The 71,186-nt window shown below is 51.0% G+C and overlaps 2 protein-coding genes across 3 annotated transcripts in view; both read right to left on the reverse strand.

Moving 5' to 3' along the window:
* Positions 1–1,280: 1,280 nt before the first annotated feature.
* Positions 1,281–21,126, reverse strand: DPYSL3 (dihydropyrimidinase like 3; the record flags this gene model as incomplete). Its single annotated transcript, XM_084268397.1, has 14 exons — positions 1,281–1,841; positions 2,274–2,436; positions 2,723–2,902; positions 3,439–3,609; positions 3,929–4,070; positions 6,153–6,309; positions 6,523–6,643; positions 9,110–9,178; positions 10,354–10,434; positions 10,699–10,760; positions 10,977–11,141; positions 12,175–12,359; positions 14,665–14,753; positions 21,088–21,126. 14 exons carry the CDS (start codon positions 21,124–21,126, stop codon positions 1,753–1,755), a joined length of 1,713 nt encoding a protein of 570 aa, XP_084124523.1. The 3' UTR covers positions 1,281–1,752.
* Positions 21,127–56,769: 35,643 nt separating this feature from the next.
* Positions 56,770–71,186, reverse strand: part of JAKMIP2 (janus kinase and microtubule interacting protein 2) — a gene marked incomplete at both ends in the record, with an annotated part of 25,086 nt that continues 10,669 nt past the window's right edge. The window contains 13 exons of one of the 2 annotated variants that reach the window (XM_084268542.1): positions 56,770–56,820; positions 58,307–58,372; positions 60,410–60,613; positions 61,448–61,525; positions 62,529–62,597; positions 63,448–63,513; positions 64,349–64,402; positions 64,729–64,827; positions 65,948–66,046; positions 67,613–67,675; positions 68,022–68,105; positions 69,088–69,216; positions 69,658–69,777. In XM_084268542.1, the coding sequence (XP_084124668.1) occupies positions 56,770–56,820; positions 58,307–58,372; positions 60,410–60,613; positions 61,448–61,525; positions 62,529–62,597; positions 63,448–63,513; positions 64,349–64,402; positions 64,729–64,827; positions 65,948–66,046; positions 67,613–67,675; positions 68,022–68,105; positions 69,088–69,216; positions 69,658–69,777 (1,182 nt within the window). The remainder of the gene's footprint in view (positions 56,821–58,306; positions 58,373–60,409; positions 60,614–61,447; positions 61,526–62,528; positions 62,598–63,447; positions 63,514–64,348; positions 64,403–64,728; positions 64,828–65,947; positions 66,047–67,612; positions 67,676–68,021; positions 68,106–69,087; positions 69,217–69,657; positions 69,778–71,186) is intronic. The other variant, XM_084268543.1, reaches the window with a different exon arrangement.

Raw genomic sequence — 71,186 nt, forward strand, 5'->3', positions numbered from 1 at the left:
CATCCTGCCCAGTCACAGCACACCCAATTAGTATTGCTGCATCCTTGCTCTCCCTTTGTACAGCCATTCCTGCTTTCTGGCTGTAGGATGCTGAGGTGGGTGGGGGGTCTCCACATCCTGCCATCAGACTCATCATTCCCAGCCAAGTCCTACTCTGGGTCTGGGGGCTCCAGCCCAGCTGGGGTCTAGAGGGACTGTGCCAGCAGTGCTACCTGTTCCCCATCCAGCACACAGCTACACTTGCCTCACTGTGCTGTGGGTAGTGGAGAGATTCATACACCATAAATGTGTTTATCTGAAGTCCCAGACAAGGAATCAGCCCTGCTCCTCACTGGGAAGAAATCTGCTGCTGCATAAATGCCATTCCCCTGGCTGGCCAAGAGAAAAAAAACCTCAAGAACGTTAATGGTAAGAACGTTGCATCTTTACAAACTCCCCAAAGACTGCTAAAACCATCGCTCCTTTCCCTTCTTCCTCTGTACACAGAGGCAGTCTCAGCTTAATTACTACCTGGCAACAGGGAAAAAAAAAATCTTTAATTACTTAATTACTTCACAAAACTTCTAAGTATGAACAGCTTTCCCCACCCCCGGCACAACTATTCTGGCACGGCCCCTTAAGGGCTGCTTGTCCTGTCTGAGCTGCAGGCATGTAAAAATAAATATTCCAAGGTCAAATACTTCAGGGAAAAAAGAAGAAAAGTGTATTTATTTAGCACAGCCTAAACTGACACTTAATTTTTGTAATACTTCAAAATAATCAAGGCTACTCTGCCTGTTTTACAAGCTTTAGAGGACTGTGTCCCTGGGGTTGAGAAACACCACCTGGCAGAAGGGAGCATTTAACCCACAGAAGCTGCCTCTGCTGTCACCAGGCCGATGGCAGGTACACCTCCCGGCGGGTGTTACCAGCCCCATGGCCAGGTCAGGCTGCAGAGGGACCAGGCAGACAAACCCAACAGGCTTTGCAAGCACTTGCAACCTTTTCTTCTTCCCCAAGAAGCTACACCAGCACCCTAACACCACAGCAGCCAGCAGCACACAGTTCATGGGCCACCAGTCCTTGCAGCCCGGCTCCGGCTCAAACCCTGCCCCAAGCCCCTCCTGGCGCCCAGCTTCACACCCGGGGAGGAACAAAGCCAGCCAGCAACACCAGCCCTTGGAAGGAACAACTGTTTTTTTAATAAAGTGTACAAAGTAGTAAAAGTCCTTACACAAGGCGCTGCGACAGCGGGGACAGAGATGGATCGGGCTCCCCGTGGGCCTCGTGGGGAAATGCCAACAAGCGCTGGGTGGAGATGAAGGACATGAACACAACACAGACCCACCTGCCCCCACCAGCTCCCACCAACCTGCCCTCCCTGCCCCACACCGTGTCCCCAGCTGGCCCCACTATCCTGCCCGGCTGGGTCACCCACGCCAGGTCATCCCACACGCGGCATCTCGCAGCGTTCAACACCAACACCACACTGAACTGAGTGACCTGTCTGAGCAGCATGCATACAGAAAGGAAGAGGAAAAACACAACCCGACCAAACCCACCACCACAACAACAACAGAATTTTAAGGCTATGCATAAATCAAAATGAAGCAGTATTTTTAAAGCTAGGTAGCAAGTAGCATCTGTGAAACATAAGGCTTGAGGCTTATTAATTCTTCAGAACAGGTTTATTTGCTTTTCCTTCTTAAACACCAATGTACCACGTTTCTTCCTTCGCTTGAACTGGGATTGTTTCCTTCTCAGCAGGGACATTTAACTCAGAGAGGTTATGTTGGAGCGGCCTCCCGGGGGTGCGACAATGCGCTTGCTCGCTGAGCGAACACCCTCATCGATCTGGGTACCTGGGAGAGGACAAGGAAGCACAAAGGGAAGGGGAAAGCCAAGTTAAGAACACGTTCTTCACAGGACTGAGCAGTCAGGCAGCCTAGGGCCCTGCTGAAGGGCTGCCTGAGGCTGTTTGCAGCAACCTGCTCCCTCTCCAACTCCAGTAACAACCCCAGAGCAGCAGTGGCTTGAACATCACCGCAGATGCTCCTCCATGCAGCAAGAGCAGGGTCTGATGCTGCTCTGGCACCTGCGTGACCGCAGTCCTCCTTGCCTCTACTGCAAGGTGCAGTGGGGTGCAGAGCCAGCTCTGGCCACGTCCTGCAAGGGACACAGCAGGACTCGCCCTGCCACACACCCCTCTGGTGCCCAGCTGGCCCCAGGCCATCTCACAGCTGCCCCCTGCCCCAGACCAAGGGACTCTGTGCTCTCCCAGCCCAGCCATTCACCTGACAGGCTAAATCCAGACTGATGGAGGTTCCTCACAGGGGGTGTCTGCCGTGTGGGGGACCCCCTGGTTGACCCCGCAGGGGTGCCCCCCTTGGGGGTGGTGGTCAGGTCAAACACGGGTCCGTCATACATGCCCCGAGGCACAGCATGCATCTCTGCCATCTGTCACCAGAGAGAAGAGGACAGTGACACTTTGCCCCAGGGAGCATCCAGCCATGGCAGTGTCACACTTCCAGCTCCCCAGTCCCACTGCAGAGGCAATTCACGCTGCCAGCCTCGTGCCCCTCTGTCCTGCATGCCCATGACCTCCCAACTGCAGGCTCAAAATACACCAGTCTGCAGCATGGCTTCCACGGTCCAGTGAGAACAGAAGTGGAAACACAATCAGTTATTAGCGAAAATGAGGGCAATTTGACCTAACAGTGTCCTGGCATCCCTGTCTCCTCACCTTCCTCCTGGCTTTGATGCGCTTGTAGACATAGTCAGGGAACGGGCTGCTGGGCAGGAAGCGCCCGGTGCCCTGGGTCACATGCAGGTTGCCATCCTCCAGCACGATCTTCCCCTGGCATATGACAACCAGTGGGGCCCCACGGAGCTCCATCCCTTCAAAGATGTTGTATTCAGCTGCCTGCAGCAACCAGGGGGTGACAGTCAGGGGTGTGTGAGCACTGCCTGCCCACTCACACTGTTCAGCTCCCACACCTCCCTGCTGGTCTCCAGGCAGAGGACACCAGTAACAGCCTCGCCTGTCCCAGAGGCCTTCTTTAGTCCACCACACTGAGAACCCACCAGAGCTCCCAGCACGACCTGCTGTCAGCAAGGACTCCAACAACAGAGGAGGGCAGGACCCGGGCTTGCAGTAAGGCACGAACAAAGCACGCTGGCAAAGCCAGGGAAAATTTGTATATGGGAGAAGAACCCAGATAAGGAGACATGCACGTCCTCACCCCTGTGTGGGTCAGGCTCAGAAGAGCAACACGGTAGGGTGAGGAAAGCCCTGTGTGCAGAACCCAGGGCTCAGCCATTCTACCCACACTCACCGCTGGCATTGCCTGGACTCAGTCCCTCCCCCTCTGAGCCAGCATGGCAGGGCAGCACCAAGCTCCCAGCAGCCAGGCAGCCTTACCACAGCACCCACCCCTCCAGCGCTCCCCCAGGGCTTACAGACTGATGGGTTTTTGCTGTGACGATCTTCACTGCGTCAGGGTCCCATATCACGAGGTCGCTGTCAGAGCCCACGGCTATTCGCCCTTTCCGTGGGTATAGGTTGAAGATCTTTGCAGCATTGGTGCTCGTCACCGCCACAAACTGGTTTTCATCCATCTTCCCTGTGGCCTGACCAGACATGAAGAGAACTAAGTGCTCTTTTGGGGAAAAGGAGAGTGAGTGCCCTGAAAAGCACTGGGCTCACTCCCACACCCCACTGGCTGTCTAGGCCCAGACGGCTGCAGCTGATGTTACTACTGGGGCCAGACAGAGCAAAAACTGGGGAACAGTCAGGGCTCCTGGCTGTTCCCCCTGAACCCAGGATTGCTTCCCCCCTGCCCTGGCACGCCGTGACTCCCAGGGTAGCTGGGTGCCCAGCTCTGCAGGGTGAGAAGCGCTCAAGGAGCCCATCAACCCTGACCGCTCTGCCCCCTTCCCCAACTCCTACCACTGCCTTGTCCCAGATGACAGACATCCGTTCCTCGATGCCGTTGGTCCCTTCTGGGATGGCCGTGAAGTTGTCTTTTCCGATGGCTTTCTGTGCGGTGCTGAAGGTACAGTGGGCACTTCCCGAAACCTGCAGGTCACCACTGAGGGGTGGGGGTAACAAAAGGCATTTTGGGGTCGGACAATGGCAAGGACATGATGGATGTCCTTTGGGCACAGGCAGCCCACAGCCCAGCTCTGCAGCCGGTTCTACAACCCCTCAGCCTGAAAGCTTCCACCCAACCTGGCTCCTGCTGCAGCCGCATCCCCAGGAACATGGGGGCTGGAGAGCTCTGCCATGGCACTGCCTGCCTGGGGCACGGGCAGCCTCCCATGCACCAGCGTCAACAGCTCAGCTCCCGGGGAGATCCCCTGGGGAATAGGGTGCCCCTGTGCTGGGCAGAAGCTGTCCTTCCACACGAGACTCCAATGTTTGTACTAACAGTGAGGGACAGGGCATCGTGGGTGCCGTGGGCAGAGCTGCCTTTCTGCTACACAGGGAGACAATGGCCCAGGCTACAGCACCGCTGCACCAGCACTGCAGACTCTGCACCACGGACACCTGTGAATCTGACAGTGGGATGAAGAGAGCAGGACTCCCCAGAAGCAGCTATCTCCAGGAGACCCGGAGAAGCTTCCCTGCAGCGCAGGGCGAGGAGCTGGCCATGGCCCGGAGCTGCCCTGGCTCCCTGGAAGTCACCCTGCTGCTGGGTCCTCGGGGCAGTGGGAGGTCTGGGCTGAGGGGCAGAAAGAAACAGAGCAGCACAGACCAGCTCCAGTGCTGTTTGAGGCCAGGGGGCCCCAGCACCCGGCTTCCGGGCCGGCGCAGACACAGCAGCTCTGCTGGGCTGCGAATCAGCCCTAATCCACCCGTAATCTCCATCTCCCTCTGGTAATTTCTGCCATATGTCTGACTGACGGCACAGCCAGGCTGACGACACAACACGCCTCCTAATCTCCACCAGATTTGTCCGGGTGGAAAACAAGCCACCCAGCCCAGCTGCAGTCCCACAGCCTCTCTCGCTGAAACCTCATGGAAAATGGTGTGGGGAAGGTGTCAGGACAGACACCTGTGAGCTGCAGGGACTCAGAAGTGCTTCTGTCCCTTCCTTGAGACTAGGGTAAATCTGAAGTGGAAGGGAAGGATTAGAAAGCCAGTTCAGGACCTGGGTTCACTTTTCTTTGCCAGTCCCCAAGACTGAGCAGAGGCACTTCCTGCTCATCAACCACAGCAAAATCCAGGGTGAGCTGCGTGTTCTGACCCCAGACACACCAGCACCTCTCTGAGGCCAGCCGTGACACCTCCACGCTGACACAGCCCGGTCCATCCTAGCAGGCCCCTCTGCCGAGACTCCTCACTGACCAGTCCCCCTCTGCTTGTGTCGCCAGAGATGCTTCCAGCATTACCTCAAAGGTCATTTCCATTTCCAGCCCCTCAGTCTCAGCTGTTCCTAGCACAGCTCAGCGTGCACACAGGGGTGTGAGGGGTGTGCGACGCACACGTGGGGCAGGGCCAGGGCCAGCAACAAGCTCTGTGTCCCTGGCTGCTGCGCCTGCCTTGCCACTGACAGCATGGAGGGAAAGGCCAGGGCACATTGCTGAAGTGCTTCTATTGTTTGCTCTCTATTGTCAACAAATCCCTTCCCCACCCCTTTGCTTTCGGGGTGAAAGAACAACCTCCTGTGGCTGTCAGAAGAGCTGCCCTTCATGGCCTTGTGCACTCTGCGAGCTGTACTACCACTCACCTGTACAGACCAGAGAGACCACCTGCTTTGCATTTGGCCAGTGGGCTCCACAGCTTATGACACTTGTAACCCCTCCACCTTCTCCCGCACCATCTCAACGGGCAGCCGCTTCCCACCCTGCGTGTGCAGAGGGGCTTCCCCAGCCTGGGGAATGCTTTCTCTGGCAGGGCTGTGTTAGCCCGTCCTCATTCCTCTGCCTGCTTCAGAGCAGTTAAAACGGGCCATGACTACTTGCTCTGGTATTTTTCTCAGTACTGATGTTAAGTTTACAGTGCCTCCCCTGACCTCCCTTCACTCTCAGGGATGAGCCACTGCAGCTCTGAGTCACAGCCATTCCATCAGTCAGCTCAGGGTTGGACCCATGTCTGTGCTACCCAGGTATCTCCTTAACCCCTCCTCTTCCCCTCCGAGGCAAGTCCGCACAGCGGAGCTGCCACTCACCTGGCCAGGAGAGAGTTAATGTAGTCAGGGGTTGTTGGGTCTGGGCTCAGAGGTGGAGAGACCACGAATGCAGCAGCCTTGGCCCAGTTCTTGCTCCAGTAGTGTGTCCCATCAGTCCCCAGGCTGGCTGTGATGGGCTCACCAAACACCACATTGCCTAGAAAGGAGGACAGAGAGGACACGGTTTTGGTGGAGCCTGGAGGTACTCTGTGTTCCACAGCACCACCAACAGCCTGCCTGCCCAGAAGACACACAGACCCATGTCAGGTTGGCGAAACAACCGTGAAGACACAGCGACCACTCGCTCCAGCTGTCCAGGGTCCCAGACGCAGCAGCAAGGCTGTGTGCAGCAGCAGCAGCCGCCACTCACCTTTTTTTCTGGCTTGTGAGATGAGGTCAGCAGCACTTTTGCTCATCACTTTAGTCACGTAGAGAGGACAGTTGGTTTGGCTGGCGATAGTGATGGCCCGGAAGACAGCTTCTGCTTCCAGCTGGAAGAAAGAGGGGCACATGGCTGCGGAGGAGCCCTGGGCAGGCAGGGAAGAGCCCCAGCTCCTCTTAGCACAGCACACTGCTGCTGACACCCTGTGCCCTCACCCTTACCCTGGACTCCCTGTAATCAGGGTGACTGGAGATGGAGGGCTCAGTCTCCCTGGGGCCTGGCCCAACCCGCAGGATACAGCCACACGATGCTCAGCTGGACTGTGCGCAGGGGCCAGCGCAGAGCTGCCTCTGCTGTTGTCTCCATTGCCTGGTTCCAACTCTCCCAGAGAGAGCCCAGGCACTACTGCCTGGCAGCAGAGCTCACAGGCCAATGCCAGACAGCCAAAGGTCTGCTCCAGGCTTTCCAATGGCTGCATTTGGTTTAACCAAGCGTCCCCCTGCCCATGGCCGGGCTGCACTGAGCTGTGCGCTGGCAAGCTGCTGGGACCAGGATCTGTCTGTCCTGCCTGCAGCTGCTGCTGGTCCCAGCCTGCTGACACCCACCCCATGTTTCACTGTCCTGTTTTAGTTGGGGTGGATTTCCATCACAAAGGATATCTTTGGACTATTACATCAGCCCGAGCTCAGCCTGAGCTCAACCCCGGAGTTTCTCCAAGTGTTCACTCTGCAGTTGGGCTTCAAGCTTTGGCATGAGAAAGTTCAAAACAGAAGCCTTAAAAAGACAAGGTACCAACCGTCTCGCTCCCAGGGGAGGCCAGGACTGCCAGCTGCAGGGACACAGACTGCTGCGGGCCAGGCAGCTGGCCGTGCACGCTTAACTCTCCCAGCAGACCACTGCACCCACACACGCACCCGTATGCCCCTCGACTTCTGCAGACCTGTTTGCTGCACAGTGAAAAGAGGCTTCTTCCTCTGGCTTAAAGACTCTTTAAACAGAAATTCAACCAAAAAATGTTTTTATCAGCACACTTATGGACACTTCAATAGCTGTCAGGATGTGACATGTGGACAGGAGTGAGCAGGGTCATCACTGAATACCCCCGCAGCAGGTTACAATCCGGAGCAGCACCATCCTGCCCTACCACACCACCTTCATCACCTGGTAGAAGAGCACATCTTTAACCCCCACTGAGGTCCCTCTGAGACAGATCAGACTCACAAAGCTACAGACCACCTTCCCAGTGCTTTGCCATCAGCCTGCAGGCTTAATGGGGGGAGGGTTACCAGGGTTATTTCTGCTCTACCTAATGTTTTCCCAAGTAGAGGATGTTTATCTTCAACAGCAATGAGATTTGGATTTGGCTGAACAAACGGTATCTAGCATCTTCTTGCACCATTCTCAGTTGCCTTATGCTTAATGGCATTTCAAGATAAAACACTCAATGTTTTACCAGCTTTGGATCAGAAGAATTGAAGTACTGTCTTATAATAAGACCACTCTCAAAGCCTGGTACAACCACAGCATCCCATAATTGCAGGTTAGCTTCCCAGGTAATGGCAATGGGTCTAGAGCCATAAAAATAAGCAGCAGTTTACACACAGAGGGGCTCTGATCTACTGTATTTGACATGGAATCTCTTCCCTGTAGAGGAAGATGCTTTACAGTCTCATACTTCAAAGAGTACAAGCACCGTTACACCAGGCTGTGTGTGCCGTTACCAGCCATGGACCAGCCAACTTCTCACACACCTTCAGCCAACCCCTTTCCCTTCCAGCCACCCCTGAAGCACAGGCACGTCCCTGTGCTCCCCTGTTCAGCTTGGCTATTGTACCCAATTCTTATTGTTTTCTTCCTTCCTGTGCTGTGGAAAGTTAAAAGCAGCTCTCAGCAGGGAGCTATCTCAAGAAAACATCTCTAAAATTAGACTCAACTCAGATTAATGGACCAAACAGAAAAACACCCTGTGAGCTAAAATTAGAAGTAATCTAATTAGTGTCTTGACAATGACTTGCAACTAGGACATTCCCCCTCTCCTTCTCTCCCACTCCTTCCACCAATGGCTTTGTCTGTCTGATTCTGAAACGCACTTTAGACCCTAAGCAGAGATTAAGCAGGAAGAGGCTGGTATCTGTCTGCACTCAGACAGACATGAACAGTGAATTTTCAGAGGAACTGAAACCTGCCATTTGATTCTCCTCAGGCCTCTTGACACCCATGGAGTCACCTGTACAACACAAATGCTCCCAAACCAGCCCTGAACGTTGCTACAGCCATACAGATCTTTCTGCTGATTGATTAATCTCTGGGACACTCAGGGCCCCTTGTCTTTGCTAGGAGATTTGAGCAACACTGAAAATATTTGTCACAGTGCACACCTCACTCTTTCCTGAGCTGATGATCAGCAAGGCAGTATTGCCTGTATAAACAGACACCCACAGAGGCACGCACACACACACACACACACACACACACACGATGCTTTCTTGACCCCACTATCTACACCAAGCCCTCCTGTGACTTCTGGGGAAAGTTCTGCAGTGCAGCAAGGCTGGTACCACCCTTCACATCTTACCTCCTCAGGTCTGCTCAGCACGTGGCCCTCGGGGCCAGTTATTCCCATCTCCAGCATCCTGGTTTGTTCCTAGAAAGGACAGAGGCACACTCAGCAACAGCCCTTCAACGCTCTCCCACCACTTGAAAATACTCTTCCAGTGCTCTCCCAGGACCCACTGCATGTCAGAGTCCGAAGTCTGGAGCTGTGCTCACACCCTGTTCCTGTTTGGGCTGTGCCTCACACCTCTTCCCTTGCCACCTCCTCTCCTATGCTGACTGAACTCCAGAGACACACAGTCACCAGGACCACTGAAACGGGGAATGGAGAGAGCAAATCCTCTGTCTACTGCTTGGGAACAACCACCAGCAGCTGACCACAAGCATCACATCTCTGTGCAAACAACATGCTGACCCCATACCAGTCTGTGACGTTCAAGCTGTCCTGACAGGAGGAAGCAATTCCCAGGGCTATGAAGTGCCACCAACTAATAATTTGGGGGTGTTTTGTGGTTAGCCTGGTGCTGAAGTAGACATAAACTCTAGCTAAGACATTTCCTCTAATGACTCTCTGTTTTCATGTGAAAGAGCCATCCAACTGAGTGCTGTAGCTCTAAAAAGCCCAAAGAAAAGTTGGTTCTTGTAGCCTGAGATGATGTTTGAAGAATGACCTCTTAGGTCACACTCCTTCAACTCCCCAGAATAAGACAGACAGGAAAAACCCAATTAGTTCCAGTGTGTAACTGAGCAATGTCTTCTCTGTCTTAATGAAAATCAAACATTTGGACTTTCATCCAGCACCAATTACAACACAGCAGGCCAATACAGCCTACCCACTTAACACCAAACCACTTCCCTCATAACATTTCCCCTGCAAATCCAGCTCTATTAGTCAGCTGCTGGCTTACAGCAGGGAGAAAATTCCTCTCTTGCTGCAGCACTTTCCAATACACTTTAACTCTCTTAGCTGGTTATGTGCAAGGTAAAGGTCTCTGCCTCTCCACACTGGAAGAAAGAGCTGCAGTTGGAGCGAACACACTGTACTTGATGGCCCACGTGCTTCCATTTAGATAGTCACTAATTCACTATTTCGGATCAGTTTTGCACTGTATATTTGCAGCAGAAAATCCTGACAAATTTGCTAATGCTGCTGAGCAGCAGAGAGGTCACTGTCCAGGCAGCTTGAGAGTCCTTCTCTAACGCCTCACACCGAACCTGCCCGCGATGGGTTTTCAGCCCCCACATACCAGCAGAGTCGTTAGTTACCTGTGCAATTATATCCCCATTTTCGGCATGGACTTGAGCTATGGCACCCAGCTCTGCCAAGCAGCTGAATATCTCATACAGCTAAAATGGAGACAAGAAATACCAATTACTGAGCAGCCAGACTGCCCCGGCCTGTGCACGGTGCTGCAGCCAAAAGCCCTGGCAGCAGCAGGGCTTGGCATGGACTGGCTGTGCCTTGGCAGATGCAGAGGGCTGGCCCACACAGAGGAGAAGAGCCACAAGGCCTGTCTGAGGGCAGCAGGGGCACGGCAGCTGTGCTGGGCACGGTGAGACAGGGGCCCCTCGCATCAACAGACACAACCAAGGCAGCAAAGGGGTTCTCACCTCGGTGTTGGACATCTGGTACAAATCCTTGTAGGCCATGTACACCATGAAGGAGTTAACTCCTAAGGGCAGAACCGAGAGGAGAGGCGGTGAGTTGGGGGCTCTCCTCACCGAGGGTCCCAGTCAGGCTGTCTGCCTCCGGGCTGCCTTCCCCTCCAGCTCATCCGCACGGCACCCAGCAGCGAGGAGGCAGATGACCACGGTCACCGTCACCACCCACAGTCACCAGGAGCTCCCTGCCAAGGGGCCGCGGCTCGCAGAGGCGGTGGGCAGCAAACCTTTCTCTTGGACCATGGTGTGCAGCTCCTGGCGGGCGCGGTCGCTCCAGCGAGGGATGTCCACGTGCAGCGCGTAGTCACAGCAGGCCTTCCCGTCAGCCCACTCCCGCCACCGCTCCAGCGTCTCTGCCAGGCTGGACTCCGGCTCCGGTGCCACGTGGTCCACTGCAGAGGCACAGTGAGGAACAGGGGTGGGCGAGGGTCTCCCTAACCATGGCCCTGCACTGTGCTGGGTATCTCCATGATGGCAGGCTTGACTCAGCAGCCTCAGGGCAGCCCTGCAGAGGTGCCCATCACCTCCACAGCGTGCCTGGGCTCCTCCGAGTGCCCTCATCAGCAGGGAACCACACAGAGCCTTTGCTTCACAGCCCTTGGCACAGGACCAGGGGCTTTTACAGGCTGCTGCTGAGAAACCAGCTGAAAGCTGAAGGGCCTTGGCCTTCCTCATCCCCCTTCTACCTCATTAACACACAGCTTCCTCCCATGCTGCAATACTAATGCACCTTTTATTGCCCACCATGCAATCCCCATGCACTCCATTTCACATAACTTATGATTTTTGGCCCATGAGGCACGGAGAACTGGTGGGGGAAGGGCAAGAAACCCAGTCCTTTACTGGAAGGATCAACAGTTGCTCCTGCATCCCAAGAGACACTGCCGTGCACACAGCTGTGACCATGGCACAGCTGTAAAACCCGACTTCAAAGCAGTGCACAGCCATGGCCTTCTCCAGGGAAGGACCTCAGAGCTCCCTCTCCTTTTCTGTTAGCACTGTTTATTTCCAAGCAGCCTGGGATGCCAGGACATGGCTCTGTTTCTCTGCTCAGATTCATCTGAGCGTCATGCTGCCCTATTTTTATTTAGCAGGGATAAAAAAGTGATGCCATTGTTCTTTTCTGAGGGTCCCAGCGGCACCAGTGCCCGCAGACAATGAAGCGCTGTGGAACATAGGCTCTGCGGGGGTGGGGTCCTATGCAAACCTCCTGTCCCACCACTTCACTACTACCAAGGATCCCAAAGATTCATCCCAATCCTCACACTTCAGGCTGTATTAACAGCGATCAGAGAAGAGAGGAGCACACTGTCACAGACCTTTAAACAAAGGCAACTGAGAAAAGCAAAGAGAAAGAGAAATAACTAGGCAGTGTTCCAAGAGTGCTGGTTGCTGCCACGTACAGGACCTGCCCACTGCACTCACTGATCATGGTGGTACCACCAGCCAAGGCGGCTTTCGTTCCTTGGAAGAAGTCATCCACAGCTGTCATTCCCTTGTACGGCATCTGCAGGCGAGTGTGGACGTCGATTCCTCCAGGGATCACCATCTTCCCATTGGCCTCTATGGTTTTGACCCCTCCAGGGACAATCAGGTTGTCTCCAATCTGCCTGATGAGATCAAACCACGATGGTGAGCTACACACAAAGGAAAACCAGCCACAACACCATCAGCTTGGCTAGGGAGCAGCCAGGGCCACTCAGCCGCCGGCAGCAAAGCCCCGCTCCTCCTCGCTGCCAGGCCTGGGCTTGCCGGAGCCAGCGAGTGAATCCTCCTCACCCTGCAGCAGCACACAGGAGTGTCTGGATCCCTTCACCCTACGACTCTCCAGCCCAGGGTGGCTGCCATCCATCCGGCTGCTCTAGTGGCGCCCGTGATGGCATCCGCTGCCTGGGGCAGGCGCTGGGCGGCTGGGGCAGGGTCTGGTGGGCATGCAGATCTCCGCAGCGCACGCCAAGAAGCTGCCAGAAAACTTTGCCCACACTCAGGAGACAGGCTGCCAGCCTGCCAGCCCTACCTGCTCGCCCTGGGGTGCGCTCACAGAACTCACCCCAGCCCTGCTGCCAGTAAGCTGCACCCCTAATCTCTCCTCTGCCCCGTCCTTCTGCCCACCTTAAGTAAGGCTCAAGTCTGAGGCCTACTTACAGAGAAAGATGATTTCCCAGCGTAATGCTGCAGCTGACAGGCTGGCTCAGGGCTTGTCAGGGACTTGCAGGCTGCTCACAGCACAAAGGCCCAGTGTGCAGAGAAGGCTGGGGCTGAGGAGCTGGCGAGGAGCCCCCAAGCACACAGCGAGCTGGCTGCAGCCCGGCTGGGATCGTGGCACAGCTTGGGGCACTGACTCTCTCCCTTCCCCAGGAGCGCAGGCAGTCCTGTCCTCCCTTCCCCAGGACCTCCCATCTCACGCTGTCTCCTTCATGCTCCTGAAGGACATCTTTGCTATCAGCAGGGTCACACTGCAGTGAAGGCAGATAAAGTCCCAAGAACCTAAAAATATCTTTAGAAAACAGGAAACCTACAAAGCTCCAGTATACATGTACTCAGGACCTAAAGTACCGCTGCAGTCATCCGGAGTTCGGGCTGTCCCAACACAGACCATTCTCCTCCCGAGCCATACCCAGCCCTCCTGCAGGCCAGCTCCCCCAAACCTGAGGACTCGCTTCACTCAGCCTCCCACCCCCTCAATCCCTTTATCTGTCCATATGTAGCACCCAGCCTTCAAATCTCCTCTTTCAGAAATCCTATTTTCATCAAGCCCTCCTCAGGCTTCCCTGATGCATCAAGATAAAAGACAAGTCGGTTTTAGTGGGAAATTCTGCATTCCCTGGTGCACCAGGGAGGTAAAAGCAGAGCAAATTCTGGGTTTGCACCTCATTCAACCTTAGTGACTCTGCAGGAATCTTCCTCAGAGTAACAAGAGTTCTGTGGACAGGACTGCTCACTCCAGTATCCTTATGGCAATAAACCAGCAGCTCCTTCCACCACTTTAACTGAGATGAATCCATCACCAAAGGAATTAAACTGCTCGCTGTATTCTTCCCAGAGATCGCTTGCAAGAGCATTTAACTTCCAAGGAAATGAGATTCTGCGACCCCCAGTCTGCAGACAAGGCTGAGTGACTGGCCCAAGGATACCCAGAAGGTCTGTGCCATAGCAAGACCTGAAGCTGGCTCTGATCCCTGCCTGGGTACATGTACCAGTTGATCATGGATGCTTTTGTCCATGAGCTAAAAACAGCCTCATAAAAACACAGTCCCACTTCTTCAAGTATTTCCCTGCTGCTGGATTTTTAAAATGTACCATCCTGGGAAAGCTGGATACTCTCTCTCCTCTTACCATAGAGCAAGCAATGTCTTTTCAAGTCCTCTGCTATCACAGCCCTTTCAATTCACCCAGCATGGAGGTGGTCCCAGTGCCAAACATTTGCCACGTCTGAACTGCAGCCTTTAAAGAATGGAGTTCTTACAGCACCTCTGAGACACATGTGAAAAAGCTGGGGGGACACAGAGGTTTGTCTGCAGTTCCTGAAAACCCCAAGGATGCTGATGACCTGCAGCACAGCACTGTCCTTGCTGCTGCTAACAAATGGCATCTTGTGTAGGGTCCTTCATACTCACACTGCTAACACGGGGCAGAACAGGAGCCAAAGACAAATCCTGCTCCTGGCACAATGAGATACAGCTTTGCCTACAATGGGCACTGTGTCACGAAGCCACCTGCCCAACTGCAACTTGGTCACTGGAGTCACTGTGCAAACATGTCAGGCAATCACACACACTGCAGAGCTGAGCCTCCAGCTTTATACCAGCTGGCAAGTTGGGAACAGGCTGCATCCACAGAAAGCCAGTAACTACCCAACCTGGAGCTGATGTAAGGGGAGATGGAGGTAATGTGCTACAGAAGTCACATACTTACTTTATGAGGCCATCCTCCATGTAAATGTCAGCGTAGAAGGACTGGTCATCGTTGACTATTCTCCCTCCTTTAATAAGGAGACGATCACTCTGTGAAGGGAAGAAGATGGCAGTTGTCAGCAGCAGGAAACACACCGCTTCTCAGCTGGGTGCTCTGCCTCTGCCCCAGCCCAGCAGCCCACACTGTGGGGAGCTCATGTCCCTACTGACACTGGCAACAGCAGGGTGAGAGCAAGGGCAGAAAAACCTCATACTCGTGGGGTGTACCACTTCTGAATGGAAGGGGTGCTGCCAAAACCACCGCTCAGGCAGAACCGTGGGCACAGCAAATACACAGACAGAAAAGGCTTCCTACACTGGGTCTCTGCACACACAGACCTGTGGGCAGCACAGCCCACACGTCAGGGTGCACAGCAAGTTTGGTACTAAGGGCACATCCTTCAATCTTGCCTAAATACCAAGTGAGTTGCATCAGAGAACACAGTTTACATCTCTCACATCTGTTACCATCTTGCAAGGACCACCAACAGGACAGGCGGCCCTGAAGATGAGGCATCTGCCATTGGAATCTATCTCTCCCCTGCGATGCTCAGGGTAGTCCTAAGGTACTTTACAACATCACAGGTCCGCACAGGACACCCCGGAGGCGTTAAACTACATTCCCATCTCATCACTGCCCACCTCCCTTGCTCTCCTTCACTGACAAGAGTGGCCAGCAGCCCTCCCCAAAGGGACACAGACTGACAGCTCAGGACCACCTGGGCCAGCACTGCCCCTGTGCTCTTCCTGTATTCACGATGATGGACCTGGGCAGCCCAGCACACGCTGATGGGGGAGAATGTGTGGGGACAGACCCTGTCTGGAGGAATGGGGACGGCTGAGGTCCCCCTCTTCTATCTCCACTGGCATAAGCTGTTTCAGAGAAGCGTCAGCCTTCCTGACCATTTAAAATGCCTCCAACAACCCTCCATCTCTCCAGCTCCCCTCACCTTCTTCTCTGCTCCCTAGCCAGTGTCCACAGCCCAGGTTTTGGCATGTGACTACACCCTCCACAGTCCAATCCTGGACCGCGGCTGACAGAGCATTCAGCAGGGCTCACATGCCAGGCTCACCCTCTCCAGCTCCTGCACAATTTATTCCTCTACAGGGATCTGGGTTTGTTCACCCTGTGCTGCCCCCGGGGCGATTTCTGGAAGCATCACCACAGTGGTGGTAGTTTGCAGCTTCCTCCTGGCAACAGAAGGATGCAGGAGAATCCCCCGTGTCCCTGCAGCCTGCGCCCAGCCTGCGCTGTACAGCAATCCCACCCGCACGCAGCGAGACAAAGGAACTGGGTGGGGAAAGGATCCGAACGCGCAGCGTGCTCAGCTCTGCTGCAGCTCAGCGCTGGCGCAGGGGAAGAGCCGCGCTCTCGCCTCGCCAGTGCTGCCCACGTCCCAGCACCAGGGATTTACCTTCCCTGCTCAGTAGGGCTAATGCCCAGCATGGGCCTCGCCTCCCACCAGGAAAAGTGCTCGGCTGAGATGTTCCCCGGTTCCTGTTCCACTCACTGTCCTCCCTGACAAGCAGAGCTGAGTCTGCTTCCCTTCTCCCCTGACCCCAGCTAAGCCATCGGCACAGGGATCCAGCACAACTCTGCTGTCTGAGGGGATGTGGAAGCAAGGGCGTGTGGCTGGTCACAGACCTCCCCACACAGCTCCTTCAAACAGCGTGCTGCAACAGACCACAACCAGCACAGGAAGGTACCAGCCCTGGCCATGGCCTGGGGGCCATTACCACCTCTCACCTGCAGCCCTTTCCCTCAGCTACAGTTGAGGCAGGGGCACAGACAGGTGTGCATTGGCCCGGGAGTCCCTGGTCCTTGAGTCAGCTCTCAGCTCATGCTGCATCTCTGCCCACAGGCACACACCAGGCGATGCTCAGCTTTGCAACTGAGGATCCAGAGCACAAACAGAAGCTGTTGATGAGCCACTGATTCTCCTCCTCCCCCTGTACAGGGCGCCTGTCCACCCTTTTGTGTCTATCACACTGTTGTCTCACTAACAATGCTGTTATTTCAAATTCAGAAAGCCCTCAAAGAGCAAAGCGTGACCACAGCCAGTGTCTGTAGCCTGCCAGTCACAGGGGTCAGGCAGCTGAGCTGTGGCTCCCATGGACGCACATGATGAGTATTTAAGTAACACTATGAGAAATGTAGATAGACACGACCAAGTAATAGTATCAGGGATAATCAGGGCCGTGGTTAGAGGTACAGTGAAGAAGATGTTTTCCTCACATCACCAGTCCCCTGTGTCCTGGCTGATCCTCCTTGGCGTCACCGAGCCTGCGGGATGAGGGGAAAAAGGCAACTACCTGCCGAGACCCAGTAACACAACTGACCCTCCGGGTTTGTTTCGTCCTGCCCATTCCCTTTAAACCTCCCCTACTTGCCCTCCCAAAGGCTCAGCACGGCGCAGGGGAGCTGCAGCGCTCGACAGGCACTGAATATACTGACACGTGCCTGCCCACCACACAAATGGGCACTCTGCAGCAGATGTGAGGGGCTGCTCAGTGCGAACGCTCTGAGTACACAAATGAAGTCGTGAGGTCCATAATGGCTGGAGCAGGAACAAGGGGTTCATTCAGGCAGTGCCCGCCCCAGCCCGGCTGCCAGACACCCCCTGCACCCGCCGAGGAGAGGGGCTGCGCCGGCCCCTACCCGCCGACAACGAGGGAGCACGGGACAGGGTATGGAGTGAAATCCAAATAATGCACCACACCGACAGGCTCTGGCATCGTTCAGGAGTGCACCCAGATGTTAAGAAGCAGGGGAAGAAGAAAGGAAGAGAATTCAGCAGTTGCAAGGGCACAAGTCTGGCTTCATAGACAGACTCCTGCAGCACACGCTGCCAGAGCAGCCTCAGATTACAATAAATGCACTGTTTCCCCTGCCAGAGCTCATTTGTGCATTTCCACACCCACCACGTCTCCCCGCAGCCAGTGTCGGGCTGTGTCATCAGCCATTGTCAGGAGATGGAAAAACCCTCCCTCACCAGGACCATCAAGCCTCCCCACAGCCAGTGACAACCCACTTGTCACCGGTGTGGTGCCTTTGCTGAGCTCCATCCCTGCAGGTACAGGTGCTGTCCCACAGGAGCAAGCCTGGAAGCATCCTCCCAGCACCGCCCTGCTGAAACCCAGCAGCCCACCACCAGCCCTCACAGCCCTGCCTGCTGGGAAGCCTTCTTGCTGAACATTCCCTGTCTCTCTGCTGCTGGCACCTCGGATCAAGCTTCCAAACCCACTACCCATTCCCTCATGCGCACACTCTGCTCCTGATGCTCTTGTGCAGCACCTGTTCATTTGAGATCCCACAATATCAGGGTCTCTTAACATTTCCCTGCAGAAGGGAGGCAGCAGTTTCCAGAAGGCTGCTGAATCCACCCAAGAATAGTGCTCACCTTGTTACAGAGCACAGGGCATAATTAGGGTAGTGAGGAAGCAGGTGCATGGCTTTACTCTCTTTCCCTTGTAAAAGAAGAGACACTAATTGCAGCAGTGTTTCATCAGTAGCTGGATGGCTCCTCCTTACCAACATACCAGACAAGTGCATGGAAAAACCCCTGGCTGGTCTCACAGGGACAGACAGACAGACAGACAGCCACCAGCCACACTCGGTGATTCCCCACAGTCTGTGGGCACAGTAAGAAATGTTGTACTGAGAGCTGCTGGTTTACCAAAATGTGTCTGGAATTGAGGCTTTTCTCCCCACTCACACCTGACAGAACACACTGGCCATCCCCACACAGACCTCACGGTTTTGAGAGGTGCCAGGGACATCTCTGAGATGGTGCTCATGGGCTGTGACAGGGTGACAGAACAGGGATGGCTCAGAAGACCACAAAAACAGATGGGAACTCCAGTCTGCCTGGGGTAGGAAGGTTTTGTGACCAAAGCACAAAGACTGGGGGATTTTGAGTCAACCAACAGCTCTGTCAGCAGTGATTTTGTGAAACCTGGGCAAGGCATTCCACCACTTCAGCCTTCCACCTCCCTTTCTGCAGGGATAGGAAAACACTGTGTACAGCAGGAGGGGAAATGTTTTGATTATACCTCCAAACAACCAAAGAGAAGGAACTAATAAAAAGTGCCCCAGTAAACACACGGGGTTTGAAATTGCTGCTGTCCTGAGGCGGGCACCCCAGCATCAGCACACACCCAGAACGTCAGGCTACACTTACTGGTGCCTGATGCACTGCAGGCAGCCTGAGGGACCATGAAGAGTGACACTGCCACGTCGAGCTGATGGAGCAATCGCCAGGAAAGCACCCTGTGCTCGTGCTCCCGGCTCCTCCACTGCAACAGCTGCAAACAGGATACAGCAGGCAAACCGTAGGGTTTCAGGTGTTATTGTCAGGCACTAACCACAAATTCTGACTGCAGTGGTTGTGTTACAATAGGAGCCAGGAGGGAGTGTGCTTGTGCATCTCCAGAACCACACTAGATGGTTCAAACAACAGCTGTCAGGAAGTAAAAATTCTCCTGTTTCCAATACACCCTTGACAGAAGCCAAAGCTGCCTCCTGCATGGGTGACAGGAGTGAGGACATCACTGCTCCCTTCATCTGCAGGCTCAGCCATTCCTTCAGTGCTTTGAGATCCACAGCACAGGGTGGGTCCTGCAATTCTTTGTGTACTCTTACACTCCCGATCTCCCCCTGCTGCGATGCTCTAGATGCTCTAAAGGTCTCAGAGATATCTCACAACCTGATGGCATGACACAGTCCCAAAAAACTCTAACAACAAGCACAGCTTAGCTGACAATCCACCATCCCCAGAACCTGCTACGTGTCCTGACAGGCAAGAACAGGCTCTGGAGCAGAAATCTGGGAAGGAGGAATAAACAATAAAAGCAATGCCTGAGGGGACACACAATCAGCAGAGAGGGACAGAAGAGGCTTTGTTCCAGGGAGACATGGTAGTCGAGATCTTTTCTCCACCATTCCACTGAAACAGAGAAGCCCACCCAACACCTGACTGCACTTCGCTTCCCTCAGAGCACAGGTTCAGGACACACAGGTCATTTGACCAGCATCCCAGAGCCACCTCCTCTACCCCAACCAAGACACAATAACTATGCAGACCAGGGCAACTGAGTCCCAGAGCCTCCTCACCGAGCTGTGGAAGTCAGAGGAGAGAGCGACCTGTAACGTCAGCTACAGAGACACCGCTCAGCCCCAGCACTGTCACCTTCAGCCGGCACAGGAAGGGCTTTGATACAGACAAATAAAGTCCTTTGTGAGGTTACCACTGAGGTGAGAATGTTCCTGCTGGATCTCCAAGGAGCAGGAACAAGCCCTGTGCATCAGTGAGGAATATCAGGAAGGTTCTCGTAGAAAAAGCCCCAGAGAATGGGAGAAATCCCACTTGAAGCAGTAATGTCGTCACTATGATGGTCTAAGGATACAGGGAAGGCGAGATGTGTGAAGCAGAACCACTGCTTATTAGAGCAGCTGAGCCTGGGTTGACAAAGGGATTTCTCTATAGGCGGTTAATGATCTCTGTGCTGCTTGGGAGCGTTTTGTTCACATCCCTACATCAAAAATAATAACAAATCTCGAGTGTTCTGATTTTCCTCCTTCACGGGGCCAGAGCTGCCCTCGGGAGCAGAAACCAGAGCTGTGTGAAGCCAGCAGAACGCCAGCAGCGAGATGAAAGACCCCCGCGCCTTCCAAGAAGAAAGCCCCGCGCATCCCGCGCCCCCCCGCCCCGGGGGTGCCCGGGGACAGCAGCTGCGCCCGGCACAGCCCGCACAGGGCGTGGAAGCCCGAGTGGGAGCGCGGGGAGCTCCGGCGGGACCCGGCGTGCGGGGCTCTCCGAGCAGCTAGGATGCCGGCGTAGGTGTGGTCCGGTCCCTGCACTACCGCGCCGGCCGCACCCGGTGCGGGAAGGCAGGAGCGCGGCTCGGGGTGCGGCACCGCGAACGCCGCGTGGGGAGGGTCCGCGCCCCGGCACAGCGGGCACCCCGCGCTGGAGCCGCTCTCCTGGCCCCGCCGCGCCCGGGAACGGCAGCGGGAGCCCGGCACCCCCGGCCTCGCGCGGAGGGAAGCCCCACCCGCGCCGCGGGCATGTCGGGCCGGCCCGCGGCCGCCCGGCTGGGCTGCTCCAGGCGGGGCCCCGGGCGATGCCCCGGGAGCGGGCGCTGCCGGGCACCGGCCGCCGCAGAGGCTCCGCCCGGGGCTGCGCTCGCCGGGGCGCGGCTCTGCCCAGCCCAGGTTCAGCCCGCGGGGCCGGGACACCTGTGCGGGCGGCGGGTCTATTGTCTGCGCGCCGTCGCCGCCCCGGTCCGGTCCGCAGCGCCGGGAACCGGCACCGCGCTCCCCGCCCGCCCCGCAGGGCGCCCGGCACCGGTGGCACCCCCGAGCAGCCCCGCCCGCGGCACCCACCGTGATGCGCGGGATGTTCTTCTTGCCCTGGTACGACATGACGCCGCTCGCCCGGCCCGACCCGCCGCCGCCTGCGCTGCCCTCCGCGCCGGCTCCGCACAAAGGCGAGCCCGAGCCCGCGCCCGCCGTGCCAGCCGCCACCGGGGACGGCCGCGCGCCCCGCCCACAGCGCCGCCCGCGACCGCCAGGGGGCGCCCCGCCACCGGGCTCGGTGCCGCTCCCGTGTACCGGCTGCCGCTCCCACCGCGCCGGGTACCGGGCCCGGGTACCGCTCTCTGCTCACCGGGTACCGCGCCCGGGTACCGCTCTCTGCTCACCGGGTACCGCGCCCGGGTACCGCTCTCTGCTCACCGGGTACCGGGTCGGGTACCGCTCTCTGCTCACCGGGTACCGGGCCCGGGTACCGCTCTCTGCTCACCGGGTACCGGGCCCGGCTGCCACTCCCACCGCGCCGGGTACCGGGCCCGGCTGCCACTCTCTGCTCACCGGGTACCGGGCTCGGATGCCGCTCCCACCGCGCCGGGCACCGCACACCCAGCATCACCCACCACGCAGACGGCCCGGTCAGGGCCCAGGTCCCTGCCCCTCCGCCGGGGTCCCTGGGCTCAGGGCAGTTGTGTCGGGCCCGGTCCGCCCGCGGGTCCGGCCCGCGGATCGGGCAACGGCGGGAGCGGGATGCAAACAGGGCTGGTCACAAGGTGGAACTCTCCCGTGAGGTAACGGTGAGTAAAATCAAGAGCTTTCTAATGGAACGGGTTGTCCAGTGCTGCTGCCGTGCACTTTGACAGCTTAAACTGCCCTGCACAAGAGCTGGAAACCCTTAAACACCAGTACAAGGCACTGCTCCTCCGGCTCAGGGGCTCCTGCACCCTCTGTAATCATCGCGGGTCTCGGCAGCAGTCAGAGCTGCTCTGTTTCCCCAGCTGGGATCCCAGCAGGAAGCTCTAAGGGTGGAACGGCTACAGGCATTCAGGGGGTGCTGAGACAGCCGGTGCCCCAGGGCTGGGCCAGCCGAGCCGTGTGACGGTGGGAAGAGCCTGTCTGCCCTCCCCCGTCTGACACACCCGGGCCGCTGCCCTGCCAGCCGCGGCCCAGCGTGGGCTCCGTTCCCCTCCCTGTCCAGAGCTCCGAAGGCTGTGGGGAGATCTCCCTCCCGACGCTGCCACCCGACCCTCCCTTCTCCGCACGGGATCTAGAGCCCGACTGCGATTTGCAATGGCTGCGAGGGCCCCAGAGTGCTCTGCTCACCAGTGAGGCACGAGCAAACCCACTGTAGCACAACCCCGGCGCTGCAGCCAAGGCTGTGACTGCTACCAAGCTCCGGAGGAGCGGGCAATCACGGCACGGTCTGTCTGGAGCGGCATTCTGCTGCCAGGGTTCAGCCGAGGGTCACGCAGTACTGTTAACTGCACGTTCTCCTTGCCGGAGGGGTTAGGTACACGGATTGGCATGGCAGCCCTCCCTCACCACTGGCTTTGATGTCTCCATTGGTTCAGCAACCCAGCCCAACGCTTTCATTACTGAGCTTGTTATTCTGCGTGCACTTCCACTGAAGCTCCTAGAAAGTTTTACTGGATACATATTCATTCCAAACCCAAAAGAGCTTTCACCAGACTAAAGTGAAAGTCAGCAGCTTCTCAACAACCTACTTATTACTGCCAGAACGACGAGGATACCTGCAGAACTGCACGGGCTGCTTGGCCCAGCCAGACTACGGCCTCCTGCCCCTGTCCCGCAGCTCCTGTGCTGCAGCCCGCGAGCTGGCGCTGCCCAGCAGTCAGCAGGAGATGGCTGAAAGCCTCCCATGGTGGGTCCAAGGTCTGAGAGGTGTCTGCATGTGCCAAGAAGGGAACGGGGGAGCAGGCCTGCACTGGAGCATCTGCGGCTGAGGAGGATGTGGGCAGGAGGTAAGGTTCCAGACCGTACTGTGCTTGCCACAATGCTGCAATGCTTCAAGAACGGGTCCTGGTCTCAACTGAAATTAGACTGGCAGGGGCTGGGACACAAGACAGACCCTCAACTCCTACCAACAAAGCTCCTGAAACTTCCCTCACTCATTTTCCAGAAGATTGATGAGTATCCCTGTGTTGGGTGGTACCATAGATTTGGTCAGCAGTAGCAGTTAATTAATTAATAACAGATAGATGGCTATGCAGAGAGATGCTGACTTGAGCACTTGGACAGTTTCAAGAGCTGAGCTTGCATCAGCCCCTGGATGCTGGCCAACCACGGTGACTTCAGACCCTTCTTCTGATGTGCTTCCCTCCTGGTTGCTATGTGACACTGGCACAATACACAGGAAAACATGCTGCCCTGGGCCCAAAACATTCCAAATGGGAAAGATACTTTTTCCACAGGACCAGGTCAGTCAGAGAGGTGTTACTCAGAGGCTTCAAAACATCTCCCACAAGAACCACGGGCAGTTTGAAAGCTGTTTTAAAATGTCAATACTCTTGCAGCCCATGGTCCCCGCAGGAACATCCACGGGGACAACACGTTTCTGGACAGCCACGGCGGGTGACAGTGACATGGTGAGGAACAGCAGCGGTGCCACAAGGGAGTAGAAGGCAGGACCTGTTGTAAGGAGCTCAGCACCAAGGCAAACCCTGCTCCGACCATGGCGTGCCAAGGCCCAGCTGGGCTCGGCACCCGTCCCTAACAGCTGGGACGCTGCTGGCCCAGCTCTGGTGCCAAGGATGAAACCAGATCACACCAACCCCACACACCTGTGACCAACGGCCCCTACAGACAGGCACAACCAAGGTATAGGGACTACAACCAGTCCAGGAACAATCGGTGCTCAAGCAGACAGTGTCAGGACAGCCCACGCCCATGCACAGTCTCCTTCTCCCCTCACATATCCTCTGCCTAAAACCATCCCCGCTTCTCCCCCAGCAGAGGAGTTACTGGGGCTGAGGTGGCTCAGGCACAGCGACTCCAATGCCGCAGCTGGGCACCCTCCCCAGAAGGACCCCTGGCAGGACACGGAGTCTCGAGCGGTTGGTCACGCCAACCCCAGCACACCAGGAGCTTCCACCACACCCAAACTTGGGAGAAGCTTTTCCTGTGCTTGTGCACATCCATGGAGGAAGGTGCCTGCTGACCCAGAACCGTGGCTCATCCTCCACACCCTCTGACCCCTTCCTGCTGGGATCCGTGGGGTCACCCTTACCCCTGTGGGGAGCGCAGCTCTGAGCGGGGAGCATGTGCTGGCATCTCACAACCGTGCTGCTGGCTCCAGCTCTCCAGCTGGGATCTCTGATGTTCAGCTTGAGGCAGAGCAGGAGGCTATGGGGAGGAGAGCCTGCTGGCTCTGTTACCCAGACACAACCCCATTGCTTCTGCACCATTCCCGCCACCCACACCGTCTCCCAGAGGCAACACGGAGCCCAGCAGCCCTTCAAACTCCCACGATGCAGTGGACATGAATGGGAAGGAACCCGAAACTCAGACGCTTGCGCTGGACACACGCGAGGTCTGCCAGGAGGCCACGCGTTGTACGAGGCAGGTGGTGGGCAATGACACAAGATTTTCTACAATGGAGCAACTCTGCTCAGTTTTCTCCTGGCTAGAATATACACTGGGGCTTTGGCAATGGAAACAAGGCGGGAAACCGGCAGATGTATGGCCTGAAACAAACTAAACTAGGCTTCTAGGTCAGCATTCAAAGTTTTCAAGGAATCATTAGATTAAAAGCAGTAGGTGTTACTGCCAGCCCAGCAGGATCACCACATCATTTCACCTGTCCAAGCTGACATTAGGGTGGGTAGTTGTTCAAGCCAGGATTTATTTGCAGCCTTATCAAGGACTAGAAGTCAGAACAATTTCAGGACCATGTCACTCTCCTTTGGGCTGAGGCAACAGGTGATGCCATTCACAAATCCTCATCTGAGAGGATGCTTCAGGGAACATAACAAAGGCTCTGGAAGAGCAGAAGTCCCCAGATAGGATTGCTCTCGACCGTCAGGAGCCTGTGGTAACTCCAGCATGCCCACAGCAAACGCTGAGACAACCACCCTGCCAAAATGTCCATTTCCACCCTCTGGCTCGAGGACACCTGAGGTTTGGGGACCACCCTATGCCGCCCACACGCGGCAATGACGAACAGGCCTGACCCCAGGGTGCTTTAGTCACTGCACCAGGCTTGGGACTTGCACCGATGCTGAAACACAACCCAGGCCAGACGCAGGTGGGAAGGGGCAGCCAGTGATGTGGACATGGTGCTTGCCGTGGGCTTCTGCAGCTGGCTGCAGCTGAGAGGCACAGCTCCACAGGCTTAGTGTGACCACATCCCACGGTCCCGGAGCAAGCCTGCCCAGGAGAGCTGGTGTTTGGAGGCGCAGCGGAGACTCAGCTCCAGAAAGCACACCCTGCCCTGCCTGCTCCAAGCCTGCTGCAGGCAGGGGATGCATGACCACCACCCCAATACAGCTTCCCCCAGCGACATCACAGCCCTCCTTAGTTTTTTAATGTGTATGTTGAGAAACAAGATCTCTATCAGGTTCAGCTGTTTCACCATGATGTGAAGGGCACAACCTGCTGTTTTCCTTCTCCACTGGTACAGAACATCTGCAAAGCTTTTCAGTGCAATTTGAACTCACTCTGCCTCATCCTAGCAACAGCACCAGCACCATGACCCCCTCTCTGTGTGGCACGGGGCAGCCTATGGACAGCTCTCCAGGGAGTACTGCCAAAACAGCAGCTTCCCAAGCGTTTCCAGGGACACCAGCAAGCCACATCGCTGGACCACAGCTGGGACAGGGTTTTGGAAGGTGTCCAAGCACAGCTCAAGGATGTTGGGTCACTGCTGTGACACGACAGACATCCCTGAGCTTCCACAACAGACACAGCAATGCCTTAAAGCCCTCCCTCGAGTGCTACCCAGAGTCCTGTGGCAGTCACAGGCACCAGCAAAGCAGGATGCTATTGGCAGTCACAGCTGCTGCGGACAAAGAGAATGCACCATGCTGGCTGCTCTGTCACCACACGACCTTTAATCCAGCATCAGTGCTCTTGAGGCCTGACCCACAGCAGCATGGCTGGCAATGCATGTGCAACCCAACAACCCTGCTCTTTTAGGATGCAGCCTCCCAATGCCTGCACCCACACAAGCACCCAGGACAGGGCAGCGAGCTGTCTGTGTGTCCCACTGCCCTTTGCAATGGGGAAGAGGCACACAGCATCAGCCCGATGGGGATGTCCACTCCTGCCTCCCCTGCTCCTTCCCGCTGCACCAGGCCCAGGGGAGACCACCCAGCCTAAGAGGTCGTCCCTGTCAAGGTGGCAATGCCAAGCCTGGAGGGAGATGGCTTCTGCTACACACTGAGCTCTCTCCACAGGGTGAGCTTTGGCTGCACAACAGCATTCAGATTTCCAATGAAACGACACGATTCCCTCAGAGCACATCCATGAAATACAGGCACTTGTCCCTTTCAACTTGCAGAGCAAGGCCTGGAGCCACTGCAGCTCTCTGCTCAGCATCACTGCTTCTCCCCTCATTAGCAGAACGGAAACACCCACGACCAGATCCGAATCCATGTGTTGTAAAATGGAGCTTGGCTGTTCCCAGCAGAGCAATGGGAAAGATGCTGCTGGATACGACCCACAGCTGAGAGCCAGCCAGCTGCACAAGCCAAGGTCCACCTATATTTTCCAGCTTCTCAGCCCTGTCTCCAGGAAGGCTGCCGGCATGTTTGGGGTTTTGTTTCTTCCTCCCATTTCCTCCAGCCATCCATAGCAACTGCTCCCTGGCAGAAAAATCAAACTTCTCTGCCTTCCACCTCTGTGCAGAGGTGGGTGGTGACGAGGTGAAGGGCTCTGCATAGGGAAAGCTTCTGCCCAAAGTAAAGTAACAGAGCAAATGCAGCTTTAGCTGTTCATCTCTGTGGTTTTCCTTGGGATTAGGGCTGACTGTCAGCGATCAGCTCTGCTCTCCCCCTGACCATCTCTGCAGACTAGGCTGCACACAGGAAATGACTTTTTGGGGTCTCATCACAAAACCTTGTTCTGACACTATTTGAAATGGTATCTGCATTTTACATTCTTTAGGTCTGTCTGCTTGCACTGTCCAGAGCTGAACCTCTTTTTGTCATTCCCAGCTCGTGTATCCAAGTCCTCAAAACCACATTGGGATCATTCCTCCCCAGCATCCCTGTCCCCTCCTCAGACCCTGTACCTCTCCTCCCAGCTGGCCAGCAACACGGGAGAAGAGTTGCTTTAACACAGAAGCACACAGCTTTCCACTAAACCATTCACACACCCTCCCCTCGAGCCCCACACAGTCTTCCTAAGGGGATGTGTCTACCTACTCAACTTGCAAGCTCATGCTCCCATGCTGCCAGCCCACCCAGTGCAGCACACACAGGGTTGGGACATTTCCTGGTCCCTTCCCTTTGCACACGAGAGGTCAGCATCTTCTAGATGCCTTCATCTGTGTGTCCAGCACAGAGGGTGCCAGCAGCCAGCCCAGCCGCTGTGGGACCTCGGCTGCCCGGGGGCCACTGTGAGCAAAACCTCTCTGCAGAAGCACCACAGCGTGAGAGCCCAGCGGGCACCAGGCATGTGGTGCAAGAGGAACAGAGCGGCTGAGACACAACCCCGGACCCTGCTGAACCCTCCTGGAAACCTGTGTCTTGGCAGCTGCTCATCTGTCAGCAAGATGCCATCCGTCAGGACATGCAAGCCCCCAAAAGCCTAGTCTGCCTCCCTGTGATGCCTGGCAGGTATCAGGCCAGCACTCCTCCTGCCCGTGGGCAGGCAACACACACGTCGTTCTGGCTGGCTGGAGGTACTGACATCTTAGACCAAAAGAAAAGGAAAAGGTTATTTTGGATGGAACCAACTATTTTGCTATGGCCAAACCACAATGTTTCACTTCAATTTAAACCTACCGGAGTTTGCATTCCACACTTTCAACTACACTCATAAAAAATGCTTAGAGGAGTTTCCAACACAGCAAAGCCTCTTCCAAGTGAGAAAGCCCTGACTCTCGCCTTGCAAATCACAAACATTAAGCTACTTCTCAATTTTTTCATTGTTTTCCCTTTCTTTCCTAAAATGGGCATCTCAAGTGTCTCACAGATTTGTGAGAAGAAGAAATGTGCACATGGCTCATGTAGATTGGTTCCCAAAGTGTGTTTGTTGCCTGAATGCTGCCTGCCAGGAGGCTCCCGGTGACACTCCACAACACCTCTGTCAGGGTCACAGGTACCTGGGGATCAGTCCTTCATTTATGCACCTCACCCCAAAGCCAGCAGCTCAGCAGGGACAGAACCCCTCGTCCCTCATGGGCTTCATCTGCCAGACCCTCTTCAGAGGAGTGAAGCTGCTGCATCACAGATCCCCACCGTGTCCTGCTGCATCAGGGATGCCCTGTCCTGCTGCAGGCGTCTTTCTTGCAGCATCCCTGGCCAGAGCCCCATCGCAGCACTTGACAGGCATTGTGGCCAGGTACCCCCAGGTACGCCCAGTGCCAGCCCCCTGCTCCGACTGCACCACCCACAATGCTGGGGGCCAGTCGACTTGCAAAGCCCGGACCACCCAGAGCTGAGGACGAGGACAGGCAGGAGCCAAGGACTGTTGCCATGAGGCTGTGCCATAAATCAAACCGTTTTCATGTTAGGGTGAGATTTTTGGTAAAACAAAACCTCTTTGTAGGAAGCAGGAATTTTTCAACTGAATCCCTAATTCCTGTGGAAAACTAAGGCTACTGTGTGACTCTCAGGAGACCCACTGTGTCTTCTCACACGGGGGTGGTTCATCAACCTTTGCAGTTTTGCTTAGCACCTGGCAGCAGAGCGTATCCCGACATGAACAGCCCAAGAACTGACCCCTTACTGTTGTGCCCCAAAGGCATCAGGTTTCTTTTTCATCAGATAAACAAAAATGTGGAGGATTTTTTCCCAATAAAGATCAGAGAATCCAGCATCAAAGTCCATGAATTACAGCATAGGTTTCACCGCTGTATTTGCATGGTGGGAACTAGTTCAATGGCCTGGGTTTGTTCCTATTGCTTGTGGAGACACCAGAAATAATGTAACTCCAAACACTTTTCTTAGAAAAAAAGGTAAAACCAAAACAAAACCCTGAGCTCTCTGATGAATGGGGTGATACTGAGGTTATGAATTAATGCTGAAGTGCTTTATGATCCTTTCCATAAATGAAGATTTTAAACTGTTGCACAACTGCAACTTCAGATCACGCGAAGTTCACTGGTAAGGAAAAGACTGCTGCTGGCTTGGTGTTTCTGCTATAAATTACTGGCAATGGAAACAGAAAGAGCTGAATGCTTAAGTCATAGCACATTTTACAAGTGTCAGAAAAAAAACTAAGAGAGAATTGAGTTTCTTTGAGCTTCCTTCTCCATTTGAGGCAGCCCTGCCTGTCTTTCCAGGACTTATCACGAAACAAATCCACGTGGCATCGCACAAGTGGCCATGGAAGGCATGTGTGACAGTGGCTACCCCCAGGAGAAAGCCAAGGGCTGGCCCCAATGGGTCTTCTGGAGGGGATGGACCCTTCACCTGCTTTCACTGCCCTGTAGCTTCCCTCACACGTCTGCTTCCTGCAAAGGGCGGGAGCCCCCTCCTCCTCCTCCTGGCCCGTCAGGCTGATGGAGCTGCCCCAGCCTGCGGTGAAGCTGCAATCCCGTGTTTGTGGGACCACAGCCAGTTGCCTTGGAAATGACGACTTCACTGCAGAACCATGCAGCAGGACGGGACGCAGGGTCTGTGGGTGAGCGTAACAAGCCCAGTGCTCCTGCCCCTGTTACCAAACAGCAGAGTCCTGCCTGGCAGAGCAGCAGGGAGGGACCGGGAGGAGGCTACCTCAGGCTTCTGGTTTACCTTCCTCACAGGCACCCTCTGCACATACAGCTCCTTCCCTGCTCTTCAAAGAAGCAGTGCAGCTCGCCAGCACCTATTCATGAGTTACCAGCCCTGGTGGACATCCTTACTGCAGGAATTCAGAGGGTGTTGCCTGCGACCTACAGAGAAACTCTCTTTGGCTTCATTACAGTAAATCAAGTGCTGTAACACATTCCGCTTTGAGAAAAGGCACAGCAGCTCTTGAGGAAAACTCCAGGAAACTTCACTGTGGTAGAGTCCACATAAGGTATTACTGATGGAAACCTGCACAGTGTTAAATCACTCTTGTTTACATCAGGTGTCTGTGATTTGTCTAGATCAGGGCAGAATCTGGGCCCCAACATTGTTCTTTCCAAATCTTTTAAGTCTTCTGCAACAATAGCCTTTGCTGAGGTAGATCTTCGTGCTGGTGAAAGCAGCTCCTGCTTTTAGCAAGGAGCACCTGAAGGCATGTCTCTTGTTTGGGCGAGTCCCGCACCAGGACAGGGTGCCAGGATGTGGCTGAGCCCAGAAAGCTACACAGGCAGGCAGCTGCCTGCTCCAGACGTCACCCCTGGCCCCTGCCCCGGTGACCTGTCATGCTCCCTGTCCCTGCATCAACCTGCAAAGCTCAAATGCCACTAGCAAAGGCACCTAACTTAGCCAGGTAGCGTAACTGCGGACACACTGTCCCCAAATCCACAGCTCAGTGTTTGCCCTTCCAACAGGCTCTGTGATAAAGCAAAGTGAGGTTGAAACATCTGCCTGGACCTGTGTTACACTGACCAGTTGTGTGACATCACAGGCTACCACCAAGCAGTTACACATGGCAGCTGTCCTCCTGCAGAAATGCTGGTGTTTCAATTGTAATTAATGCCACTACAACAGCAGCAAGAACACACCAACAAAAAACCCAAAACAAACCTAGAAAAAAAACCCAAACCCAAACCAAACCCCAAGAGTGTGTGGGTCTGTTGTGCTCCCCAGAAACTGCTCAGTGCAAAGCTCAGCATATGGCACTGCCCGCGGCCTGTGCGCAGGCCCGTCTCTTGCTCCCAGCTTTGCCACTGGGTTCCTTGATCAAGGGTAGGTGATTTAACCTCTCTCTGTTTCTTAATCTGTGGAATTACTCAAAGAAGTTCGATTTGCCTCAACAAAAGAGCCTTTGTGTGGTCTGAATCTGCAGAGCTCAACATAAGCAAACTCTGTGGCTGTGCAGAACCCCGGCGTGGCTCTGTGCGCTCCATGGGCACTTCCCACAGGGATTGGTCACACACCGGGACACTCTAGAGCCTCAGAACCAAGTCATACGATTCCTTCCATCCCTGCATGCACAGGAACACTTATATATGAAGCTTCCCACCTTCTTAGGCAAGAGGTGCAGATAAAAAGGGTTGGGTTGCTGATGCTTATCAGATCAAAGGCCTCAGAGGAAGGAATCTGGGACTAGAAATCTTCACGAAGAAAGAAGCTGTTGAAGGAAAACCTGGGCTACAAAACTCTAGAGATAAGGGTCTACATAAGACCTTAAAAGGGAATGAGACTGCTTTGAATTTTTGGTACAGCTAACAAAGAGAAGCTCACAGCAAAGCTTGCGGACAGGCTGCCCTGAGATGATGTTTCTTTTCCAACAAGCAGCAGCATGAAGTCATTAATGCAGCGGCCAGTTCTGCAGCTGCTATTCAAACCATACCACAGATAAGGTCGGTACCAATAGGAACAACATGAATCGTGTTCCATACACCGCAAAACAGCCTGTAAAGGAGCAAAGCTCAAGAACAGGAACCAAACAGTGTACTAACAAGAAACCGAAAAGCAAAGGCTGAAGAAATAAATGTGCAATGAAGAAACCTCAGAGCAATCTCCTGCCTAGCTAAAAGCCTGTACAGAAGACAGCAGACACTGAAGACACTGAACCAAACAGTGTACTAACAAGAAACCGAAAAGCAAAGGCTGAAGAAATAAATGTGCAATGAAGAAACCTCAGAGCAATCTCCTGCCTAGCTAAAAGCCTGTACAGAAGACAGCAGACACTGAAGACACTGAACCAAACAGTGTACTAACAAGAAACCGAAAAGCAAAGGCTGAAGAAATAAATGTGCAATGAAGAAACCTCAGAGCAATCTCCTGCCTAGCTAAAAGCCTGTACAGAAGACAGCAGACACTGAAGACACTGAACCAAACAGTGTACTAACAAGAAACCGAAAAGCAAAGGCTGAAGAAATAAATGTGCAATGAAGAAACCTCAGAGCAATCTCCTGCCTAGCTAAAAGCCTGTACAGAAGACAGCAGACACTGAAGACAGCCTGATGCTTTCTCCCCAAAACCAAAGCACCCAAGTCACTGCACTTCAGAGCTTCCAGGGGCTCTGGCTGGGGAGAGCAGTCCTCTGGGTCACAGGCAGGAGCAGTTCATCAAGGTTTGCACTCTGGATACAAGCTGAGGTTTCTGCAGAACCCTGAGACAACCACACCACTTTTTCATTATAAGCTGCAGGCTCAAATTTACTTCAGTGATTTTTGCTTCCATTTTTTAAAAATTGGTTTTATTAATTCTCCTTATTCACCCTGGAAAACCAGTGCCCTTAAAGTAACTACTTCCAATCAAGTTCAGACCCAAATTAACTCACTGACTAACAGACCAGCTAGTGGTCTTACTTGCCTCGTATGTACATGAGCGAGAGCCTCACTGAAATCCCAGCTGAGGAACTTGCTCAACACTGTTAACTGAACCATCTTCCTGCCACACTGCTGGTGTAAATGGGACTGGGACCAGAAAAGCAAGCAACCTCAGCCTCTGGCAGAGGTACCTACGCTGCAGAGCCGGATGAATCTGATTGTTACTTTGAGTTTGGCATAAATTAAGAAACTCACTGCCTGCCGATACCCTCAGGATGCCACTTCCAGCTCAGTGCGGTGTCCCTCACCTCTGACACCACTTACGTGTGTCAGTGTGAGATGGGAAACAGCCGGGGCTGCGGGAGCAACTCCACCCCCACCCTGCTTCTTTTTTCGGGGAGGGAGCGGGTATTCGTTCATACAAGTATAAAAAAAGCTACTCCAGCGAGCCGAGCCAGCCCCCCTAACGCTCATCTTCACCTCTGCCGGTAGCGCGGGGAGGACCCTCGGGAGAACCGCCGGGCCCCGCGCACCGGGGCGACAGCAAACCCCTCCTTCGCGAAGGCTGCGACCGGCCCCGCCGCCCGCCCGCCCCGCCTGCGGCTCCTGCGGGACCGGCCTTGGGGGCGAGCGGCGGCCGACCGCGCGCGCCCGGGGACCGGGGCCGCCCCCTCCCCTCGGCCCGCCGGGGCCGCCGCGCAGCACCGCCCCGAGTCCCGCACGGGCCCCGTCGCTCCCGCCGCGCCGGCCCGGCCCCTACCTTGTCGTCCGCAGGGGCCAGGTCCTGGGGCCGCTCCTCGGCGGGGGCGCGGGGCTCGCCGGCGTCCGGGCCGGGGCCGGGCTCGGGGTCGGGCTCGGGGCGGGCGGGCGGCGGGGCGCGGCGCTGCCCGACGCGCAGCGCGCCGAAGTCCAGGGTCTTGCTCTCGAAGGCGCCCTCGACGCTGCAGAAGAGCCCGCCGCGCTTCTGCCGGGGCGTCGCCGCCGTGCCCGGCCGCGCCAGGTACACCGGCAGCTCCTCGCCGCCACGCCGCCCGCCCGCCGCCATGCCCGCCGCGCCGCCGGGACGGGACCGGACGGGACAGGGCCGCGGGCGGCTCCGCGCGGGGCGGGGCCGGCGGGGGCTCCGGGGCGGGGCGGGGCGGGAGCGGCGCGGAGCTCGGCGGCCGCGCGCGTTCGGCTGCTGGCTCGGGGAGAGCGGTCCTGGCTCCGCTCCGGCGGGACCCGGTGAGAGAGGCCGCGTTGCGCCGGCTGGGACAGCCCCGTGCGGGGCGGGACCCGGTGCCGCCGGCGGCTCCCGAGAGCTGCAACGACGAGACGCCGCCGGCCGCGTTCCCGGGGCGCGTCTGCGGCCCCTCGGGGCCAGAGCGGGGACGCGAGAGGGCGGCACGGAGACACCTCGCAGCTGGAGGCGTTCGCCGGTGCCGCCGCGGCGCAAACGGGCCCGTCCGTGAGGGCAGCGGCAGCGGCCTCGCCGGTCCCTGCAGGCGGGGACACTCGCTGCTTGGGCCGTGGTCCCTGGGTGGGCACTTTGGTCAGGCAGGTGCCACAGCAGCACCCCAGCGATGTCAGCTGTGCACAGGCTTCACGCACACATACACGGGAGTCCCAGTCACCCCCACGCAGCCGTTCAGCCCCGAGCAAGCGAGCTCCGTGCCCCGGCTGGGCGAAGGTGATGCTTTGAGAGTTCCAACGCCGTTGGAAAAGCACAGGAGGCCTGAAGGGCAGGGAGACAGGCAAGTCTCAGCTGTGCTAACGGCTGTGAAATCCATCACACAGCACCAAAACTGGAGTTTTGACTTAAGACTCTTTTCCCAAGTGCTCATTTTTTAATATAGAACAAGCATATGCAGTACCTGGGCTTGACATCCCGTCCAGTAGTTCCTCACACCACATATCTGTGTTAGGAGATGTCAGCTATGGTTTTTCCAACTGGTTTTGTGAAAACAGAGCAGCGCCATTGTCTGTGCCAACCCCCCAAGGACCAGAGGTTCTCAGTCGTGGGGCCTGACTCATCATGGAGACCAGTCTCCCTGTGATCACGCCTGGAGAGGGACTCGGTGGGCACAGGCTGCAGGAAACGGCTTGGGATTGTTTCCTTCCTTTTGTGCTCTGGGAAGCAGTCTGCTTTTGCAGCCAGACTTGTGCCAGTGTCATTAACTCTGTCCCTTTTTTGTCCATCCAAGTTGAACAATCTACAGGACCTTGAATTTTTGACTGATTATTCAGGTCTGAAGGGCTGGGAGAAGAGAGGGTGCGCTGCACATAAACAAAGGGTGGCAGCGAACTCAGACGCGTTACGCTAACAGCACTGTGTGACACACTGCTCAGTGTCTACCCTTACCTGCTCTAAAGCAACACCAGAGGGTTAAACTTGCTTGTTCTTACAATCTTTCATGAACTTCCACGTTCAGTTGCCCCAGCTTTGTGGCTTCATGGAATTTACCACCACAGGCTTCATGCCCATCCCAGAGCCCGCTGCTCACCTCATCAGGGGCATCAGCACTGCTGCTGCGTGATGCTGGCTGTCATGTTGCAGGGGCAGCACCTGGCACCTAAGGAAGGCATTACCCCTTCAAGCACCCAGAACAAGGGTATTTTTGGTAGTTTCTTCTACTACTGCGCTCCTGGCAAACGTTCGCACCCCCAGCACCTGGATGCTTAGTGGTGAGACCACCAGTATGGTCCAAACATGTGCACAAAGTGGCTGCCCACCAGGTCGTTACTTTCTGGAGGGACTGCCTTTGCCTGAAGGAATTTTTCCTCCCAAGCAAGTTGGATCCACTGAGCAGAAGCGGAAAACCATCTCAGCCCCTAGCAAAGGGGAAAACTGACACATCAGCTTTCAGAGCTGGCGGGCAGAATACTTCAGTGAGCAGAGCCCCTGCCTTCTAGCTGCCAAGTCATAGCAGTGGAGGAAGCAAGTTCTTCTCGGGAGGAAAGGCTCACTCCTGAGCCGCAGACTGGCCCATGGCTTCGTGAACTGACCACGGTGCAGTTAGAGTGACCCCCTTGTTTTTGTTGGGACCTCTCCATATCGTTGTATAGCTTTATGGGGAATTAAAATTCCTTGGAACGAGGCCTGGCCTTTGTCTGGTTCTGCAAATGTGCAGAAGTTCCAGCATTGTACTTTAATAGTAATATTTATTCAAATCTTGATTCTGATGTTTATCTTTCCTAGTGCCTTGCTGCATGAATGGTTGCACTGATGTTATCTGCACCAGTTAAGGAGCACGGGGGCTCTTCTAAGAAGCAAAAGCTTTAAAATCTGACCTTTAATGGAAATTATTTACTGTATAAAAGACAATATTTCTCAAATTGCAACTTGCTCTTCAGATTCTTTCTGCTGGGTATCATACATTAAAGACCTCTAGTTCAAGAGCACCAGGAAAGTGTGTGTTCGCTGCAATAGCGTTGCTTTTGAGGCCAGCAGAACGTGCTGTTTACATTTCTCTGTGGGTATGTCTCAGATCAGATTTGAAACTTTCAATTATACAATGACAAAATGTCTGTCCCCTGTAATCAAGCACATTTTACTTTCTTTAAATCATGTGCTTATGTGCCAGCTGACAAAGATGCTTTTGAGGCAGACAGGCATGACTGGTGCTTCCTCAAATCCTGCTGGCAAAACAGATCTCCTCTCCCAGAGATACAGATCAGGGAGGGGATCCCATGGAAGGCTGGTGTCCTAGCCTGAGCCCAAGGAGGATGGAAATAGCAAGCATTTAACTCATGTACTTGGGTGCTGCTGCAGGACCTGCCAGAGCCAACACATCAGCCTGGCGGAGCAGTTCCTCAGGTTGAGAGCTATGTGTGCATCCTGACCCTGGTGCAGGAGTGCCTGCCCCAGCTGGCTCAGGAGTCCAAGCTGAGCCTGTCAGATGGGTACTGCTGGGCATACCTCCAAAGAGAAGAAACAGCCAGTGTTCTGACTTAGGGAATGGCATTTATTGTATGGAAAATTATGTCTTGTAGTGGCAAGCTTCTGACTTAGGTCTGACTGTGTGTTTCTAGTTAAGAACATCTACTAAGCACTGAGAAAGGGACAGCAGTCATGTTACAGGGTGAACCGTGGTAGCTGTGAATGGGGAAGTAGTGTAGCCTTCCTGGGAATGGCCTTTAGGCAAATCCCTTTCTGCAAAAGGATTAGTTAATAAGATGGGACATAATCAGCCTGTCTGGGGTGGGTGTTCTCTTTACTCTGCACCCAGCCCCACGTTGGTTTCCACTGTAGTTCTCAGTGCCCGAGCACCAGCTCGGTTCCCCCCACTCCCTGAGCAGGGGACGCGCCTGCCCAGTCCATCGAGGCAGCAGAGAGAAGTGCAACTTTCACAGGCATTTTCTCTGTGAGGTCACCCACTTACCAAGCACTGTGGTTCAGATGTTTGAGGGGGAATTTAAATTGCCAACTGAATCATTTGAACAGCCAAGGTATTGACAAGGAAGTCATATGTTGGGTCATCTTACCCGCCACTGCCCAGGCACCGTTGTTCTCCGCTGGGCATTTTCTGATGCTTTTGCTGATTTATTCTGCATTTGCCAGGCCGGAAGGCATTTCTTAATTGGATAAACTCTGCGTCCTTTGTTGGCAAACCTCTGTGCTGGTTCCCAGTTCCCAGCTGCTCTATGCAACATCATTCTGTCTGTAAGAAAACCAGAAGGGGATTAAAAAGAAAGCGAGGCATGTCCCAGACTGTGGCTTCTTGTTCACATAATGCTGCCCACACCAGTGGAAGTCACTCACTGCACCCTAAGGGTAGATCTTGTGCTTCCCTGCTCTCACTAACAAGGTGAAACCCACTGGCCCTCACTTTGGCTTTAAGCTGCCAGTGAAGCGGAATCACAGTGCTAAATATGACAGCTGGACTTTCATCAGGCAGTGGATCCTTTCAGGAGCAGTGGTGAATACCTGGGGTTCTCTAGTCGGGTGATTTTCATGGCAGCTATCAAGTACTGTGTTTCAGAGCCTGAGCTGGTAAACAGCCACAGGGAAGCACAATCGTAGCTCATGTACAATACACTGTGGAGGCATGTGTGTTCATGAGATGGCAGAGACCCTGCTGCAGCAGGGGGTTGAGGGGCAGGAGGGATGTGGCTCAGGCTCCGTGGCTGTGATCACAGCACCTGTAAGGCTCAGGGAGCATTTGAAGGAAACAGGCAGCTGACATTGGGTGAGATTTGACAACCTCCTTCACCGACACTCACAAGCTCAAGTGAAGGAGAGCTCTGTCCTGAGCTGAGGACATTTCCTTCCTTGATGTCAAATAGATACAAAATGGCTTTACACTGGTTTTTATGTGGGCCTGGAGGCTGCAGATCCTTAATTGTGCATGAAAGGGACATAACAGCCTAACTTTGTTAGCATGATAAATGCACATCTGGTTTCATAGCTCATTAGCTTCTGAGGTCTGTAGGTCCAGCTGGAGAAACTCCAAGAGGCAGCAGTGCAGTGGGAGTTAGCATGGATTTCTTCATCCCCATCTGCTTCCTACAGGATTTGATAAAACTGCAGCTAATTACTGTATGCATGGTAAGCAGCAGTGATGAAATAGTTGGTGTTACCTCCTTTCATGCAAAGCGAGAGCTATCTTCTCTTACTCTGTAGTCCTGGTCTACCAGGATGTCCTGTTTTAGGAGACAGATAAACTGGATTGTTTTGCTGATTCATTCTTGCAGCAATGTCAGGACAGCCTCCAGCACTGCATTTCATGTGCAGGAAGAGTCAGGCTGAGGGACAAAGACTGAAGAAATCGTGAAAGAGCCAAACATGACCAGAAAATCCATGTGTCCTGCTTACATCTGGAGGCAGAGGTCAGAGGCAGGTGGATTCTCTCCTTCCCTGAGAAAAGGCACGGGCAGGAAGGGCAGGTGACTGGTAAGCCTGCTGTCTCCATCGGACAGGGAAGGCCAGTGGCTGATGGTCCATCACCATCTCCAGTTTCTAAACATTTGAATGCAATAGGTTGGAAGGCCAGACAGGCCTTTGTGATCCAGGGTTCTCCATCTCCCAGCTTCCCATGGCCCAGCCAACACGCTGCCCTGCCTGCCAGCATGTGCTGTTCTGGACAGTTAATAGATGAGACTGGAAGAACATACCTCATGTCATAAGCTGGAAAAGATGGGAACAGGATGGTTGTCCAATGCAGGAAAAGCCCCTTAGGTACTGGGGACCAGTGTCACTGCACACAGCAGCATGGTGCCTTCCCTGAAATCCTTCACCAAAAGCAAACCACTGCAGAGTCAGGAAGAAAAACCATTCCCCTGCCACAAGCCTGTTCCATACTGTGTGTCAAAGCCCAGGGTGCGATTCACAGCATGGTCCTTTCATTGCACAGTGCTGCTGTGTTGTTGGACAGTGTAACTTCCAACAACTCACAGACTCCAGTGAGCTGTCAGTCTCATGCTAACTGATCACAACACTGGTGAGCAGTGGGATGTTATAATCTCCTGTGCTGGGCTATTCCAAGAATATTTCTGACATGGAGTAATGCTTTTTGCTCCCAGATTTGTTTAGCAATGAGCAAAACCTGTGGGAAATTCCAGCATTTCAACATGTTTGGTTCCTTTTTTCCTCCTGAAATGAGCTGATAGTCAAAATGTTAACAAAGAAGAATTGTGAACAGTCCTGAAAATTTCCTTGTGGGGAATCTGGCCTCTCCTCCCTCCCCTTGTCCCTCTTCCTTAGTGCCCAAGGACTCTCATGGTGCTGCAAATATCACAGTCAGATGCAAACTGAGTCACTCAGCCATGAAGTTGTTGGGAGACAACAGCAGTAAAGCTCTCAAGGCCACAGAAGCAACGTTTAAGATGTTTATAAGAGCAGGTCTGGCATCAGTACAAAACCCCAAGTGGTCCAGCCTGGACAGAGTCTACATTACCAGCTGGACCTGCTCAAACCAAGAGAGAAGAGCAGCTGGTGACCCAGGAGGTTCTGCACATTTGGTGAGCTTCAGCCACCCTGCCTGAAGATTGTTCAAGACCAGCCCAGAAGTGCAACTCCAGACTTTCAGGAACTGCCAAGCAGGCATGTAGCCATCTTCTGTAGGTTGCTGGGATCATCGTTTGGGAAGGGTGGTACTGTAGCCACTGAAAGAGCTGTCTGGCTTGATGTGCAGTTAGGGCTTGGATGCGATGGGTTTCCATAAGGAAAGATTCTGCATCAATTTGTAGCCCAAAATTCTCTGCCAGACTTGAACCAGATTCACTTCAAGAGCAGTCAGTTCAGCCATTCTGACTTCATGTTCTCAAAATCAGACTCTTTCTGCTGTTCTGTTCACTCCCAGCTTCCTGGATGACATCATCCAGCATCTTCTCCCAAGATGTGAAGCTGGCTTGGCTGTTCTCACTCAGGAACTCTGCCTTTGGCCTTTGCTGTGACAGCAAAAGCTGACTTGCTTTCAGATGTCAGTCTGCTGTCATGACTCCCTCTTGTTCCAGCATGTCCCAGCAATCACTGGCCTTGTCTCTCCGTGTCTGCTTTTACTCCCAGACAGGACTTTGAGGACTAGACTGAGATTTCCTTGTTTCCATGGTGCTGCACTTGACCTAATCAGCCATTGCAGACCTGAAGCAGTCTTGCCTTCAACCTCCTTGCCCAGAGCTTCAGGAGCAAACACGGATGCTCTATAGCAAAAACAGGTGGTGTATCTAGAGATAATTAGTGATTACATGCCAGTGATTACATGCCTATAATCAGTAATTAGAAGTCAATAGACTGGAATTATCGTGGATTTAAAGGTACTGTGTTTGCTGCTGGTTTGTTTATATGGTTTCTTATGACTGTGAGGAAGCAGGAGGTGAAATACGTTTTGTCCAGGGTATGAAGCAAGCAGGGCTGCCGTTGGTGCACGTGTTCTCTTATGGCCCTCCAGCCTCTGCTACAACCCCTGACATAAGCATCTCAGCAGCGCAGATCCTGCCAGCACCAGGCTGTGACTGAGACATCCCTGTCTGCTTGCTAGTCCATCCGTTTCTCTCATCACTTCAGAGGAAAACCATATTCTCTCAACCAAAGCAACTAATGTCTTGCTGGAACTAGAACCTGTGCTTGCCATTGCCCAGGCTACCTGATTTTCACCAATTCAAATGAAAGATAACTGGGCTGGAAAAGGGTTTTTATCCAATGGGATCTGAAGCTGGATAGTGCTGACTTGGTTTGTGGTCCTTATTGTGTCAAGAGATGTCTGAGTCCATGGCTTGCTGTCTAGCAGCAGCCCGGGCTCAGGGTTAGCCCCAGCTGAGTGACCAGCAAGAGCTAAGCAAAGCCTTACTATCGAAGAGAAAAAAGAATCTACTCTAGTACTGCTTCAGGACTCTGCTTTTCCCTGGTAAGTCGTGAATTTCCTAGGATAAACTGTACTTGGAGATGTGAATGTCCAGGCAGTTATGCTGAGAGCACGTTCAGTAGGCAGCCAACCACCAGCCACCAAGGAGCAGAGTGACAAGCTTCGGGATGCTGATGCAAGCTCTCCCTCCCGTGCTGCAGAAGGAACTTGGGTCACAGGAGAGTCCCAATGAGATGAAGATGAGTGTGGCCATGTACCACAAGTGCCCCAGGCAGCAGACTGCAGAGCATCACTCGCTGCGCATGGGACATGGCAGGGCAGACAAGAGCTGAAAGCTCTGCCCTGTCACAGTGGATTAGAGAACTTAGGGAGCTGAGGTGATGGGTACTGAGCAAGGGCAGAGCTACGAAGGTCAGAACGCTGCTAGTCCAGAAAAGAGTCTGCAAGTATTTCTGCCTCTCTTCAAGCCACACCAGGAAGCTGTGTGCTCGCTGCTGAAGTTTGTCTTCCATCTGTTTGAAAGGAGGGCGGGGGAGGAATCACAAGAGAGAGATTTATCTTTGCTGGCCAGAGGATGAACCCAAGTCCTGGCAGAAATCTCTATTGAAGGGAAACACTGCAGCAGAGAGGTATCTCAATGAAAATAGGAGTTTTCTACATTTCAGTTAAATTAAATCAGTGTCTTTTGAAGTTTTGAGCATCAAAGAGAAGATGGGAAAAAAGCCCCAAAAGCACAGTCCCTGGTTAGACCCTCAAGCATCAGATGTGCCACCTTATGATCAGCTGGAGAGCCTTTAGAAGTTTTCCAAAGCATGCTTTTCCAGGTAAACAGAAAGCTCTCAGGATTAATAATAAGCTGTGCTTGCATTCAGCTTTAATATACTTACGTAATTCTAACTAGGTCAAGTAACAGCCAAAACAGATGAGAATAACTTGCATCTGTTAGGTTATCATAGCTGAGCCACACAGAAAGACCCTCTTCCCCCCTCACCTGTGGCTCTCCAGCCTTGGCTGGGGCTCCCAAGGACACCACAGTGGGACATGTGAGCCTACAATGCTGCAGTCAGTTCTTGGATCAGAGAATCACTCATTGTTCTGTGCCTGTCTTTGGTTCTCCACCCCAGTGTGTCGCACACCTGTGCTGTGCAGCAGCAGCACAGCAAAGCTGCAATGGGGCTGTGGTCTCAGGGCAGCTGCTGCAGAGGGGTGGTGGGTTCAGCCAGGTACTGCAGCCTTCACTCTGGCTGGCAGGCACATTGACACCAGCACAGTGCGATGGGGCTTCTGAGATGCTGTCTTCCTTCACAGGCACTTGGCCAGCGATCCAGTCGTGGTAGATGTGCTCTGCATCTCACAGTCTGACACACACAGCAAAGGAGAGGTGCCAGGTCTAATCCAATCAGCCTGTGTGCTGCTCCTCACCCAACACAGCTGCAGAACAGGCTGCTAACAGCACCCAGTCACCTGCTTTCCTTGATAGCTGACATTGCTCATAGGGATTGACTCGCAAAGATCATTTCAACTAAAATTTACCCATCCAAGTTTTACCCCCATTTCTATTTATTACTGCTTGCTGTCAAAAGCACCCAGAACAGTGATGGGTTTCCCTTCCTGAGTTCTACCCAGCCAGGAAGGGTGGCTTTAACACATTCTTACTTTAATACTCCTGCCTGTGGTATCAGCCCCAAGCAGTGCTTGAGCACCACACACCACTCACTCATTCCCACAGAGAAACAGACAGAGCCTGGCTGGGATAAGGATAGCTTGCTGACCAAAGCACCATGAAAGGGGAACAAATAACAGCCCAAATTTCACTCTCACACACTGATAACACAGAGTAACTTACCAACCTGGTGATAACACAGAGCACTGCAGGGAATGGCCCAGCACCCCAGATACACTCAGACTCCCTGGAAGCACCCAGAAGCACCCCTCCCAACCAGGCCCCTTTATGGGGGAGTGATGCCAGGTGGGGTGGAAACAGCCCAGGGTAACTCAGCTCACCTGGGCTGGCTGCTTGGTGGGTTGACTCCGGCCTGGCCAGAACCAGAACACTGGTGTAAGTCTGGATGAGCTGGAACATAGCTCTGTGGAGATATACTCACACGAAACTGGTACAAGAGCAAGCAGAATCAGGCTTGCTGTGTTTTGTAACAAAGCTACATGGCAAATGAAAGGCATCTGACCCCATCAGCCAAGAGTAGTGACTAAGGCTCTGAGATGCAGTAGAACAGACAGGCTGAGCTCAGGGCCCTTTAGGAGACTCCTTGGTGTTTGTACTCCAAACACCATTATGTTTTCTCTTCATAAGGTACACTCATGCCCACCTCTGCTCAGGCTGAACGGGCTTGGTTCGGTCATCTCTGCTGCTTTCACTTCTAAACCAAGGAGTAGTGAGTGCCACACCACGGGAATGACAGGAATTCAACTGACTCACCACACCGCAGGCTCCATTCTCTTCATGGGGAACTGTGCACCACAAAATGCCGCTGCACTGAGTGTCACCACCCGGTGAATTTTACTAAGTGTGAAAAAACAAAGAGCAAAGAGAGAGAGGCTGAAGAGCCGGATGCTTTCTTGCTGCAGAGGCTGGAACCCAGGGTCCAAACTGCAGCATGGGGATGCCAGCCCTTCACAGAACACGGGCGAGTGATGGTGGTGGATGGCTGTGAACTTCCTGAGCTCAGTGAGGTGTTTTGGGTTGGAGAACTGTGAGAGGCAGCACATTAGCCATTTCCCTAGGAAAGCATATGCATGTTGTATGTGTTTTGAAATCAGTCTGCACCCCAGATGCGCTAATGCCTTCGCTGCAATATAGCTTTTGTGGATCCCATAAAACATTCAGTATTTTAAGAATTTCAGGCCCATAACTGCCAAATTAACCACTCTCAGTCAGTGAAGATAAATCCTTTCCCAGACCTTCTCTGCAGAACTTTCACAGAAGGGAGGCCGTGGTGCAACCGCAGGCAGGGAGCTGGGGCCGGTGTCGGTGGCAGCAGGGACAGCAACTGAGGAAATGCTGCTGGGAACACGGCAAGGAAAGCCCTAAAACTTGCTGACCGAGGGAATTACAAGTGATTGTGCTTCTCATCCTGTAACAATGTTTCACAAGTTCTACATTCACAATTTACACAATTTATGTAGTTTAGAATGTTGCCACGTTTTTAGGTTAAAGATAGCATCACAGCTTGCACACTCAGGACCTAAAATAGAATTACAGGCAGTGCTAATTGTCAGAATTATCATGTAGAATTTGCTTGGGTTTTGTTCATTAAAATCTCTTTTAGGTACCTAATGAAAATGGGCTGTTCTGTGCTTACTGCCAAAACCTGCCATTTGCCCGCCTTTTTCAGCCTGTGCTCTCTATTAATCCTAAAAAAACATCCAGTTGTACTCTCTTCATGCCTGGACAGGAGGTCAGATCCCTTTACTTGGAAGCTACTGTTGAAAAATGTTGTCTTTTGCCAGAGAAGTTTCTGGAAGGGCAGTGAATTCCCCACAGCAGGGAAAGGCAGCGCTGTCAGACCTCCTTCATCTGTCTCCAGGAAGCGAAGGTCATTATGGTTCCCCTGGACCATGCAAAGCAGGAAAATAATCTTGGTTTTGTGTCCAGTTACGTGATCTTTACTGCATTTATCTCACAACTTGTGTGTCAGGGAAATCATCCGCTCAAGGCCTGGACCTGTACAGCATCTGGGAGCCAGCAGCCACTGAGGACAGACGTGTAGCTCAGCCCAGGCATCATGCTGACCCTTACATGCAGTCTGGGTAGAGCCTGAATCAAGGACACAGCAAGAAAGCACACTGAGAGCTTCCACAGTGTCTTTAACCATGGAGGGACTCGCCTTCCCCTCCCAAAGTACTGGTGGGGAGGCCGTAGCCAGCTTTGGGCGTGCTCGCTGGATACCGAGTTGCAGCACTCCAGCGTTAGTTCCCGCAGGGACCTGCAGAGATCTCCTGTGGGTGGGCACCGGCTGCGGGCCAGAGCATTGCGGAGCCCTTAGATCACCACGGCATGGCTGCGGCAGGAAGGAAGCAGTGTCTGCCCTGGCCGTGAGCTCACGCCACTTCTGCTGGTGGTCCAGGCACCATCCGTCCAGCCGACCATGGCAGAGAGCAGGCAGAGCCCCTGGGATCCCTGCCCTTAGACACGGCCTGTCCCATGCTCTGGCGAGACTGCTGGTGCTTTCGTTTCTTCTGGACAGAGAAGGCTTGTCTTCGGCTGCTTCTACCACTCACTGCGTCACGTTTCTCTGTGATAGGAACTGGGAGATATATATATTCAGGCAATGGTTAGGAAAACAATTCCAAAACAATTGTTAGTGACTTTCCATTTCCAAACTGAAGTTGTATTTCTAGCAGTTCAGTCATTTTGCAGCTGCTAAATCCAAATGTGGGTGGGTGAGTTTTGCCTTTCTGTCATCTGGTATCTCTGTTACACTTCTGTAAATTGGAAGCAACAGCACTCATGTAAACTGTTCCTGCTGGTTCAAGCAGGGTTAAAACACAGTCGTGTTTGTGGCCTGTTCTGCACACTCGCTGAAACAACAGCAAAGCACTCAGCTGACATGAGATGTTCAGCTTCAGACAAGCCTAGGGAGAGGTTAATCACCAGATACTACTCTTGTTCTGGGAAATATTCCAGGCAATATTAAACTGTAGGTTTGCGCTGCTCCACGTGTGCCCTACTCAAGTTCAGGCTGAAGATTCTCCTTACTCTGCTCACTGTCTGCCTCTCTCACTGTTCTTGTCGTCTCTTCCCCTCTGCAGACTCACTCCTTCTGGCACCTGAAGGCTCAAACTGCCCCAGCCCTGTGCTGGGCTTTGTGGGGAGGCCTGGAGAGGGAGGAGAGCCCATAGGAAGGAGCCCCTCCTCGGCTGGCTGCAAGGCTGTCTCTGTTGCTGTAGCAGTGGTGAAATGCTGCCCCCGGAGCAAGGACAGTCAGCAGTGCCTCTGGACTTAGTAATGAGTTCATGTAGGACACCAAACAAGAATGCAGGAACTCAGCAGCTCTGCTTTGGCCTCTAAAGGAAACCAGATGCGATTTTTTTTTTTTTTTTTTTACAATATCCAGATTCTTTCTGCAAACCACCTTGTTTTAAAAGCGTTCATTCTCCGCCAGTCCTCTAAGAATCTCATAAATGTGCATATTTGTGTGATTTTTAGTTTAAACTTGGCATGAGAGCTCTGGATGTGCTTAATTCGCAGAACAAACTTGGTGTTTTGAGCCGAGTCAGATTCAACGATGAAGATTCAGTTTGTAATCCAGCTGCTGACGGCATTCAGCGCCCTGTGCAGCGGCACAGCTAGAGCACTACGCTCTTAGAGATCCCCACCTCATGACTGCCAGCTTTCACCGTCCCTCCTGGCAGTCAGCGCCTGTGAGCCGGGGACTGAGCGGCCCCAGAGCGCGTGTAGCAGCCGGGCTCGGCTCAGTGGGGCCCCGGGAACACGGGCTGTCCACAGGCTGCTGGTGGCAGCAGGAGGCCTGGTGTGCACAGCAGTGACTGTGCCTGCCTGGCTGCGCAGAGCCCACGCCAGTCCTTGGGTCAGGTTATTGCCTAAGTCAGCATTTTGACTGGAGGCACTGAGAGTCCTGTCTGATGACTGCCTCCTCTCAGGTCGCAGGTTTTGGTTATGCATCTCTGCAGCTGCTTTACATTTAATTCTGTAAATGTAATTGCCTTACGTTTGCTTCCGTGGGTAAGCACGGTCCCCAAGGCACAAGTACAGGTGGTGTCCTGGAGCACAGCGTTAGGCCTGAGTTTCCTGCTCCTGCTAGGCTCTGGGGACTCAAATCCGTGTGTTTTGCCTGTGGCTGAAGTAGCTGAGGAATTCCAACAATGTACTGCACGAGGGTCCTGGGTGCAAATGGGGGTCAGTTCAGTGATGGCTGTGGAGCTTGGTTAATTTCTGCATTTACTAGATAGATTGGTAGAGGGTAAGGCCAGAAGGTAACAAATGAGTTTCCGTTCGTTTGGGTACGATGGGAAGCAGGGTGGGTGACGGCATCTTTGTTGGGGCTCTGGACTTCAGTCACTGCTGGTCCTAGACAGGCCCTCCAGTTTCAGCTGTGCCAGAGCTGTTTTCTCTCCCAGCCATTATCATGTAGCTAAATCTGGAAGTAAAGAATGTCAGAGGGACAGGCTGACAGCTTGGACTGGGATTGTTCTTAGGGTTACGGATCTGGAATGAAAGAGTTGATGACCTCAGACTACAGCTGACCCTTGTTTGGCCCATGCCAATGCCAATGTGGTCCCCTGCTTGGTTGCCGATTGCTCTAGTTCTCGTGTTCCAGGGTTCAACGATACCAGTTGAGTGCAGTGCTAGGATTAGCGTCAGGGTTTGGTTTTGTGGGGCCAGGAGTCAGTGGGATGGGGCTACTCTGGCTTTAGCGGAACTGTTAACGTCGAGGTTCACGCTTGGTGCTGCAGAACTGACTCTGTCCTGGTTCTTTCAGGCTCCTCTGCTTGTGTTGGGAGACGTGGGGCCTGGTCCCCGAGGGAGAGCCAGTCGCTGGGGTGCACGCTGCGGGCTCAGCGTGGCTGTGCTCTGCCCGAGGTCTGCAGCGGCGCCGGGCTACGGGCAGCCTCCAGAGACCCGAGCGGGCAGGCGGTTGGGGCAGGGACATCCTCCCACCTCTGTTCCCCTCCTTCGTCATCCCGAACACGGCATTCGGTTGTGGCACAACTCGGCAGGAGCCCTCCCTTGGCTGGAAGTGCCAGCCTGTAATCAGGGAGCCCGTAATCCGCAGATTAGCGGCTCCACGCTCAGAGGGCCCCATCTGTCGCGGGCGCTGCGATCGCTGGGACTGAGCCCGTCTGCGCGGAGCCGCCGCTCGCCGCCAGCGCTCGGCGCGCATCCAGGAGCGCTGCCCCACCGGGGCACCGGGGGGAAACCACGCGGCTGGCGAGGGGGCCGCGTCCTCCTCCAGCCGAGCCGGGCCGGCCCCGGCCGCAGCGGGAGCTGGGCCCCGGCCGTGCCGCACGCGACCCCGCACACGCCGGGCAGAGCCGAGCGGGCGGCCCCCGATTCCCCCCCGGCCGCATCACCGGCCCCGCGGCGAGACACGCGCACGGACGGCGGCGAGGGCGGGGCGAGGGCCGCGTGTGCAGCACGTGACCAGTGGGCGGTGCTGCTCGTCGGCGCGCGGCCCTGACGGGGTGGAGGCGGCGGCTGTGGGCGCCCGGGCACCGCCCAGCCCACGGCCCCGCCTCGGCACCGGCACCGGCACCGGCACTGCCGGGCCCCGCCCAGACCCCGCCCCGCCCCGGCCCGACACTACCCGGCCCCTCCCATGGTCCGCCCCGCCCCCGGCCCCGCCCCGCACAGGCATGGCCCCGCCCCGCCCCCGGCACTGCCCGGCCCCGCCCAGCCCACGGCCCCGCCTCGGCACCGGCACCGGCACTGCCCGGCCCCGCCCAGACCCCGCCCCGCCCCCGGCCCCGCCCCGCACAGGCATGGCCCCGCCCAGCCCCCGGCACTGCCCGGCCCCGCCCAGACCCAGGCCCCGCCCCCCCCGCCACGACACTGCCCGGCCCCTCCCATGCCCTGCCCTGGCCCCGCCCCTGGCCCCGCCCGGCCCCGCCCAGGCCCCGGTCCTCCCAGCCCCGCCCCCGGCACTGCCCGCCCCCTCCCATGCCCCGCCCAGCCCCCGGCCCCGCCTCGCCCCCGGCCCCGCCTCGCCCCCGGCACTGCCCGGCGCCTCCCATGCACCGCCCCGCCCTCGCCCCGCCCCCGCCCCCCCCGGTACTGACCGGCCTCGCCCCGCCCCCGACGCTGCCCGGGCCCGCCCAGCCCCTGGCCCATTCCGGCCCCGCCCAGACCGAGACCCCGCCCCCCGCCCCGCCCCGGCCACTCCCATGCCCCGCCCCTCTCTGGCCCCGCCCCCCGCCCCGGCACTGGCCCGCCCCGCCCAGACCCATGGCCCGCCCCGGGCCGGCCCCGCCCCGGGCCGGCCCCGCCCCGGCCTCTCCACTCTTCCTCCCCGTGGGTTGCCGGCACTCCGGAGGCAGGGAGCAGGCACGGGAGATGTGTCTCTGTCGCTCCGTGTTAAGCGGATTCCTCTGACCAGACTCCAGGCAGGTGCTGGATATCTCAGTCAATGTCACGCGAGACTTATTTTTAAAAAATGCGGCTGTTTTATTTTTTTGTACAAACTAAAACACCAGAGGTCATCGAATCCTATATTAAATACATAAATTAAAAAATAACCATTCGTAAAACTTTACATACAATAAGGATTCTCTTCTACACGTTAATACATATGGTACAGATACATGTCCAGTGTTTATCAAAGGGTGATTCTGCCAAGTCATTTACAATTGTGTTCTGGAACAGACACCAAAAAAACTGGGAACAAAAAGTATATATAAAAACACACAGGTGCTGATGTGAGGGGGAGAGGGGAAAGAAAAATACCCTTTGAATCACCAGCAACTGTGTGGCTGTTGGTTGAATCCTGCCCTAGTGAGGAGAGCCTGGCAGATTCAGTCCCCCTGGGATGCCATGGAGCGGAAAGCTCGGGGGGTCAGAGGGCGTTTGCCGCAGAGGTGAGGGCAGGGAGCTGGAAAATGAAGCACATCTACATGGCCTTCAGGCACATCAGCAAGAGAGGATGGAGCTGTGAGCCAGGCTGGTAATACTGCAATAAGCACTGCTTCCTTCTGCTGACTCCCTAAATTCACCTCACTGAACTTGGCCTTCATCTGAAGCGCTCAAATCATGGTCTCCAAAAGCTCCTGACTTGGTCAGTGGAGGAGGAGCAGCGTGCCAGACTTTGGTCAGGCTGACCGGCAGTGCATTATGTGGCTTGGATGGTATGGGTAGCCTGGAGTGCTGGTGCTCCTGCTGCAGACTAGGACGGGAGGATGGGGGGAATCCAGGGCTGCATTTGCTGTCCTCAAAGGCTGCAATGAATTGATTCTTATTTTGCTGGTTAGTTTTGGGGAGGGGAGGTTGGCTGCAGTGACTAATTTGGGGGAGGATTCTCAGTTCTTTGCTTCCAATGCGCAGCAGGAACAGCAGAAAGCTCTGGATAAACAGCTTCAGAACAGAGAGGGGGGAGACTCCAGAAAAAAGGATACAAACCCCAGTTGCCCATGAGATGTGGAACTAAGCCACAAGGCATGTACCAGCTGTGGCAGCTAAACGAGTCTAGATTCAGTTCCCCATACCTAGATTGGAAGTATACTTTCTTAAGCTATAGCAACGATTTACTATACACAATAGGGGATAAATATATGTATATATGTACATATACATATATACTATATATAGACACATGTATATATGTACACAAACATCAAACTCCTTTTGATCCAGCTGACAGCAGGACATTTGTATTACTCGTATCAGCATGTGTCTTTGCAGGCAGGGCTGATGTGGTGCTGCAGGGAGAGGGAAGCAGCTCTGTCCAGCTCTTTGGACGGAGCACACACAACTTTTTTAGTGGTTTGCAGACCGAGATCAGCTGTGGATTGTCTGCTGTCCCCCACCCCGAGCCCTGGGAAATGGAGCACCTGCATGGATGTGTAAGAGTAAGGGAGGGGAAAGTTAGACATAAAAGAGAAATTAAGTAAGATGTGCACAACATGGCCCAGAGGGCCTGAATGACAACACCTGCCACAAGGCCAGTTAGGTATATTCTGACCCTAAATATTTCTGACTGTGCCATGAACCTTCCCTATGACTGCCCAACACAAACTTCTCTAATTCTCCTATTTTTGTAACCAAAGCAGAGGTGGGAGCTATTGCACAGCCACAGAGAACAGGTGCTGCTCGTGGGTCTGCAAGAAGAGCTCAGTGTTTTAGTGGCTGGCCCTAATGCCAGGGAAGAAGATTCCAGCCTGTATTTACTTGCAGGACACTGCAGCCAAGTGGGATGGAGAGAGCTGGTGCTGCAACAGGGGAAAAAATGAGAGGGGATATAACCAGAGAGAAAAACTCCCTTTCTGTGGCTAATCAGATGTGTGAAGTTGCTTAGTGATCTAAAGGTGTCAGAGGTGTGGGACAAGACTCTCAAAGAGTCTGACTCCAGAGCTCCAGGACTGAGCTGCCAGCAACACTCCTGGAAAGCACACATAGATTTGGGCCAACCACGTCCACGGATTCTTCTGTGAGGGGGAAAAGAGCATGCAAGATACCTGTATTCATTTAACATATTTGTCTACAAGCCTGTTATTTGTTTGTGTTTTTAAATGAACCAAGAAACATAGAGCTGGTGCAGAATTCAGTAACTCCTGTGACTCAGACTACTTCAATAAAACGGGGTCATTCTGTAATTTAAATTCACTTTAAGGAGGAGGAAAAAAAATCACTTGCTAATAGCTTCTGACCTTTGATGGAAGGCTTAACACAATCGTAGGGCACGCAAGAAGTGAGGATGGTAGGAGACTCTGTGGAGAAACAGAGCCCAGCATTGCAATCCAGTTGGGCGAATGGACATTAATGATTGAAAGCTATTCTAGCAAAAGAAAAATCCTTGATACCAGAACTTCATCCCTGCTATGGCTGAGGAACTGCTTTTGACCTGCTGAGCTGCTATAGCAAGTTACTTCACTGCTTTGTGCCTCAGTTGCTTTATCTGTGGAAGTAAACAAGCAAAGGAGAGACTCTTTGTAAAGCACTTTTAAAGCTTCTGATGGGCTGAGTCTGTGTGCATAAGATGTCAGTACATTTGAAGGTTTAAGTAATGCACAAGATGTATTCTGGCCCTTAGTTTTCTATGACATCCACTTCTCCCAGGTAAAATTAAGGCTCCGTTGTGGAAGACACAGCTCGAATAAGGAGCTCCGCCACAGGAACCTGAAGTCTCAACAGGCACGGCTCCATTTCCAGGGAAATTAGAGGCACAGCAAGTGCGTTGTCATGCCTGGCTCATACAGCACCTCAGTGAGGAACGGAGCGATGGTGCAGCTGGTTGCTGCGCTCCCAGCAGGCACAGGACAGCCACAATGCTTGCTGCAAGCAGGACACTCCTCAGGGTTTGTGTCGTACTGACTGGTGGGGGCATGGACCTGACACGCCTCAGGGAGAAGAGGACTGGCTTCCAGGCTTTGTGATTACAGAGATAAGTAATGCTTTGAAATGCCAACTACTTCTAGCTACTCTTAACTGTAGAAAAATCTAAACAGAGTAGTGATACTTCTAATACAGACGCAATCACGCAGCCTTGCCTCATTTTTGGGTTTTTTTGGTTTGTGTGTCATTGATCAGGAAGCCAGCTAACAAAATCACTTTGACAAGCCAGACCATAGCGTTTGTTCCAATGTGGGACCAAACAGAAGCTGATGCTTTGCGGGCCATACCTCATGGACAAGGGGGTGGATTTCCCCCCCTCTGTCCTCCGAAGTATTTCTTTCTCAGAAGCCACTCTGCAGGTCCAGTCCAGTGATCCTCAGTGTATCATTCAAATAGTAAACCCAAGCATGGTCGTTATTACCTCAATGGCAGTCTTTAGAGAGCATGAAAAGCATCTAACAGTAGACAGGGTGTTCTTCATGGAGGGAGCGTGAAGAGAGATAAGGCTACAACTGTCAGAAATCCTCCTTGCGCCAGACACCCTCTTCTTCCCTTCGCCAAGCAGAGCGGGGCTTTGTACCATCTCAGGCACAAACCACAGTGGCCTGTCCTGCCCATCCTGCAGTAAACCAGAATGCATGTTTCATTTCTTCCCCCACATTGCAGCTGTCATTTGTTCCTGAGGTTAAAACCAAGGAGGGAGAGGAGGGGTCCCTGCAGTGAGAAAGCCAGACGGTTCAAACTGAATGCTTTGTTGCCAGCATCTCTCCACGGCTCATATGTGTCTCTCCTGCTCTGTCCAGGTAATGTGTGATCCACTCCTGGGATGACAGTATCACTTCTAAATGATTGCCCTGCACAGCAGGGATAGATTTTTCCGTTGTAACTTTGGTTCCATGCCCAAGATACACTGACTTGACCAGCTGAAAGTGGTTCCTTCCCTTTAACTTCTTCTTAAGCAGTGTAGGTTCACAGTTTATTTTTCTTCCCCTTTTGTAATTTCAACATACAGAATTTCATTAGATGCAGCATATATCATAGCTTTAGACAGGAACTGTCAAGTAACAAATCTTGAGTGATGGCTTTAAAATACAAGGTGGTTGCAGTCTTGGCTACAAGTTGTTCATTTTTATACTTTTTAAAATAGGTGTAAACAATGTTCTCTTCAACTGGGGGTGGAAGCATTTGCCTTTATAAGGACTGATCTGTGTTGTCGGGCACTCTAAAAATAAAATAAAGAAAAGAACATCTGTATCAGGTAAGTGATAAGTTCCTCTACCTATCTATCCCAACTGGCAAGATGCAGTCTATCAATCAGAGGTTGAAAAGCTCTGTTCTTACAGTTAACAGCATTAAACTGTTTCTGTTTGTCCATATGAAGGGCATATTTCTGTAAATTCTGGGTGTTCTGCCAAGCCTTAAGCCAACAAAGTACAGCCCTCTCATCCATAAAACTCCCCATGGGCATCTCCAGGTGAATAGTCATGCACCAGTTTCAATAGCTCTTGACCTGAAGCTGCCTAAAATTCACCCGTGACAAGAGACATGACAGCAGGCAAGATGCCTGTGGTGTCAGGGTAGGGCAATTCCATACAAACAGGAATTAGAGCACAGCTGGTCTGGATACTAGATATTGCTGCACATGGTTTCATTCATCATCATCCTTCCTTATCTGAAAAGAACAGCACTGAGTGATGTGCTCACTCAGAAAGAAACCAGAAAGGATGATCTAGCTCTAAGCTAGTTAAAATGTTGGTTAAGGATGAAGTGCAGCAAGGCACAGTCGTATAATGGTTCCCCAGCTACATTTCAAGGATGCGTTGTGCTGTTATTAATGTGTCATCAAGGATCTGTGTAGCTCTCTTAGGATGAAGTGTTAACTTGCATCCAGTGTAACTAGAGCAATTTTGCAGGGATCCTCCTGCAAGATGATAAATATCTCAGTAGTTCTAGGAACTAAAAATGCTGATAGCACACTCCCCACACCACGCTTGTCCTTGCCGAGTGAGTTACTTCAAATGTCAAAGTCACCTGTTGGGCTTTACAGTGAACAGGAAACAGTTATTCTCTCTGGTTCCATGTGCTCCAGATTCAGAAGATACCATCTGGCTAAAATCCCTCTCAACCTTGCCATCACCATTTACAAGTTGCTTCTGTCTCAAAGGGTGAGGATCCCATGGAGGGAAATGGAAGGGGTGAAGGCTGGGATAAGGGGACGAGGACCTAACAGCTGCTTACCATTGCCTTGGTTTTGATGAATTGCTACAAGACTTAATGCTTTGCACTTGTAGAGTGACTTGCCTTGGTAAAACACTCTACAGACAGGCTTGCTGTGATGCCAGGACTGCTGCAGCTTTCTTTGCAGTTCAAGGGAGTTCACAGCAATGCACACTCTCTGGAAAAGCACTGAGTTTGTATATCCCTGCACACAATGTCCCATTCTCTGCATCACCGTGTCTCTACCACTGTCAGGGCTACTTCCTCTGCTGTTCAGCTCACAGCAATCCATCGTCTTGTTCCCCACCTGACATTCATAGCCAAATAGGTAAAAGCTAGATGTGAAAGTGGCAAAAGAATCATTCCTCTCCTGGGTGATCCCAGGAGTAGCACAATCCACCAGCAGGCTCTTGGGGGCTGTAAAACACATATCATCTCTCTCTGATGCTTCTTGTCCTCTCCACAGGGAGCAGAGACATAAGTCATTGGAACTAGACCCTCATGTGCTCCCAGGGCCAGTCCGCATGGAACAACATTGAATCCAGTGAGTGAAACTCTTCTCAACTCTTCTCATGTTGGCATGGTAGTTAGAGCTGCCTTCCTGGGCCCAGCCAAGTTGCACCAAAGGGATGTACACCTACTAAACCTTGGATGACAAGCAGAAAACCTATGGAAAGAGATTGGGTTGTGTGTTGTGTGTGGAAATGAAGTCTTGACACGGTCCTGAGGTGTCAAATGCCGGCAGAGCCAGTGGCCTCGATGCTGCTCTGGCCCCACTGCAGCTGTTACAGTCCTACATGGGGCAGAAAAATGTTGACGTTGCTTCTGACTGTTAACAACTGCACCAGTGAGGAGGGCATCAAATTAGCAGGGAGCTTCTGCTAGATGTCACCCAGCAGCCACACGTGGGTAGAAGACTGCAAGCGAGCAATAATAAATCTGCTACAATTTTAGAAGGAATGGAGAGTTCCCACCTTAAACACCTCATTAGTCTTTTTAACCAGCCAATTCCTGGCCTCAGTTAGACCCAGAAGGCTTAAGTGTTACCAGCAATTGCGAAGGTTTTGTTGTATTTTTTGATGGTCCTTATTCTTCTCCTCCTATATGTGTGGCTCTCCCTTTCCTGCTTCAAGGAGAGGGAAGGAACAGCTCCTCTGCAGCAGAGAATTCAGTCTGCCCTTGGACACATCACAGAGGCAGTTACAAGGCTGTTGGAACCGCTCTCAAAGTCACCACGGAACCATGCACAGGGATACCCCCATGAAGGGCTTTTGTTCTTCACATGTAGACACTTGCCAGGGCATGTGAGATATTTTCACAGGCTCCAAGACAAAGAGTTATTCAGCTGGTGGAGTTCTGATGTCAGAATAACGGTGTTCTTCCTATTTTGGGAAATGCTAATTTCAAGAGATACTGGCGAATACCTGAAATTCCTGAACATCCAAGTGACGCGTTCATGTTATGTCTGTAATTCTCAGTTCACCTTCCTTCCTCTTCCACGCTGACATATCAAACCCATGTATACAGCCTCAGGAAGCAGACACTGACATTTTTTTCCTGGGACTAGGGATTTCCTATTCCAAGTTCAACTACACGTTGAAAACTACATGTTGAAAAACATTTTTCACATGAATCATGCTTTTCTTTTCTAATGAAAAATGCCATATTTATAAGCAAAAAATTCTTTTATGCATTTTTTGGGCATCTTGATGACATTTGCATCTACCACTGAGGGCTTTTTAAAAATTTCTGTAAATAATGATTCTCAAAACCAAAACCAATTTGAAAAATCAGGAAGACAGTATTTCCTGATGAGTTCTAACATTAATGAACATTTTAGTTTGTCTTTCTCAGGATGCATGCTCTCTTACAAAGACTTCACTGGATGCTCCATCTTAAAAGAGCTGGGATTAGGGAAATATGTTTAGTAGTTTAATGTCACGAATGCATTTTTAATCAGTGACCTAAACTGAGCCAGAACTATCTTTTGAGATATGAAAGACTTTTTACATCCTACTTCATTAACTATTAATTTTGTTTATTTTAAAATTATTACATGATAATTGCTTGTAGCAGAGGAGACAGTGAACGATTGCAATCAATCCATCCTTTCCATGACAATTTTTCTAGACCTTCCTTATAACTGCTTTTAACAGTGGGTCACTTTGAGTCAGAAAAATCGTTCCTTCTCTCTGTCTCCCCCTTCCTGTCGCTCAGCAGCTGATCATTCTTCCTTGCTGCTCTTTGTGCCTCTCCTGCTTATGGGCACTGAGCTCTACCTGTTATGAACCCCTGACCTGTCTCACGAGTGGCAGTTCATAGTGCACATCTGTTTGAGATTTATGACTTCTGTCTGGATCACTTCACAAACATCAACAGGGAATCTCACCTGCAATTCTCTTGGCTCTTTAACACTGTGAATTTCTTGTTAGCTTTTAGTTTTACAACTCTGAATAGCACAGTATCACCAGAAAGCTTTGGCGATTCACTTACAAGTATGTTGGATGGTGTTGGTCTGACTGCAACTCTGTACTCAGCAGCGTGAGAGCCCTCCATTGTGAACCATTACCAACTGATGACAACCTGCTGAGCCCTCTGGCTCCAGACATAGACAAGAGCACACAAGAATGCGATCCCCAGCTTTGTGGCTTTGAGGAAAGAAATAAAATAATCTTACCTTTCCAAGAGGCACATTGACATCAAGGCCAAAGAATAAAGGCAAGAGAGAAGAACAAGAATAGAAATAGAAACTGCAGGAGAAAAAGAAGATTGTGTAAAAACGAAAGGTCAGGGCACTGTAAGCATCATGATTATTTTGCGCTCTGTAGGACAATGAGACTAACCATCTATTCAGAAAACACTACTTCCCTAGTTACTCCTCCAAGTACCATACCACCTCCTAGGCTGAGAAAATAGATCCCATTAATCTTGGTGATGAATTATAGTTTGCACCATACTGAAAGCCTGAGATATGACAGTCACTACGAACCACCACGGGTTGACTCGAGTCACAAAGCTGGATATCAGTTAAGAACCAGTGCCTACAGTCCATGCTGGAAGTATCCTGGAAATATATATGCACATAGACACACAAATGCCTGATATCAGGCCCTAACTATTAAACTTTTAATAACAGTATCATTTTAATCATGAATGCATTGTCTTCTAAGGTGTGAGTTTCTGAGAGTCTAAGACTCTTTTGAAAACTCATACTAAAAGTCTCCTACTGACCATGGCAGAGTTTTGCTCTGTTTGGTTTACTATCCATTATTTTTCCAAGTTATATATACTACAAGGACTCAGTGTCTTTCTATCAGGAAAATATTGGCAGACAGGTGGAAAGAACACTGTGTATCAAGTTTTACATTATGCCAACTTTTTTCACCTTAGGAACACACACAGGGACTGAAAGGGCTCATTAGCACTACTGTTATTGCACTAATGTAGCCGTTATTTCACTTACAGCCTGCATATACATGCTCACTAATATTCACTTATATAAGTACACTGGCAAGGCTGCCACTGGGGAGGCATCTTACACTGGTCTGTCATTTCAGGAAAAGGCATTTGGGAGCAGTATGCTGTGCCCACACTTTGAGCTTTTTCTCACAGTCCTATCTAGCAAGGAGCACAACAAAATGTGACAGAGTTAGCTGTATTCACCAGAAAACCCCACAGTGCATTTTTTTAGAGAGAGCGCGTGTGTGTATGTGCATATACATTGTAAATAAAGAATGTGCATATATAGTTGACAGTTCAGTTTAAGAGCAAGATTCTGGTACCAAATTTGTATCACACAGTCAATCACAAGCTTCAATAAAGGGGACAGCATCAGAATCTGAATTCCCTAGTCCTGCTAAAGAAGAACAATCCTCAAATCTTCGCTCAGTTTCATTCAGTCCTTCCTGCTTGCTAGTGTCACCTTGCCTTTAATGGAAGGACTGTCTGTCTACCAACACATTTAACAGATGGGTAAAGGCTTCATCATTTGGCTTAGTATCATTCACCATAACTAAATGTGTTTGGCGTTTATTTCCTAAAATGAAATGTTCTGGAGGAAACTCTTAAGATGAAAGTCTGTATATGCTGAAACACAACTTGAAAAGAAAGCACAGTGGAAAAACACCGACAGATCCAGCTGATTCAGAGAAACAGAAAGTTCATTAAGCTCAAGAGAACGATGTCATTACATTCCAAAAGTTGATCAGCATGCTTCAGAAGTGTAACAGAACCAACCTTTTCCTCCAGATCCTTAATTTGTCTCTTTTGAATATCAGTTTTATCTTCTAAATCTCGGATCCTCTGGAAATGAGAGAAGAAAGCATCTAGGCTAAGTTCTCAGAAAATCTGCTCTGAGGAACAAATAATTTAAATGTTCCACGTGCCAAAAGGCCAAGAAATTAACAAATGCATTGCTTTGGCAGGAATCCTTTTGTGTAGTGCTGTGACTCCATACACTAATCCTGCCTAACCACAGCTTTACCATGTGTACAACTGCTCAAAATATGCTCCTGCATGCATGTGGCTGTATCCTCAAATGCTGGAAATTAATACAAATAGTGGATGTTTCATATCATCCATTCTATATTAATCCTGTGTTAAGCAGATGGAAAGCATAAGATGATGGTTGTACTCTTTAGAATTACATCATGATTCATTAAGTTTTCTCACAGTTTTACGTGTTGAAAGAGAATTAAAGTGTTATCATTAGATTTGAAATGATAAATGTATATAATTTTCCTGGTTTCAGCTGGGATAGAGTTATTTTGCTTTCTAGAAGCCAGGATAGTGCTGTGTTTTGGATTTAGTATGAGGAGAATATTGATAACACACTGATGTTTTTAGCTGTTGCTATGTAGAGATCAGAGCAAGTACAGCTGACCCAGAGTGGCCAAAGGGATATTCCCTGCCTTATAATATCATGCCCCAGATATAACTGGGAAAGCTGGCTGGGAGGTGCTTGCAAACAGAGTAGGCATCAGGTTGGGTTTTTCTTTTTTCCTTTCACATGTGGTGAGCAATTGCATTTATGCATTACGTTATTATTGTTGTTGTTGATACTATTAAAAAATAACACCGGGGGATTTCATTCTCCTCCCCATCCCTTTGAGGGTGGGAAGGGGTGAGCAACTGACTGCCTGGTGCTTAATTACTGGCTGGGGTGAAACAACAGCAACAGTACTATGAAAACACCAATTTTGTGGTGAGCAGGATGTGTGTCACACATACACAAGGTGTATTTTTTCAGCAGAGCTAGGTGCTTCTAGAAAGATTAAGTAATGCACGTTAAACTTTTGGCCCCCTCAGGAATAGGTAACAGAGCTACTGAGTATGAAAAATGAGGCCCTGAATCTTGGCATCTTTTCTCTATCTAGTCAGGGGATAAGACAGCTGTCCAGCAGCACACAGCAGAGATCCACAGGGCCAAACCAGGAGACACCTAGGGAGAAGACAGCACCCCTGTGACCATCTTCCTAATTGTCTTGAGATGAGATGACTCGCCTAAGGCAGCTTTCAAACACTACCTCTTCCTTTCCTGGCCTTGCAGCCTTTCCCACGCCCACCTGAACTGGGGCTGGCTGAGTGTGTTCAAAGCAGCCAGCACTGCTGTGGCAGTGTTAACCAGGACAGTGGTCATGGATGTAATCAGCAGCTCCTCATGCTGCTGGTAAGAAGTAGGGGTGGACCATTCTCCAGTCTCCAACTCAGGATCAGGCCGGACAGTGACAACCAAGTCTTCCTGAGAACCAGAAACCCTAACCACTGGCCATATGCGGTCTCTCTCTTATTCCTATAAACACTGGAGTAAGTTTTGTGTTATTGTGCAGCTGTCGCATCTGTCAGTGTACTGTGGCTGTTCACCACTTTGCTGTGGGACCTCACAGCTTGCACAGCAGCAAACATTGGTCTTTGAGCCTGGAACATAGTACTATCAGCAGTGAAACAGAACAACTGCCCACTTTGGGAGGTACAGAGCAGAAGTGTCTGGAAAGAGAGATAGCTCTCCTGTGTAACAGGAGCCAGAAGCGTTCATAAAGTTCCTCTTGCACCTGGTCCAATAACTAGGAAGGGCCATTTTATTACAAAGCTAGATTCATGGGGACAGAATTCTGGATGGAAACTTCGTCTTGGAATTTTAAGACTCAAAACATGCCTAAACAGTCCCCCCGATACTAATAACACATGCATCTGTTTACACAGTAAAGACACAAAGTATGAAACACCTCAGAACCCCAGATGCCAGGCTTCCTCATGATCCAGCCTGCCTGAATATGACCTCAGCTTATGTTCTTATACAAGAAAGCAGAGTAGATACTGAAGTGCATGGTTCCTTTTTACCTGATGAGCCTGCTGGAGCAGCTCCATCCTCTCCTGAAGAATCTGGCAATCATATTCTCTGCTTTTCCTCAGCATCTGACGTCTCAGCTTTTCTACTGCTGTCCTCAGCTCTTCCTGCTGTTTTTCAGTGAGTAGTTCCCCAAACTTTATCACGGTTTCTTGCTGCAAAGCATTGTACAAGGTGGCTTCAAGCTCCTGGATCCTCTGGTTGATGCAATACCAAAAGCCAATTAGAGATGAAACGTTTAAAACACAGTGGGAAACTAGGGGGTTGGTGGCAGATTCAGGCACCTGCATGAGAGGTGACCCCTGTGCTCAAGCGTGCAAAAATGTGAAAAATGGAAGGCATAAAATGGTTCAGTGCTCTGGTAAAAGGATATGAGCTTTTATTTTTAAGGTATCTTAATTTTCACTGAAATCCTTTGCTTTGACTGTGTTGTAAGCAGTTACAGAGATCATTAGGAGTTGGATAGAATGTTCATACCTATTTTAAGTGAAAATATAAATATTTCACCAATTTAAAAATTTTTACCCATTGTGCTAAAAAACAACAGAGGAAAGATTGAAGGCTCACTGTCAGACCTCGTGGCTCTTCATCCTGCTAATCAATGAGCATCCTGATTAACATGTCAAACCAAACATGATGAGCACAACCAGTTATCAGACCTGTAGAACAGGATTTGATTCATCAGTTTTTATAGCAGGAACTCATGCTTTTTGACATATTGTCTTCTTGCTGTGACATGTGCCAAATGGCTGAGATTTCAGACTGGTTGCCCTGACTTCAGCTGGACAAGCCGACGTTCACAAGAAATCTCTGCAACAAGAGTTTCAGAGCTCTGCCTTTGTGACATGAAAAAAACCAGGTGCCACATTGAAGCTGTGCAGATGGCATGTCAGTGCATTAGAAGAACAGGGAAAATAAATGAATAAATTTACTAAGAAAAAAAGTTAAAACCTCTCTTCCTAATCCAACAGGAGTCTGTGTCCTGTCACAGTGCTGACAAATACGTGCTGCAGAATTTCCTTTGTACATACCATGTATGCTTGGTCAAGAGCTTGCTTCCTGTAGTCTAATTCTTCCTCCAAATAACCTTTTATTTTGCAAAACTGCTCCTACAATGAAGGATCATTTGCACAGGAAATTGAATTAGTAACTCAAAATAGTTTGGTAAGTTAAATCAGCTACAGATATCTGAATCAGGTAGGACTAAGAGACAGGTCCTCAACTTACACTCTGCAGACTTACTAATGTCTGCCTCAGCTAGAAAAGGAGGAGGGAAGACAGCTGTGGATTGCTCTTGTACAATCATGCATCTACTTAGAACTAAACCCGTCATCTCTTTGTTGACTTCAGTGACATTGCTTGGCATTTCAGTACTGGCATTTAGGGGTTTCTGTGTGATTTTTGTACCTCCTCTGTATCATGGATAACTCCTTTGTGCTTTCTCTGATTTTGGAGTAAGCATGAAAGCGCAATAAACTAAACAGGCATATTCATGTTCTCATGACCTGGGGGAAGCTGCTGTGCTTTAACTTCTCAGCCTACCTTAAGCTGAACTGACATACTATAGGAACAGAAAGCAAAGCACTACAGCTGTCCAATTCTGGTGGTTATGCCTGTTCATCTTGTAGGTTATTCCATTAACTCGAATAATGATGGGGTAAGGTACTTTACCAGTGCTGAACTTCAGTTCAGCTCTGTGAATGTTTTGCTTTTAGGATGGTATGGGCTTAAAATATAATGAAAGAAAACAATGTGGTAATTCATTAGTTTTCCACATACTGGTATTGAAAAAATTTGATGCAACAGCTGACGTTTAGTCTGTGAATCTTGTGAGACAAAGAGTGTGGTCATTTACATCTCTGAAAATCATACAGCAACCTGTACTTAACGAAGAAACATGGAAAGAGAGAGAAAGTTGTCAAACCACCACTGTTCCTATGTTATTCTGCTGTTGCATGTGAACCAGACTAGTAACAACTGTATGGATTCACCAGTAATCAGAAAGTCTGCATACTTAATCTGACAGAAGACCTTTTTAGTGATCTTTTGGCACACCACGTGACACACTCAGTGTCTTGCCCTTAAAATGTGTATTAAGGAATGTTTCCTTACCATATCACTTTCCAGTTCCATCATCTTCTGATGCAGAGCAGCTTCAGCTCCCTCGATCTGCTGGATCCACTGAAGGGAACACATTGAGAACTGTAACCTGCTGTGGTTTTTAGGCACATGGGCAGTGGCGAGTGGGACACATAGAGCATCCTGTTAGTCACTATTTAGCAACCTACTGCTACTATTGGGCTCATCCTGAGGCTGTTCTGTGACAGGGGCAGCCACAGTGTCTGTGGGTAGCACTTGACAGAGAAGCAGAAAGAGGAACACCATTACCATTGGAAGATGGAAAAGCACACTTCCTTGGATAGACAGTGCACCCATTTCATCCTATGGGTGAGGGCCCATGATGGGGCTCTTGCATCTTAAAAACACGTTAACTTAACAATATGTTAGGTAGATGGCAGTTCTCTTTGCAGAGGAGGAATTGTTGAGTAGAATCCTTGGAAGCTATCAAGTTGACAAAATTGTGTGCTGCATTTGAGCTATAGAAAGCAATTTTAACCAACCCTCACTTTCTTTTTAATTTCCAAAACAATGAACTTGGACATGTACTTTCAGTAGAAATTTTGCATACAGATCCCTTCAGAAGCTTTGGAAATCTTAGGACTAGAAATCCCATGCAATAACTATGGCTTAATCATCTGATGGTTTCTCATTCCGTTTACAATTGCAAGTTTCATTTGACATTCTCTTTGTATTGCAGTTGTTATGACTTCCCAGCTTAGGCCAGCTGAATGTGGTATTTTTGCTGCTTTCAGAAGGTGTTTGGGACTCTGCTGGCACAGTTTACTTCATCTGTGGAATCACTTCCTACATTACAAGGTTTGACAATATTGATGACAACAGCAGCAGGAGAAAATTTCCAGTATTAGGTGAGTCTTTAGATGAACATGAGAAATGAAAGCACAAGATTTACCTTTTCTGCCAAGGACAATACAGTGGAAGCCTGAATTATGGCTACTTGTTCTTCATTTCTTAAATTCTGTTAAGAGAGAGGGAATTCCTTATGAATAAACAGAATCCAACTACAGCCTAGGATTACACTTTTCAGGGGATCCCTGAAGTACTGGGTATCCTATTCCCATCAAAATTTCAGAGTCTGTTAATGTATTAAAAAGAACACTGGGTTTGCCTTTCTGCATGATACAGACTACTTACATGTTTTCATTCCACTGCATCTTATAAGAAATGTAAACTAAATTTAGACCCATTTCTCTATCTTCAATCTGGTTTTACAAACCTGGATTTCCATTAAAGCTTTTGTAAAAATAATGTTGATTTACACCACCATGTGAACAGACAATCACAATCCTTCACTTTTATTTCTTGTACACTTTCTTAAAACACATCTAATGTTGGCCAGAGATACAGGATGATCACTTTTCCATGGATGACTAAAGCGAGCAGTGGTGCCCACTTAGAAAGCCACAGGGGATTTGATAATCCTTGCCTATTTATGAAACTGTTTGCACAGAAATCCTAGTCCTGATGAAGATGTGTTTGGCTCAGACTGCCCAACTCATTCACATGCTTTCCTGAACTACTGGAGTGCAGTCAGACCAGTTCCAAACATAAGAGGCCTTTGGATATTATTCTCTGCTAAACCAGATATTAAAGCTGCTTCTTCATTACTAGTTCTCTATGGAAATCTCACAAATTCTTAACTTATGGAAAAAAACACTCCTTAAATGAATTGTTCTGATATCACATAATTTAACAAGTACCTTTGAAAATAGTCATGATAATTATAGATTTCATTTACTCCCCTACACCAAATGCAGCTTGTAAAGGTAAAAAGATCTCCCACTTGAACTTACCCCATTATCACCTAGGATGTCTAGCTGCTTTATGAGGTCTGGGATGCTGACATCCTGCAAAGAGATAATAGGGTAAAGACATGGATGCACATTTTATCACAGCTGCAATGTTCATCCCTCCTGTGAACAATGTAGAAATCAATCATTTTGTTTTATCCCATGGATATGCATCACACAACATTTAAGATGCCTTTGAACTAGTTTGTATCTCATTATGGTGAAAATTATGGGTCCAATTCAACAGTGTGAGTCATCATACACTCTCACATTAGACTGAGTTTAAATGCTTAAAGTTTAATGGAGTTATTAGCAGAATGGGGTTTATGGGCAGCATCCACCACTCCTGTAGTCACAAGTGCTGCCTTACAAAACTGACCTACCTTAACCCCTTCCTTCATGCAGTAAATCTGTAGAGCACTCACACCATCTGAGAATGGGTGAATCTGGAGATTAAAGGGTGGGGACCGTCTCTCTCTTTCCTGCAAATAAATTTAAGGGACACCAGAGAACACGTTAGAACAGAGATGCAAACAGAACCCATTAAATGCTGTAGCTAATATTTATATCATGCTCACAAAGCCAAGTTCTTAATTTTACAAGTCGAAGAGACACTGTTTGAAAAACAGTGACAAGTGAGATAGGTTCCTAAACATGAGCTAATTATTTTACAGGAGGTTATTTATTTAATAAATCATGTCAATTTGCAAACTGTCTACAAAGAGGCTGTCACCTGGCTAAGACTGAAGTGATTTGTTTAATGATGTGTTGAAGAACTATATATTGTTGTAAATACTCCCTTTAGAAACAAGTATTTGACTTAACACTCCTAGGATACTCAGATTAAACATTTGTTCATCCTGGTATGTTGTATGTTCTGTGGAAAGTAATAAGTTCAAAAAGTTGGCTATCTATACACCTTGATTGCATAAAATCTACAAATATTGCCCACTTTTAAAGGGCCAATGAAAAAAGCTAAAATCTGAAGATGTTAGTTCTCATCCCTTTCACATACTCAGGCAAGCAGAGAAATGAAGATTAGATTTCACTTTCAAATAAATTTTGGGCTTATGAGCATATAATTCACTTGATCAGTCCAGTTCTGTCATACAGAAACACAGCTGTCAGGTAAAACTGTGGGAAAGGTCTAGAGCTAAAGGACGAATTTGTGACAGTAGATTCATGAGAGCAAGGAAAGGCTCTGTGGTACCTGCAAGCTCTGAATGGCAAGTGTATATATATGAGAGCTTGGACAGCAACTGAGAACAACTGAGATATAAACCAGCTTATACCAGAGAAAAGACTACATGGAAGGTTTTGGTGGTTAGACCAAGAGCCTCGCTGACATTAATCAGCTAAGCTTATCTGTGTACACTGAGCACCTAGCTCAGAGAGAGAGGTGAACCACACAAGCATGAAGCTTGCTATTTCCACGCTATGAGCGCTGACATCTTCAGCTCACAACGGAAAATGGTGAGCCTGATTTGTTATGCTGTTTTATCACTACAGTGCTGGTGTAAACACTTGATTTAAGTTGGTGTCCACTGCAAGCATACTAGTTTAATCTGCTACCAGCTCTAATGTAACGACCATATCCATCACCTCCAGCTCCAGGTTGCGGAACTCCAGCAGCTCATTCTGGTCTCGGGCATCCTGCAGCTCCTGTTGCAGACGGTTGTTTTCTGCTTCCAGTTTCTCTATCTAACAGAAATACGTAAATTCAGGAACCATGTGACTATTACAAGAAACATTCGCTATGGGGTGAGTAGCAGGTCAGGTAGCCAAAATCCCAACTCCAGAGATGATTCACTGCTTGCTGGTTTACCTCAGTGAGTCTTTAGTTTCCAGGTGAACGTCTGCTCACTAACTTCCTAAGCAACATGAAATGCTTAGGCTTGAGATTTTCCCAGAGGAATACAATCCTAGTGAGTATCAGTGGGGAAGTTAAGGCTGCAGAGGTGTCAGGTTAGCTATTAGTCTGCATTAGCTACTAAATGCACTGCTGTCATGGTAAAGCATTGGAATAGATTGTCTGGGGAGGGATGTGGACACATCTTTGCTGGAGGACTCTAGAACAGGTTAGATGAACGTCTATCAAGAATGGCACAGAAACAGCTGCACATACCTTGGAGGAGAGCTTGGGCTATATCAGAGATTCCTAACATGTAGTACATGAAGTTCAGATGACATGCAGGGAGAGCTGTCTCTGTGGAGGCAGTTACCCAAGCTGCCACCTCACCCCGTGCAAGCACTTGTGTAAACTGCATGGCAAGTACCTCCACATGAGTAGTTCTGTCAGTAAGCAGACAGACTTAAATACCTCTGGTTGGACAACTGCCTATAGCTTGCTTGTTGTGGACAACTCCACTACCAGCTCCTCAGCCTGCTCTCTTTTGCAAGTCTCCAGACAATGCCAGGATGAGTATTTTGCAGTAAGAGTGTCTGAGTAGGGCCCAGGCAAGGGAGCACAGTAAGACTGGAGCCCCTGCAGTCAGTTTGTCTGTATGGGGAAAGAATGGCACAGGGCTGGAGACTTACTGGATACATTTATGGAAGAGGAGAATTACAGACTAAGAAACCTGTGGGAGGTTTCTGGGAAATATATTCATATGGGAGCTGAAAGATTGCAGGAGACCTGGTCCTAGGAGTTCTGGCCTCTTGCTGATGGCAGTCATATGTATGGCCACTGCTGCTACTGCTGGTGATATGCAAGCAATGTGGAAGTCCTTCGTATCCTTATATTCCGTGATTAAAAATATATACATATGAGCATACAAATATATATATATACACACCCACCCCCCAGGTGATATTCCTGAGCAGCACGAGTTAAACTGGACCAAAGGATGACTTTAAGCCCTTAAAAGCATAAAGAATGCACTAGGGAGACTAGGAGTATGAAAGGGGCCTCGTCCTAGAGGGTGACTACATTTCTACTGCTGTTTTACACCCAAAAGTTAAACTCAAAACATCCTGCCAGCACAGCAGCAGACTCTTCAGTGCCATGCTACTGGAACACAAAGGTCTGTGCCTCAGAGACAGAATGATGGATCTTACCATCAAAACCGGCGCATCAGCAACTGACAGCAACAACAGCATCTAAGCAAAGCTGGACAGACTTATCTTTCTATATGTTATCCTGTCCATATTAATCTATGCTGTTTTATCCTCATATTATACATATAAGCACCAGACTTCACATCCAAAAAGTGTATTGTAGGATCCAGATTACTCTTCAGAGTGAGCACGCAAAACTTGGGAACATACCTTGTCTAAAAGCTCTTGGTTCCTCTTAATGAAAAGCTGTTTGTCTTCCACCCAGTGCGAGTCCTGTAAGATGAAGCAGTACTATTACAGAATAATCAAATTCACAGATCTGTAGACTCATGGGGGTTTGAAGGGACCTCTGGAGATCATTCTATGAGGTTGAGCATGTTTATTGAAAGTTGGACCTACAATATTCAGACTTTAAAAACCTACAGGAACAAGCTGCCATTTACAGAACAGTTACGTATTAGTCTACCAAGCTGTAGTAAGGCTTCTGAATGTGCTAGCTCCACATGTTTACAGAACAGTGATTATCTCATGGAAGTCTATACTGAAATTGTGGTAGTATTTTGTAAGCAAAGCAGGTAAGATCCAAAATAGGAAGAGAAAGTACAGAAGAAGTGCTTACCTGCCCTTTCTGTGCCAAAGTTTTTTCCAGATCTTCTATTTTGGCCTTATATCTCTGGACTTCAGCTTGGAGCTGCTCCTGAGCCTGTTGAAGTCAGGCACAGCATTAAACAGTAACAAAACCAGCAACGTGACTAGTATTAAAAGGAAAGCAGACGCAGCAGAGTCTGGGTTTATGGTGTTGCTTCCACTGAGTGAGTAGCCCTTACAAAGATTCTGGCTCAGTGATGTTTTGTGCCACCCCTCAGATTGGCATACATATGACAGAAGGGAACAGTGTGGTAGATCAGCCCCCTCTCCTCACCCAAACCCGTTGTTACCAGGTTTTGCATGAGAGTAGTGAAACATAAACTCAGGTATTTGGGCTGACAGGCTTGGCTCAAAGACCCTACTAAGGGGCCGTCACTGAATTAAAGAACTTAGTAGATCAGAGTGGCAAAAGGCAGTGGAAAGAAGCAGTTATAATTGCCTGGGGCATCTTCAAGACCTGAAATTAAGTGCTAAACAACCTCGTGTGTTCTCACAGCTGACATTGCTTTGAGCAGGAGATTGGGCCGGTGATTGCCTGGGGTCCCTTCCAGCCTGAGTAACTCTGTGATTTTACTACAGTAACAACAGGTTTAGCCTTGGAAGGTTACTGCATCACATTCAAATCTGAATGTAGTTTGCATTTCTCTGTTAGAAACATTCAGGTGAATATTCCTAAAGTTGTTGTGGTTGTGTCTTTGAAAACCCACAGGTCTCCATTTGCCTTGAAAACCCAACCATGTCACACCTGGGCAAAAGATGACAAAACCTTTGTGATTCTGTGCTGAACCACAGAATTGCCTGCTTTGGCATGTCTGCCTAACTGCAGAATTTTCGGGTTCAGGTGGAAGACAGTCCCTTGTAAGCTGACCAATGTGTCCATTCTTAATTGTCATTCTTTTAAATGTACTCAGCAAACGAGTGAAACAGACATCTCTCAGGTGTATGGATGCTGTAGGTAACTCCACTGTCTTGTACATCACTTTGAAGAGTTCATATGTCCAGATAGCAATTAAATGCTTCTACTCTCAAATACTGACCTTGGCTTCTCTTTCAGCATCTATGATGCCTCCTGTCTGTTCCTGCAGTAGTGCATATGCTCTCTGCAGGGCCTGGTACTCCTTTGTCAGCTGTCGAAACCGCAGCTCTGATTCTTCTGCTGCTAAACCCTGAAGGAGAAAAAAGGACATGTCTGAACACCAGACAGTAGAGCACTGCCAAAGCAAAGAACACAACGGTGATTTGTTAAGCACAGTCAGTTTACAGGACTTGATTCAAATAGCTTTCTTGGTGAGGTTGCTGTGATATAAATTAATAAGAATACAGAATTTATACAGTGTTTATATGTTTTTAAGCTAAAATATATGTGACAGGCTTATTTTCTGAAGGGGGAAAGGAAAAAAAATCATCTCAGATTACAATGAAGTAGACTCTGTGGACTAGATCTTGAAAGAACCTCTCAGCATTTCAGTGTATCAGGAACCAAAATTGAAGTCAAACTCAATGAAGAACTTATCACTCAATAGTATTTTTGACAGCCTGGTCCCTTGGTTTGGAAGTCAAAGTATTTTCAAAACCTGTCCTTGCCTATGGAAAGAGTCAAATCTTACCTCATCCAGATCATCATCTGGGGTTGCTGGTGTTCTGTCTGTTCTATATGAGGCAACAGAGGATGTTTCTGAGTCCATAGAATCATCATCAAACCCAAAGACTGTATCCACCACGTGTCTCTAAAGAAGGGAAAACATGATTTCTGAATCTCCTTGGAAACAGCACGAGTTTCTGATGGGGGGCAAAGGATTAGTTCAAAAATCACATTGCTAGTTTCTTAAAAAAGGCAAGACATGTAAAAGACCAACAGGCTACCCCTGCTGGTACCATCTATGAAGAAACACAAAGATTGAAGATTAGGTCTTGTAGCAGTAGAGAATGTGTTTGTTGATTAATTTTTCAGAGCTGACGATCTGGCTCAGTCTAAAACTTGGATAACATAACGGGAGCAGCAACATGCTAAAGGAAAAGTCTCTGCCCTTGCTGTAAGGCAGGATAATTGTTTATTAACCCCAAAAGTGTTCAGAAGACATCTGAGATTCTGTGATCAACATGCAGGCTGGTGTGCAAATAACACCATAACAAGCTGGAAATGTGTGCAGAATAGGGAACCCTCCTTCTCTCACAGACACTGCTGATATTTTTAGTATCTTGGTGCTTCTCTCACTGAGATTGCTGTTGGAGTAAGTGAGTGAAAGCTATGCTAATACAGAACTAAACTAACACAAAGGAACTTTTATCTGTCACCTCTTTCCAGTACTACAGTAACTACCACATGCAGTGAGAGATGACTCAAACTGTGTAATTTGGTCCTATGCCTGACACCTCACTACTTCCAAACTCAGTAACTGAATTTAATCAAATAGAAATCATATGCTACAAAGGTACTGATGCTTGACCCTGCAGGCTTTGTTTCAGGGTACCGATTTGAGCATTTAAATACTCTGCTTATGAATAATTATGTAGGCAAACTGATTGATGAGCATTTAAGATGCCCTTCTGCCTTGCAACATTTTTCACTTCTGCTGACAGGGTACAACCTTCTAAACCTGGAACTTGAATCACACAAAAAGCACGTACCACAGATACCAATAACCTTTTGGTTCAGTATTTTTCCAAGTAAAGACAATAGCCATATTCTCCTATATTATAATTTCTGGCTTAGAAATTGTCCTGGTTTTGGTCAGGATGGAGTTAACTTCTTTTGTAGCAGTGGATGGAATGCTGTGTTTGAGTGTAAAAATGAAAGCAGTGCTGATAACACCCTGATGTTTTTAGTTGTTGTCAAGTAGTCAAGGACTTTTTCAGTTCTTCATATTTCCCTATTAATGAGAAAGGAGGGGACGAAGCCAGGACAGGTGACCCAAACTGGCCAAAGAGAGTATTCCATCCCACTTACGTCATGCTCAGTATAAAGGGGGGGCTGATGGAAGGAGGAGCAGGGCGGCTCCGGGATGCGCAGTTTTTGGGGGACTGTCGGGTTCCAGGACGGCTCTGGGTGGTACAGTCTGAGTTGTGGGTTCAGTGAGAAACTGGATTGTGTATCCACAGTTTCTTTTTTTTTTTTTTTTTTTGCTCTAAAGTCCTG

Source organism: Gallinula chloropus, assembly GCF_964237585.1.
Source record: "Gallinula chloropus genome assembly, chromosome: 10".
Classification (NCBI taxonomy): Eukaryota; Metazoa; Chordata; class Aves; order Gruiformes; family Rallidae; genus Gallinula; species Gallinula chloropus.